General features: G+C 42.2%; 4 protein-coding genes across 8 annotated transcripts; 2 read left to right on the top strand and 2 right to left on the bottom strand.

The window, feature by feature from the left end:
- Positions 1-1225: 1225 nt before the first annotated feature.
- Positions 1226-3759, top strand: LOC310987029 (F-box/LRR-repeat protein 14-like). Its single transcript, XM_083973173.1, has one exon. It carries the CDS (start codon positions 1778-1780, stop codon positions 2987-2989), a length of 1212 nt encoding a protein of 403 aa, XP_083829299.1. The 5' UTR covers positions 1226-1777; the 3' UTR covers positions 2990-3759.
- Positions 3760-6527: 2768 nt separating this feature from the next.
- LOC310987428 (ELKS/Rab6-interacting/CAST family member 1-like) lies at positions 6528-25272 on the bottom strand. Its single transcript, XM_083973682.1, has 20 exons — positions 25118-25272; positions 23012-23784; positions 22709-22897; positions 19877-20168; positions 19135-19262; positions 18918-18995; positions 18668-18823; positions 18374-18541; positions 17908-18075; positions 17668-17805; positions 17403-17543; positions 17029-17169; positions 16740-16933; positions 14422-14557; positions 14187-14318; positions 13067-13227; positions 12676-12823; positions 11419-11514; positions 9888-10073; positions 6528-9438 (listed from the first exon to the last, which is right to left on the bottom strand). Exons 2-20 carry the CDS (start codon positions 23552-23554, stop codon positions 9301-9303), a joined length of 3333 nt encoding a protein of 1110 aa, XP_083829808.1. The 5' UTR covers positions 23555-23784; positions 25118-25272; the 3' UTR covers positions 6528-9300.
- Positions 25273-26173: 901 nt separating this feature from the next.
- LOC310986831 (serine/threonine-protein kinase WNK1-like) lies at positions 26174-54415 on the top strand. 5 transcript variants are annotated; one of them, XM_083972917.1, is made up of 28 exons: positions 26174-26380; positions 28471-29708; positions 37105-37277; positions 37443-37663; positions 39335-39492; positions 40897-40985; positions 41075-41294; positions 41461-41562; positions 41702-42086; positions 42206-42351; positions 42751-42834; positions 43198-43233; positions 43568-43675; positions 44868-44947; positions 45033-45195; positions 45285-45401; positions 45497-45610; positions 45709-45754; positions 45854-45991; positions 46271-47112; positions 47203-47277; positions 47373-47492; positions 47591-47912; positions 48942-49101; positions 49214-49404; positions 50124-50291; positions 50395-50624; positions 51183-54415. In XM_083972917.1, exons 2-28 carry the CDS (start codon positions 28917-28919, stop codon positions 51558-51560), a joined length of 5658 nt encoding a protein of 1885 aa, XP_083829043.1. In that variant the 5' UTR covers positions 26174-26380; positions 28471-28916; the 3' UTR covers positions 51561-54415. The 5 variants fall into 5 exon arrangements, with proteins under 5 accessions (XP_083829043.1, XP_083829045.1, XP_083829042.1 ...); XM_083972919.1 differs by lacking the exon at positions 26174-26380 and adding an exon at positions 27029-27188 and having other exon boundaries at positions 47379-47492; XM_083972916.1 differs by lacking the exon at positions 26174-26380 and adding an exon at positions 27029-27188.
- Positions 54416-54838: 423 nt separating this feature from the next.
- Positions 54839-57699, bottom strand: rad52 (RAD52 homolog, DNA repair protein). The gene is made up of 8 exons (XM_083972927.1): positions 57606-57699; positions 57437-57504; positions 57176-57294; positions 57001-57076; positions 56683-56906; positions 56417-56589; positions 55025-55333; positions 54839-54949 (listed from the first exon to the last, which is right to left on the bottom strand). The coding sequence occupies exons 1-8, from the start codon at positions 57652-57654 to the stop codon at positions 54888-54890; spliced, it is 1080 nt and encodes a 359-aa protein (XP_083829053.1). The 5' UTR covers positions 57655-57699; the 3' UTR covers positions 54839-54887.
- Between the last annotated feature and the right edge of the window lie 212 nt (positions 57700-57911).

Below are 57911 nucleotides of genomic sequence, written 5' to 3'. Positions count from 1 at the left end.
ATCTCTCTCTGAGTTGGCACTCAATGTGTGACTATAGTATTTTTAGAATGAGGACCCACAGAGAGCTGCATGTGGAGGACAAGATAACCTTTCTCTTCACCAGTAGTCCGTAAAAAGCTTCCAATAATAATTATGGTTTCTTTGTCCTTGTCCACAATCACCGCCACAGGGCAAAAATATTGAGAACATAGTCCATGTTATACTGATATAACATTATATCAAAGATTAATCAATGACACTTCAGTTCCAATATATGTATGTCTGGTCAATAGTATTATTCTGCAACATTTTGTGCAGCCTAAACTAAATATTCTCAAAACATTTCTGCGTATTTTGCATCACCAACAAAGTAGGGGTGTGGAAACTCATGAAACACATGTGGATGGAGGTTAAAAAATCTGAAAAAAATATATACTGTATATGGTAAACTAGAATATATAATTCATATTCCTATTTGACTTGTATACAATTTAAAATATTAGTTTGTCAATGAATCAAACAGCAAACATAAGACTTTTTATTGATCTCACGTGTGGGAAATTCACTTGCAACAGTAGGACAGAAGTACAAAAAAATACGCAAAACAAAAATATGTACTGTTATGTACAAAATAGCTACTGTATTAAATAGAGAAAACAACTATAGCCTACATGTTAGTTGGTCGGAGACATATTGCACAGTGTGGGTGGGCATGAATACAAGTGCTTGTATGAACTGGTAAAAATGCACAAGGATAAATTATAGCCTACAGAAGAGAAAAACTTTATAAATACATGTTATTGTTGTAATTTGCATCTAATTTACTCAGTACTCTAATGCAGCAGCTGTCAGGTTAACAGTGTTTATATACAGTGTTTACACACATAATTAGATTAGTGTACGGTGTCTGATGTACAACGAGCACAGGTTTTTTCCCCCCCACTTGTTTCAGATATTGATATCAGGAATAGGGTAAAGTATGAGCCTAGTGTGATGTCTACAGGTGTTAAGATCTGTATATTTAGATGAAAAAAAAATAAACAACCAAAAATACATAGGCTACGGTAAACACAGGTCCAATAAGTCACACTAAAATAATTAAAAAGAAATGATCAGAGTTGTGATATTTTAGTGCCAGTAACAACAGCAACGATACTCGGTTCCTCCAGTAGGCGCCGCTGGTCAGTGTCTGAACCGGCTTTGAGCCACCAAGAGTCGGTTTATTCATTAGTGGAGATCCGGGATGCTCCGACGCTGCCGCTGCTGGAGATGCATCAGGGGGTGAAGGAGCTTTGTAGGAGGGAACAGCTCTGCTGCTGAAGGCTTCTTCAAACAGAAAAGTGTCTGGATACGCTCTACGATGAGGCGGAGTGAAGAACAAATTGTTTCCGGATGAAAAGCCTGGACGAGGAGGGTTTTTTTTGTCTTTGAAGCTCCCAAGTTTAGACAGCTAATGCTAATGCTAATAGCTTTAGCATTAGCGCGCTAGGTAAATAGACGGACTTTCGGAGTTTCCCGCATCTGCGTCCACGTTGTCAGCCGAAGAACTGAGCCGTTCGTAATTATTTTATACCATCCACGCATTCAGTTTAATAGTAAGTGTGTCTCTTGTGCGATGGGAGGATTTTTGATACGTTACGCACGAAGCTAACTGGCTACAGTCGTTAGCCTGTGCGTATGCTGCTAGCTGACGTTAGCCCGCAACTTCGGCAGGAGAGTTTCGGCGAGCTGACTACCACAGTATTGTTGTTGTCGCCCAGAAGCAACCTCTGCCGTCGTGAGCAGTCCGTCTGCAGTCATGTTTGAAATGGAGACGCATATATCGTGCCTTTTTCCCGAGATCCTGGCCATTATTTTCAGTTATCTGGACGTGAAAGACAAAGGGAGAGTAGCCCAAGTGTGCGCGGCCTGGAGAGACGCGTCCTACCACAAGTCGGTGTGGAGGGGGGTGGAAGCCAAGCTCCATCTGCGGAGAGCCAACCCGTCTCTGTTCCCCAGCCTGCAGACCAGAGGGATCAAGAAAGTTCAGATCCTCAGCCTGAGGCGAAGTCTGAGCTACGTGATTCAAGGGATGCCGCACATCGAAAGCCTTAATCTGTGCGGCTGTTTCAACCTCACAGACAACGGACTCGGACATGCCTTTGTGCAGGACATCCCATCACTGCGGGTGCTGAACCTCAGCCTTTGTAAACAGATCACGGACTCCAGCCTGGGCAGGATTGCCCAGTACCTCAAAAACCTGGAGGTGCTTGAACTTGGGGGGTGCAGCAATATCACAAACACGGGCCTGTTGCTCATCGCCTGGGGCTTGCACAGACTCAAGAGCCTTAACCTGCGCAGCTGCAGGCATGTGTCCGACGTGGGCATCGGTCACCTGTCCGGCATGACCCGCAGTGCTGCGGAGGGCTGCCTGTCTCTGGAGAAGTTAACCTTGCAGGACTGCCAGAAGCTGACTGACCTTTCTCTGAAACACGTGTCGAAGGGCCTGAACAAGCTCAAAGTGCTCAATCTCAGTTTCTGTGGAGGGATATCAGATGCAGGGATGATCCACTTGTCACACATGACCCACCTGTGCAGCCTGAACCTGCGGTCCTGTGATAACATCAGTGACACGGGGATAATGCATCTGGCCATGGGCTCCCTCAGGCTGTCCGGACTTGACGTCTCCTTCTGCGATAAGATCGGGGACCAGAGCCTGGCATACATCGCCCAGGGCTTGTACCAGCTCAAGTCCCTCTCTCTCTGTTCATGCCACATCAGTGATGACGGCATCAACAGGATGGTCCGCCAGATGCATGAACTCAAGACTCTCAACATTGGACAGTGTGTGCGAATCACAGACAAGGGGTTGGAGTTGATAGCTGACCACCTGACCCAGCTGACGGGAATTGATCTGTACGGTTGTACGAAGATCACCAAGAGAGGTCTGGAGAGGATAACACAGCTCCCGTGCCTTAAAGTGTTAAACCTGGGACTGTGGCAGATGACTGAGAGTGAGAGGGTGAGGTGAAAGCTCTCCTGTTTAGTATACACGTGTTTCATTGTGTACAGTGCTCAGTTTCTTAATTTTACCTTCAATACTGTGACTAAAAGAGAGGGACTCAGCATTGATCACTGGAATATTGTTCACCTCCGCTGCAATATCCACTCTTACTCTGACTTTATTTTGTGCTCTCTTTCTGAGGCGCACTGTCAAATCTCAGCCAGTGTACAATTCTTAATATCTAGCTACCTCACCCATCAAACACAGGAGTGCCTACTGTCGCTGAATACTAGATTACTTTGCATATTTTTGTGATTTACACACCAATGGAGGTTTTGATATTGAAGAAATCTCATTGCAAAACAATAGGTAGGCGTATTAACTCTCAACAGGAAGTCCAGAGTACCTTGGATTGAAGTTTTGATAGAATGTTTTTTTTGGCTGATGTATTTTTTACTTGTGTAACCCAATATTTTTTTGTATTGAATAACTGTTTTTGACAAAATTGTACTTCAAATTGAAGTGGGTGGATCACTCCTGTCTGTCTTTGTTTACCTATGTATAGTTGGCTATGTTTCATATTCCTGAGGAAATAAGTACGTATCAGATGTTCCAGTATGCTACTCTGTCAAAGGTTCATCAACATGACTACAGCAAGGCGTAGTAATTAACAGCTGCAAAGGCTATATGCAATACCTTAAACTGTTCATCAGTGGTTATTCTCCTGAGGAGCTTCCAATGATAGTGTCAGAGTATTTGTTTAAAAAAGCAGTAATTTAAGATTGTTTTATATTCATACAGTAGTGATATTTATGAATAAAGATGGCAAATATGTTTTGATCTTGTCAAATGTTTGTGTTTTTTTTTTTTTTACTAGTATTACAAACTGTTACTTGCATTATCATGAACATAATTTCTGTAAGGATTTAGTAGTTCAGTGGACCATCATGAATTATCTTGGCCAAGTTTTTAAAAGCTCAAGGCAAAGCTACCACTAAATGTAATCTAGAGTCAAATATGTAATTAAGATAGAGATAATAATCTTAATCATTCCACAGCTGATAAGACTGATTATTAATACCACATTTTTAAGGTCTAAGTTTACACCTCATACACTTTAGACTGATATTAAATATTGGAGACAGTTTGAGTCATTATGATTGAAAAAAAAGTTTATTGTAGAAAAATACATTTACACACCAATATACCAATTGAATCCCACTGGCATGAGTCGAAAACTTGAGATAAGCCACCACTGCATCTCAGCACCGGGTTCAAAGACGAGGCCGGTTTCAACCGTGCTCTGTACACCCTGCTGCCTCTCCAAATTATAATGCATGTGCCCAGTGAGTTTGTGAGGACACGTGAATCTGACTATGGTACCAATTAGTGTTTTAAGGTCTTTGTTATAACCATTTCGTTTACATAAAGTAACCCTACATTATTTGCCTTTGCATGGATGATATATGAACAAACAGGCAACATATAAAGCACAATGTTCATGTTCCATTTTCCAAGTTACTTTTCAATTGAGGAGTAAAAGTTGATAGTCCTGTGAGCTGAAGTCACATTTTCACAATGGGTTCATTTAGTAGCTGCAAAAATCTTGATTTATAAAACTAGATACATTTTTAACAATCAGTTTATATTCTATAAACATATATATTATATACAGGTAAAAGCCAGTGAATTAGAATATTTTGAAAAACTTGATTTATTTCAGTAATTGCATTCAAAAGGTGTAACTTGTACATTATATTTATTCATTGCACACAGACTGATGCATTCAAATGTTTATTTCATTTAATTTTGATGATTTGAAGTGGCAACAAATGAAAATCCAAAATTCCGTGTGTCACAAAATTAGAATATTACTTAAGGCTAATACAAAAAAGGGATTTTTAGAAATGTTGGCCAACTGAAAAGTATGAAAATGAAAAATATGAGCATGTACAATACTCAATACTTGGTTGGAGCTCCTTTTGCCTCAATTACTGCGTTAATGCGGCGTGGCATGGAGTCGATGAGTTTCTGGCACTGCTCAGGTGTTATGAGAGCCCAGGTTGCTCTGATAGTGGCCTTCAACTCTTCTGCGTTTTTGGGTCTGGCATTCTGCATCTTTCTTTTCACAATACCCCACAGATTTTCTATGGGGCTAAGGTCAGGGGAGTTGGCTGGCCAATTTAGAACAGAAATACCATGGTCCGTAAACCAGGCACGGGTAGATTTTGCGCTGTGTGCAGGCGCCAAGTCCTGTTGGAACTTGAAATCTCCATCTCCATAGAGCAGGTCAGCAGCAGGAAGCATGAAGTGCTCTAAAACTTGCTGGTATACGGCTGCGTTGACCCTGGATCTCAGGAAAGTGTAAAGTGTAAAGTAAAGTGTAAAGTTTCCACCATCAGTGATGGTTTGGGGTGCCATGTCATCTGCTGGTGTCGGTCCACTCTGTTTCCTGAGATCCAGGGTCAACGCAGCCGTATACCAGCAAGTTTTAGAGCACTTCATGCTTCCTGCTGCTGACCTGCTCTATGGAGATGGAGATTTCAAGTTCCAACAGGACTTGGCGCCTGCACACAGCGCAAAATCTACCCGTGCCTGGTTTACGGACCATGGTATTTCTGTTCTAAATTGGCCAGCCAACTCCCCTGACCTTAGCCCCATAGAAAATCTGTGGGGTATTGTGAAAAGAAAGATGCAGAATGCCAGACCCAAAAACGCAGAAGAGTTGAAGGCCACTATCAGAGCAACCTGGGCTCTCATAACACCTGAGCAGTGCCAGAAACTCATCGACTCCATGCCACGCCGCATTAACGCAGTAATTGAGGCAAAAGGAGCTCCAACCAAGTATTGAGTATTGTACATGCTCATATTTTTCATTTTCATACTTTTCAGTTGGCCAACATTTCTAAAAATCCCTTTTTTGTATTAGCCTTAAGTAATATTCTAATTTTGTGACACACGGAATTTTGGATTTTCATTTGTTGCCACTTCAAATCATCAAAATTAAATGAAATAAACATTTGAATGCATCAGTCTGTGTGCAATGAATAAATATAATGTACAAGTTACACCTTTTGAATGCAATTACTGAAATAAATCAAGTTTTTCAAAATATTCTAATTCACTGGCTTTTACCTGTATATAATATATTTTATTTGAACTGCTGCACATCACACTTTCATGGGAACACTGATGAAATTCAACGGAGCGTTTGATACATGTGTGAACTCTGACCATCAGCTCCTGGCAAATAGATGACGCTGACAACCGAGGAGGACTTGGATGATAAATTTATATAGCAGTTGTGCAGGTCAGTAGTTAGTCAATCAATGTAGAATTTCAATTTCCCAATAACCAGCTGTTTTCCTGCTCCAGTATTTGTAGGGGATGTTTTTATATCCAAAATTAGTTTGTAAAAAAAAGCTTAGACGAGAAACCAAGGCTTATAATTTATTTATTTACATACATACAAAATCCAAATAACTGACAAACATGTCTGTTTTGCTTTCTTTTTACACAGTTTGATTCTTAACACGAACAGACAGAAGTACATTTCTTGTACAAATGCAAAACAAATACCATGAACTTGACAGAAGCCCCTTAATTCAGCTCTGTGTTCCTCAATAAGGAGTCGAGAAAAAGAGATGACAAGACATTAAGGCAAGGGCAGGGACACACAGGCCAAAGTAAGGGAAAACAAAACACAAAAAATGCCTTCTTCTTTCTCTGAACCCTGTGGCAAACGGTTAATGGGTTTAGGAATGAAAAGAAATGAACTGTCAGACAAGAAGTACAAAAACAAGCATCCAACTAACATCTGTCAAAACCAGAGGCGAGTTATGTTTTCAGTACGACATGCTATTAGTCTACTTTGAAAATCCACCTGCCCAAATTCATCTGTAAATCGACCTCACGTGGGAAGTTTGTTAGAAAACTTCATCTATTTTTTTAGATACTGACACAGTGTTCAAGTGTTTTGTTCTGTAACATCATGTTCCTCTTATAACAGCAGGTGCGCCACGACGGCAGGAGACTTATTCCTTTTATCCATCCGCCTGCCTTTGACATCGACCATGACAGAACAGGTAGAAACAGATAAACTGAAAAAAATAACAACACTGGTATCTCAGGATAATACATTTACATCACCATGTGGTGAAAATATATAAAAAATGACAATTAGAAATTAATGCAAGAAAAGTACTCTCCCATCACACAGTCACGGTTTGAAAACATTTGTAGTTCACACATTATTTTTGACACAAAAGTTTTTTTTTTTTTTTTTTTTCTTACACCTTTCCTCAGTTTCTGCTGGGGACACTAACTCGACGGTCTTTTTGTTCAGAGCAGCTCGCTCGTAAAGATTCTGTGCAAACATTCAATGCATATCCATACAGTAAACATTTTTTTTTATATATATATGTATGATATTTATATATATATCTCTATAGAACATGACTTTCTGCAAGTTATGGCAGTACTGTCACACACACACATTTTGTCCTTAAGACAAAATTAGACACAAAAGACAACTGCACTGCTTGTAACTTTTCTGATTTTTTTTTTTTAAAGAATGCACAACACCTTCCACTTAATTACCTTTATTCAGTCACTGTACGTGTTAAATATCATGTTATTTACAAACTGATCTAAAAAGTCAAAATCTGCTGAAAAGTGACTTTCACTTGTAAGTAAATGTAAATGTAGATGCACTTAGTAATTAAAAACCTCAGCCCTGAAGATTTCAAAAAATACAATAAAGGAGGCATCACTTGTAAGTGATTTGAAAAACACAAGAAAAATAGGTGGAAAGGGGGAGGGGGGGTCACTCGTATTCTTCAGTGATTCAGTCTGAGAACTAATGAGCAGGTGGGCTTTGAGTAACATCTATAGAAACTTTGGATGAGACTGAATGATCAGTGGATCAGATTGAAAATTCCCTACATCATGCCTTAGCACCAATATTATAGAGGAATAAGTTATCCCTGCTTTTTAGGTCCAGTACTGATTTCTGTGCATGCTCCAAGGCCACTAGAACGTTCTCAAAAGAAATATTGCATACCTCAATAAACAAGTGGACGTTGTGTGCAAAACCATCTAAAAATGAACACGTCACCAAGAATAAAAAGCTTTTCTCCTCCTCTCATCTATTGAAAACGTACTGTAACTAAATTCTGATCTTTGATCTGTGTCAAAGGTCAAACTTGCCCCCCCAATCCCACCCCACCCTCCCTTCCTCTCCTGCCTATGACCCAGCCGCAGACGAGTCGACACAGTAAAAATGTACCTACAACCTAATCCTTGCTACATGGACAGATCCGCAGCTTGGAGAGGAAACATTTGGAGAACTTACTGCATTTATTTGGTTAAAAAGTGAAGACTGGCCACCAGCAGCTGGATTCTAACTAGTTTCTGGGGTCCGACCCAGAGCTTAATAGCGAACACTAACTAAAAACACATGACAAGCATCTACACGACTCCCGTGATTTCACACACACACCCACACACTCACACACACACACACACTGAACTCGGCTCCTCTCTGCTCCCCTCTAGATGTAGCAGCTCCCCAGTTCTCCAAGGCAAAAAGTGCTTTCCTGCCCCACGTGAAGAGTAAATGTACCCCTTTAGACTTACAAGTGTTGTGAGAGGAATCTAAGGGGTAAAAGACTGAGATAGAAGAGGGTGAGGTAACTGTGCTTGATTTGGCAATTCCTGCAAGGAAATGATGCCGTCTAGGGAGAGGAAGGTTGGCAGTATAATCCAAGACTTTGTGCGGATGTTTGCTTCGTTCATCTGAAATCTTTTCTCTCCCAACGCACCTGTCCCAGACTTACAGGTGTGCAGTGATGTTTTTTTTTTAAGTGTCCTACAAGCAAAAATCTGAATTTGGCGTCTTCACAATTAATTTCTGACCCATCTCCAGCATGCCTGCCTGACAAATCAGTGTGTGCACACTCCCACTGTGACTCCCACCATCTGCCATGGCTGTCATTAAATGAACAGGCCTCGGTTTGCGGCGAGTAATCTGATACGTGCTCAAAGTGACATATTTAACAGCGCTTTGACAGACTTTGTGAACGTGCCTAATTCGATTTTTGCAGGCCTGACACATGAGACAGGAAAGCACTCAGGGGTCGTGAAAGTTTGTTCCAGGGTGGACGAGGGGAACAAAGAACTAGAGCTCAGTGGGTTGAGATAATGCCCCCGCTTTCTTCCTTCCTTCACAACTGCCCTTCCTCCTGGAGCCTCACTGGGTGGAGGTAGGGGCACCTGGGCTCAGCTACAGGTTATGTGACGACCAGTAGTCGGCCGGGTCGTGTCTGAGGTCAGAGCTGTCAGCATGACTCCTCCAGGGCATTGACAACCTGCTCCAGGATATCAGGGCAGTAGTCTGCGATTTGCTGGAGAACAGAGTTGGCGTACTCCTGCAGCTCCCCGCTCTCCTTCTCACATACCTCCAGCTCCCGCTCCAACTGGAGGGAGGAGAGCATGAGTTAGTTTCTTATTGAATGCATTTGAATCCAACATCAACACAATTCTAAATGGTTTAAAGAGGGACTATGCAAGTCTGGTTGCTTTTTCTCTGTTTTGCTAACATATGCAATCAATATGGCGTTACATAATGTTACATAATATCATAAACGATTTTACAACGTATGAGATCTGGGACACCAAAGTTGTTTTTTCAGCCAAGAGACGCTACATGGAAGGCAGAGAGCCTCCATTCTCCCTGTAACGAGTCATTTATTAAATCATCGCAGTTACTCCAAAGCTGTTCAATTAAGGTAAAGAAAAATCCTGCATAGTTCCTCTTTAAAGTAAAAATCATCATAGCATATTTTGGGGATGTTCACGTGGGTTATTTTGAAAATCCCATACGCAAGAATCACGGCTTGTGAGAGACTGAGAGTTCCTCCACTACCTGTTCAACACTCATCTTCTGGAGCTCCTCCTCCCAGTCTTCAGGGTCGCTGTGGTGGTAGTGAGAGGGTGGCATGAGCTGGCTGAGGATGCTGGGGTCCCGGTCATGGCAGAGGTCTGTCAGGTGGGCGATGTAGAGCTTGAGCTTACTGCGGTTCTGGGACAGGGCTAGAAGAGGGGGTATCATCTGCAGGGAGAGAGGGAGGGAAGGAAAACAAGGAAAAAAAACATTCCTCAGTCAACACACTAACAAAGAAGGATTAAAGTCCCATTTCAATGGTTGAACACAATCACATCCCAAGCACAAGACAACAGTTGCATGACAACAACAAAAAGTTTTTGTTTAATGAGAGAAAAACAGAACATAATTTGCATGCATGCTCATTAATGCATCACTGTTTCACATTAGTACTAAACCTACTAGTAGGTAGTAGTTTTTTTTATGTATGTGCAGATTAAGAAAATGTTTTACAAAGGAACTTACTCTGACTTTAACTGTCATGTCATGTTTAACCGCACAGTTTTATAGTTTTATACATAATGGATATTTAATTTGGTGCATTCTTTCCTCAATGTATTGTATTTTAGTATTTTATTCATAACATATGTATATACATAGTTCCATAAAGATGTATATAATGGATATTTTTCTTACTTTTCTGCGTGTATTCTATGTATTCTATGCCCTTATTTTATATGCATGTCTGCACTACTGGATACTTGAATTTCCTTTGGTATCAATAAAGTATCTCTTAGTCTAAGTCTAATGTGCGACACCTGTTTGCGTGATGCCAAATGTGAGCAGCCATTCATTAGCGTTGGAGCAGTGGCATGCAAAGCTAAGATGCTTTAGTTTGAGGCAATGGGACTGAGCCAGAATCAAAACCCGCCTCATCCTCTTAGCTTGTGCATGCAATCACACACAAACACAAACACGCACCACTGATCCCCCTCCCATAAGCTGATAAAAAAGTAATACATGACCAGTGTTAAACAAGGGATGAGTGGTGAGAACTGCTCCCACAGAACAACAAAGCAATGATGACACAAGACCATCAAACATGAAGAAGAGAGGAATGACTCATGATGGAAAAGAAAAACCACGAATGAATGAAAGACAGGTAAACGTGCCGCAGAGCCACGATGAAGGAAGGTGCGACAGGTTTGGCTTTTCGCACAAGCTCACCCTTCTGAACAAAATGGCTGAGAGAGAGAGAGGGGGAGGGCAAAAGGTTGGTTACGCCCAAATACCCTCCTCATCATCCTGTTAGCCACATGGTAAGCCAATCGCAGCAATAGAGAGGAACATTTGGTTAGTGTGTTTACAGATTTTAAAAAAAGCTTTTAAAAAAGGACACAAGCAATTGTGTTTCATTTCATTTTAAACTCCATCGAGACAGCAGGTATCCAGTCAAAACCTCTTTACAGCTGACATTACCTTTTTAACCAATGAGTTACAATTTCAGAGAAGCCGCTGAGGATGAAATACCGGCGTGGACATAATCCAGCTAATTGGTGGTTAAGTGAGCTACCTGATCTGGAGAGGGTTTGTGATTCGTCTGGTCAGGGGCAGTCTTCAGATGGTCGTCCTCATAGTTGTCTGCCATCAACTTCATCCTGTTCTGAGTCTAAGGAAAAAGACATTAAAGGTGTACACAAAAGAAAACTGAATTTGAGCCCACTCTAATACTAATGTGATAACTCATCTTTCAGACGTTGTAGGCCAAACTTTGTGCAAAATTCTATTTTTGAGTAAATCCAGGATGAAAGTGTGTATTTTTTTTTTCGCTTTGGATAATGCAGGCGCACGGATTATACGTCAGCCTGTACACGATTCATCAGCCACTGATATTGGATCCGTCATCGGTCATTCAAACGTCTGAGACACGCACACACACACGGAGCTCGGTCTCGCCCAATACATCCATGGTCTCGCCCCAAGCTTTGAATATCCCGCCCGCTCGATAACGACCAATCAAATTCGTTTTCCTCACTCGGGTAAACTCGTGTTGCAGCTCGTGACAACTCGGCACGACAAACAGGACAAACGGCCATTTCTGTACACCTTTAAGGATTAAAACCCGTGTAGAACAGAGGAAAGGAAGAGCAGGAAATATAGAAAGACATCTAAAGCTTGGTCAGGGCACTTACGCTTTTATCTATTTATTTAAAATGTGGCTTATTTTTGTAGTTTGGGCCACATTTGCATCTTTTAGAATAACATGTAACATTTTTATAATCTAACCAAGAGCAGTGCCCATACATCAACAGAAGAGGATAATCACAAAGGTCCCCAAATGTCAACAATCCAAGTGTAAAAAGCTCCTACAAGCTACACAATAATGGCTCAACTATAATTACTTATGTCTCAGGCTTTTTTTTCTTGTAACTTTGTTAACCGTCTGCTACGAGCTGTCACACTGATGAAAAAAATGTCATGTATCGTTACAGAAAAAACGGGTTGACTGTGATTCAAAAGTTTAAATTTATATGGTACTTCATCTCTTACATAATAAACCTCATATGTGGAGAAATAATGATAACTTTCAAAAATCACAGTATTTTGGAGAAAAATACTTAAGTTTAAAACCTTTGGTATGATGGCCAGCAAAAAGAGAATAAATATCTACATCTTTCATCATTAGACGGAATAAATTCCCACTGGGGAAACTCTCTAGTGCCCCCTACTGGTAAACATATCACGTGAGAAGAAAAAACTGAGATAAAATGCGTGTGTTGGATCATGTGATGTCTTAGTCACGTATGAATAGCAGAGGACACCCTCCTACCTGCTGCTTGAGCTGTTGAACCAGTCTGTCCTTCTCCCGCTTCAGCAGAGCCACCTCATCCTGGGTTTTCTTTTTCTTAGAGGAGGACAACTCCAGAAGGGCAATGTTGGCATCTTTTTCGCTGATAGCAGCCAACAGCGCCTCCTGTCTGTTAGGTGGGGATGAAACAATATGGCATTTTACCACACAAATAAAAAGCTCAATTATCATTTATAATTCATGGCACAAAATCATCCTGACAGCTGGTGACGGCCAGAATTGGATGACATTTTACATAATGAAGGAAGCAATCAATATACCAGGGTATACTACATCCAACTGTGTGTGTGTGTGTGTGTGTGTGTGTGTGCGTGCGCATGTGTGTGTATATGCGTGTGTATGTGTGTCTTACTTCATCTCCAACACCTCCTCCAGGTGTTTCCTGCGCTCAGCTCGCAGGGTTGTAAGGTGTGCCTCTTTCTCACACAGAGACTGCTGGGTGGAGGCCAGCTTGGCTCTCATAGACTCCAGCTCCTGCTTCACCTTCTCCATGGCCCCCAGGAGCTCCTCCATCTGAGAAAACACACACACATATACACAAACAACTGAATCATCACTAGAGTAAGAACAGATCATCTTAATCCATCAGTGAAAACACACAGAGCTTTTTTTTCCTTTTGAGAAAAGACCTTATGGATTTGCCGATATGAACTGCTCTAATAAGAGCCAGGGGCAGAATTCATGTGGGCTTTTGGGAAGTCAACTATGACACAAGTAACTTAAATTACAGTACTGAATTTCATTTACCTGTTATTTACTTTAAAAAGATTCTCTATTTCATATCAATACTGAACTTAAATCACAGTGAATGAGAATAATCTATGCTCAAATGCTCAATGATGTTGGCAATTCGACATACAAACTATCCAATTAATATGCAAGTTATGGCAGCAAACAACAGGTAAACAAAATAACATTAGCTTTACATGGGCTGGAAACAACAGTAACACTTTGCAAAGACATGTAGTCCAACATTAATCAAGCTTAAAGGCCCCCAAAATGATCAGACTTTACAAACATGTTTATAGAGGGGCTACTGCATGGGACTGCATGAATTGTAGAGGTGATACCGTTACTGTGTCCACCCCATGTAAGCGTTTGTTGCTCACTGATGGAGGTCACACATACTGGGATCATACCTTAGACCACTTTAAGTGGGCGAGGTTGGACTCATGCATTGGTTTGAGTGAGTGCTTCTGAGAGGCAGTGTGTAGCAGAGAAAAAAACAAAGAGAAAACCACAAGCAAAGATAAAAGAACTGAGAGAGAGGAGGTCAGAAGAGAGGAGGGAGTTGAAGAAAGGGATGAGAAACACCACAAAGGCAGCAAAAAGGTGAGGGAGAAAGAATCTCAGAATATGAAGGTATGTGATATCTGTATATAGGTGTGTTGGTACTGTCGATGTGAAGCTGTGAAGCTTGGTTAACATTGCTCTGTCATGGTGGTGTATGTTTCAGGGGGGGGTTTGTGTACCTGTCTCTCCTGCAGTGACCTGGCAGCCTCCTCCTGGGCGAGCACCATCTCTCGCTCGGCAGTGATCTGTACGCTCTCTCTCAGGGCCTCCTCCAGCTCCTCGATACGCTCCGACTTCTGACGCAGAGTGTCCTGCAGGGAAGGAGCAGCAACAGGTCAGTGCCAGGAACTGCAAATGTTTCTGCAGGATACATACATACGGTCCTATACCGTATACTACACACACTAGCGTTACCTTCACCTGGTGGGAGGTCTCTGACATATTGTCCTCCCTCTTTCTAGCTTCCTCCATGAGTCGAGCGTTTCTGCTTTTCTCAACCTGTTCCTTGTGCTTCAGAGATGCCACCTTCTTCGTCTGGTCCTTCGTCTGCCTAAATGGACACCACAGGAGACAGATGTTATGTACGCATTCAAGTCAGTCTATGGTTGTAACCAACAGATAACTGGAACATTTAAAATGGATCAAATGTAAAATTATTGTGGGGGTTGGGGCTCTAATTAATTGGTTTAAATAGATAAAAGGAGATATTACGGTGGGAATAAAAAATAAAAAATCAATACAGCAGAGTATCACAATATTTTGTGTGACCATATTGTATTGTAATAATAGACATCCACCACGTATCAATCGTGTAAATTGAATGAATTCAAGTTTTTAGCACTAGAATACTCAAGTGCTTTTATGACTGTGGTGGTCAGTCTGGTTGAAAAATCCCATTTTGCAAAAAATAAAAACAAACAACCAAACAAACCAAGATCTTTATGCTATTACCGGTAGATAAAAATAGATGTTGACGAAATTTTCCTTTCAGGAGATAATTTGTAATTGCAGAGAGGTAAGAAATCACAATTGTATCACAATCAATACTCAGGATATCACAGAATGTTTAAAATATCATATTGTGACATAAGTACTGTGATAATATCGAATGGTGGGGCCACCACCCTTACAATATATGTGACTCCATCAAAAAGTAAAATATTCAAACACAACCTTGTAGACTTGCTTTGATAAGATTCGACAGCCCTGCAAAGAGTCGATCTCAGTTTTGACTCGGGTTGACAGAAAACAAGCGGAACAGCGAAGAGGGGCAAAATGAGCATGAGCGGGGGTATGGCAAAATAGTTCAACATGTCAGTGTAAGGCAGTTGCTTGTGGCACCACATACTAAGGAGAGGCAAGACATGAGGAGAAACAAAGGAGGAGAAATGTGAGAGGAAGACATTATGTCAGTGGGGGAAAGAGAAAAAGAGCAAAGACTAACCTGGAGGTCAAACTGGTAGGATGAGAGATTTCCAGTGTAAAGACAAGAAAGCAGTAAAGAGAAAAACAGACTCAGACCAGGAAGATAAGCACAAATAGAGAAAAAATGAGAGGAGGAGCAGAGACCTCATACACAGCAGCTCTAGATAAATTGAGTGTCTTTGATTCTGATGTTAAGCGATCACACAATTAACCACAAACAAGGACTTGTAAACACGACATGGAAAAACAACTTGCCAACAACAGCAATTACTTTTCTGAAACATTCACCACATCAGCGTTTTAAAGAAGCAATAACGCTAAAATGCCAAATGGCAGGTGGCCAAACTACAGTAAAATCTACCACTTCATATGCCAGGAGCAACGGTCTCCATGGTGACATGAAGTCACTGAGGGAAAATCTGCATCACAAGTCGATGGTCACAAGTCCAAGCTCACAGAAACTATGACAAAATCACAGCAGCCAAACAATACAAACAAGATCGGGTCAACACTGTTTATATCTCTGGACCGCCTGTGGTCAAATCACCTGACAAAAATCACCATACAGATTAATTAAGGACAAAGACTGGGGTGTGATTTCATTTGCATTACTTATAAAGGTTCAGAGGGATAGAAGAGACAGTTATGCATTCATTTGTCCAGGCATTTTCCTTTTACCTGAGTCATAGTGAAAGAGATGGAAGAACAGGCCAGACTGCTGGGGCGAAGATAAAACCACCAAGCCCAGGCTTTATCAGGTAAGCTACAGCCACTGTCTAGGATCCACAACAGCCTGGTTTTCATTTACTTGCAACTCCAGAACGTAACTCACTTTTATGCGAGGGAGGTTTTAATGTGTAACTCCATTTGATATATTCAATTGGTCAAAACAGTCAGTACAAAGCCTCTTTATCAACGACTTCTCCATCTCTATACTTCTTCTGTGCGTTTTCTGTTCAGTTATTCCTCTGCCTCCTTCGGTATTAATGACATACATGAGTAAAGTAGTTCACACAAAGTCTCTCCTCCCCTGTAGTTCCCAAGCAGCTGGGAAGCTGCTCTGTAAACTGCATCACTCAGTCAGTCAGTCAGTGTTGGCCCTGTGGCTCAGCCGAAAACAGTAAATAAAAGACGTGTCATTCAAAACTAGCCACGACAACGTATCCTACGTGATGAACATTAAAGATGATACTCATTTCAAGATTAACACTCAGAAACCCGCAACACTACCAAACGTTTATTAACTTGCTCAGTTGCTCAGTCTAGTGCAGGTTTGAGGTTTACTTCACATGCACACTTCTACCTACCTCTCCAGCTCGCTGATCTTTTTATCTTTGTCGTTCTTCTCATTCTCCATTTCCCGAAGGATCTCCAGCAGGCGGTCCACCTCAGCCTGGGCTTTCCCAGAATCCTCTTTGTGGCGGGCCACTTCCTGCTCCAGGTTCCTAATGCGCTCAGCCAGCTCGGTGTTCGCCTGAGCCTCCAGGGCTGCGTTTTGAGCCTGACGGAAGGACAAGACGCTGGTTAGAAATCAGTCCCTCTCAGGATGCGGCGCTAATCACATGCTGCATGACTGTTCTCTGTGAAGCATCTTACTCGCTTAAGCTGGTTCTCCAGTTTGAGGCACTCCTCCCTCTTCTGCTCCAGAGCGATCTCCAGACTCTTGAGTTTCGAGTCCTTCTTCAGCCCCGAGGAGGCCAGTGATGATGCATGCTCCTTCAGATCCAACAGATTGGTCTGCATGTACATGCACCCATATACACAGCATGAGTATAATGACATGGACTTGTTTCAGTTTACCAAACTTCCAGAGCATGGAGCTGAGGAGACTGAAATGCATTAGATCTAATACTGGCATCCATGACTCATCATAAAAGTGAGACTAAAATTGGGGGAAAAAAATCACAGTATTCAGAGATTTGCCTGTGTTTGTGTGAACATCTTTGAAACTGATTCAAACTGCTTCTCACCTCTCTGTCTGACAGGTCTCCCTGCAGTAAACTCAGTCGCTCCTTCAGCTCTTTCAGTTCCTTCTTGTTGCAGTCGAGCTCCTCCGTCTTCTCTCGGTCGTCTCTGTCTCGCTGCTCCTTTAGACGCTCAATGATGCGCTCCTAGGTGGAGGTAGAGGATTAAACCGTCTTCACGAGCACAAACGACATATGTACAACACAATTGTTCAATGGTAGCAAATTTGCTACGGCACTAGTCACAGACTTTATGCAGACATCAATTCACCTTTTCTGCAAGAGATTCCTCTAGTGTGGTGAGAGCAGTGTCAGTGTTGGAAGTGTCTGCCTGCAGAGACTTTACTCTCTCCTTCAGGCTGCTCATCTGCTTCTCCTTGTCCCTCAGCTGCTCCTGCAGGTTTTCAATCTGTGGCACAAACATGAGCAACAGTCGGTCAAAAACCAACAACTACCACAGGACCGGTCAAACTCAACATAAGATCTTTTAACGGTTGAAAGCTCAAATCACCTTCTTCTGAAGAACATTAACTTTGCGCTCCTTAACCTCCAGCATGTCCTTGAGGTCGTGGATTTCCCCGTTGAGTGTTCCCTTCTCTTCTGACACTTCTTGGATCTGCTTGCTCTTCTTATTCAGAGTTGCCTCCTTTTCTTCCAAGCGTAGGCGCAAAGCATCAACCTACAAGAAAAAGCAGACAAATTACAACAGCCATAAACCAAAACTGTATCTTTGTCGCAAGGTAAAAAATAAAATAAAATAAAATAAAATAAAATAAAATAAATCAAAGTGGGTCAAAAGCAAAGACAACTGGACATCTTTGTTAACATTGGGTAACATCTATGCTTTTGTTTGTGGCACTATCAGTCCAAAGGAGGAACAGGTCTCTCCACTCACTCCATTGAAGTGCACTTGCTGTGTAGCTATTCCTATAAAGTCCACTGGCCATATAAAGTGTAAAGACATCGATCTGCTGTACCTCTGTCTGTAAGATCGCAGCTCGCTGCTCTTTGGCAGTGAGAGACTCCTTGAGGACTTCAATGTGCTGCTTGCTGTCTGAGAACTGGTTGGTGAGCGTCTCCAGCTTTGTCTGCAAGCCGAGCATCTCGGTTTCCTTCCTGGAGAGGTCCTGCTTCACCTGCTCCATCTAAAAAACAAAGGTTGGAGGAGAATTTAAGAAAGAGAGAGAGGTTGAGCTATATATAGATCTGTATGTGAGGTTATGCAAAATGTACAGTAGTCTCTTCCAACTAAATGTCTTGTCGTCACCGACCTTGTTCTTCATGAACTTGGTGTGGCTGCGGTAAACCTCCATCTGCTTCATCTCCTCCTGACGCTCCTCACAGCTCAGAAGTCCATTGGATTTCATCATTAGCAGTTCCTCCTCCATGTCCCTCAGGTTCCGCTCCATTGAGTTGATTTTTACATCCTGGGGGATGATGAAGTGGAGTCAATACACGTAGCATGTACACACTACACAGCATCACACACATAGCGCTCTATTTAATTCTTTAAATCCTCACTTTCATGTCGATAACAGTCTGCAGAGCCTTAGTTTTGGTGGACTCGGGGGTTCCCTCGTATCGGCGGTGCAGCTCATGCTGAGTCAAGAAAAACAAACAAAATGTGAGTTGCTATTGATAAACTACAGTAACTATGTGCATTTTCAGGGCAGACAGAAAACAACATAACCACAGAAAGAGACTGTTTCATATCTCCCATGGGTGTATTGGTCATTACCTCTCTTAGTGCACTAATCTCTCTGTCTCTCTGGTCCAGTAAACTCTCAAGGTGATGCCGGTGCATCTCTGCATCAGCCAGTCTCCTGGTCCGCTCCTGGTCCTCCTCTGATGCCTTTGCAGATGGCCCTGACAAAACAAATATAACAGTATTGAAGTAGATGAAAACATGTTGATGTAGCTGAAAGTTTAATTCTTTATGACAATCAGCTTGAGCATCATGAGCCATGTGGATAACTTGGTACTAAGACAGAAGCTGAGACTAAATGTCTAAAGCACACAACATTTAATTCATGAGAGTGTTTATATTTTAGTTTTTATTGTATTTAAGATATGGGGGTTTAAATTTGTTTTCTTTATAGTCTTTAACATTCCACTGACATTCTGAGTATTTTGTGCCCCTAAGAAAATAACACGCAATAACTGAGTGACACCTTGAATGTTTGCAGCCTCAGAAGCATGCTTGGGTTTTTTAAAGCATACATTGTGGCCAGTTAATGGAGAAAAGAAACCCATATTGGGCTAACAGGGGAAATGCCTTGGGTTGGGATGAGGGGGAACCAGTTAGCAGCAACCACAGCCACTTACTGTGACAGACTGAGACCAAAGCCTTTTGACACCCCAAATGTTTGTGGGAGAAACTTATTACAGTGAGTCAACAGGAAGAGGCCACAGATCTACTGGCTGGTAGAAGAAACCCTGTAACCCTGGTGCTTTGCTCTTCTCCTGCTGCTCAAAACTACCTTTGCTCTGCAGCATCTCCAGAAGTTTCTTGATAGATTCATCTCTTGCTCCCAGAGTTTGCTTCTGCGTATCGATCCTCAGCTCCATCTCCTCCAGCGTCTTTCTCAGGAGGAAGAGCTCTTTGGCCTGCCTCTCATGCTCGGCCTGTAGCCGCCGATAGTTCTCCTCCGTCGGTTCGGATGTCAGGGCCAGGTCCCGGCCCTGGCTCGCCGGGTCCTGCTGCAGAAGCTGGTTCAGGTCCCGTTGGATCCTCAGCTCATCCTGGAGAGCCTGGACAGTCATCTGGAGATGCTAGAGACAAATAAGAGAGACTTAGATTTGTGAACATCTGTTTAATAGCCTTTATTCTAAAATTATTTACACAGGGGTAGATGAGGTGAGGAAATATGTTGATTATTTGAACGCTACAGGCATTGCCGTCATTGGTTTTTTTTTTTTTTTTTTTAAAGCAGCAATCAGCCTCTAATCGTGATTAAAAACGTAGCAGTCTCTGACAGATGCGGCCCTAACAGCCAGGCATTGTGGACAGTGTTACATTTCATGCCCAGTCAAATACAAGTAGTGAAACACAATCAGTCCAGTATAGTATTGCATTGTTTGTGGCATCTGACGCCACGGACACTTGGCAGTGTTGCTGTGAGACAGTAACACAAGGCTGCGTTACACTCTGGTCTGAACCAGCTGTGAGCGTTTTCAGACGACAGAACAAAGAGAGAAGTCAGTGTCTGCCTTTCCCTGTGTCCTCCTCCTCCTCCTCCTCCTCCTCCATCCCCCTCCCTTTCCTTCCCTTTGTCATTCTCTCCTTCTCCCTCCACCAGCACACACACTATTCTCCTCCTCACACACTATTCATCCACCTTCCCTGCTCTCTCCCTATCTCTTCCCTCCAATACTCTCACCTAACCCTCCCTCTCCATCACCTTCTCCACCCCGTGACTAAGGCTGACTCACTGCTGTGACTGCACCGATCCACCCTCAAACACACACACACACACACACACACACAGATGCATGCACGGACAAGCACGGAAACACATGCACATGGACACACACACACACCTTCACCCTACCCCTCCTACATTCTCACTCTCTGCCTGAGGAGAGATAACAGTCAGGCGTTTGAGAGAGCACAAAGCATAGGGGATGTGATGCACCAGCTAAACTGATCTTAACAGTCAGTCACAGCTCATAAAAAAACTACATCAAACCTCAGCTGCAGAGCATCCACACCACTGGACAAACTTTATTAAAGTTAAAATGATAAAGATGCTTAGTGTGTGATGCATAACTTTCTTTTACTTGATTTCTTCCCCATCTTATCATTTTAAATGCGCTAACATCACTACTATCACTGATAAAGCATCATTTGCATTTCTCAACATCCTATGACTGATGTGATGTTCAATCTACGTGGTAATGAGTATTTAGGAAGAAATATCTGATGATTATTGGGCGAGTATCTGGACTTTTTGAGAAAAGGAGGATGACAGCCATTTCACACCATTACACACTAGGTAATAATAGCAGTCACTTATCACAGCTGATGATGACAAAGGTGGGATTTGCAAACAGCGGCCAGCATACATATTAGCGTATCAAGCACTGACACACGTCGGCGTGAACACTGCACATACACATGAGCGTGAACAGACAGTCAGCTGGATGACTGTCTAATGACGTTCAGTGAGTCTTTGCAGTTCAGCTGGAGCCACATTCAACCGAATGCCTTTCCCGTCTCTGTGTGTGTCCATGCTTCCCGCTGCATGTGTGTGCCAGGGTGGGAGGTGGAGGCGGACATCTTTAAATTAAAGCACCCACTAATTTGCCCTGCGCTAGTCAGGCATTAGTGGGAATTAGTCCACAATGTGATTCTGTGACTCAGCAGGAGTGAAAACAGCAAATTATGCAGGTCAGCCCATCCATTAAGAATCACAGTGAAACACAGACGATTCCTCTTCATTACTGGAACTTAATTTGCAACAGTTTCCACAACAAACAACAGGCTTTGAAAATAGATTGCACGAGTATGAATCCACTTGTTAAATGTGTGCACACAGTGTCTGTGAAAGTGTGTAGGCTGACACAGGCTGATGAGCTGGGAAGTGGACTCAAAGTCTACTCTCTCAGATCAGGGGCCGCACTTATTCAACTCTACAATGACGAGTCACCAAACTAGTAGAATTTTCACACACATTAAGAAAAAGATAAAATGAGAGAGGAGATTGATCTCATGGTCTAATAAAAGCGATCATATTTGTAGTACATGTAGACACTCATTTCATATGTGTTCTTCCTCCATCTAACACTGAGTAATTATTTTCAGTCTGTGATAGGAGTCAATTCTGTTTTTTCAGTAAGGATTTCTGTTCAAGGACAAATGTATTTCATGTATTTGGTTTATGGTCTTTTTACTTCATTTAATTCCTTTATTATTGTTACCCATGATTGAGGATCATTCATGAGTTGACTTTTTCTTATGCTCTGCAGTTCTTAAATTAATGCAAATATATATCGTTTAAAAATTACACTTTCTCCACATTTTTATCCTGTGCACCACATTCAGCAATTGCTGATACGTGCAGAGATGCTAATGCAGCCATTAGACTTATGGCCTCTTTCATCTATCAAGCATGAGCATATAGCTGCATATAAGAGGATTAACTAGATGTTCGAAAACTGCCTCAAACCTATGCAGAGAGAGAAGAAAGAGGGAGAGAAACATGCTCGCATTAAAGCTGACACACTGTGAAATGCATTTCTCCAGTCGAACATGTTTGACCCAGGCAGACTGATGACTGTTCAAATTAAGAAAAATATAAGGGAACACTCACCTGTGCTTCATCTTGAATCACGCGGTATTGTTCCTTCCAAACAGCGATTTTAGAAACCTCATCTTTCCTGAGAGCTCGCTCTTTCTTCAGCTCTGGGCTCCAGAAGGTTTTGATTGAATTCATGGAGGAACTGAGCTTACTCTCTTTAACATCCACTTCTCGCCGCAGCAACTCATTCTCACGCAAAACCTGAGCAAACAGAATAAAAAGGAGCTCCACATGAATGCTGGACACCAGTTTATAGTCTGACAAACCTAACAAAGTAAAATACTTCACACCCTGGGAGAAGGATAATCAAAATACCTCTTTGAGTTGGGCTTGCAGGTCAAGTATTGTGTTGTCTCGGGCCTGCCTCAGAGAGTGAGGCACGGTGGAGGCCATGTGGTGGTCCCCAAACGCTAGAGCATCGCCTGCCATCATGCCTGCTGGTAACATGGCATTGGCAGGCACTGAGGTGGAGATGTTAGGAGTGCTCGCAGCCACCACTCCGCTGCTGCTGCTCCTCGACCCATATGTCACTCTCTGTCTCCCCATGGTCGTCACAGTCCCGCCACTTTTGGGAAGGTGGTCCCCTCCCATGGCGACCTCATTGTCACTAAGGTACATTGGGCCTGAGGTGGCGTAAGCAGCATTAAGGGACTGGATGTTCTCCATGGAGAGGGTCTTGCCTCCTGCTCCTCCGGGACCCCCTCCACTGCCTCCGGTGCTGTTGGTACGACGGTGTCCCATCCGTGGAGAGCGGGGAAGGCGCGGAGAACGGCCAGATCCCTGACCGCCGGTGCCACCATCTCTTCCTCCACTATGGTTGGCATCCCCTCTGCCAACAGAGCGGGCACTACCATACATCTTCTGCTAAATAGAAGAATTGAGCCGACTGCAAAATTGAAATATGACCTAAAGACTCTGTATATTGTATTCTTGCTTGGTTTTGTGAGTGTAACTTTCAGCAACTGTGTGAAAATGTGGCGATGACCCTGATTCAACTGAAGATGGCCAGCAAAATGTTCATGATAAAAAAAAAGGAGACTTCCCTCTTCCAACAGGGGCTGGCCACCGCTGAAAATTATGAGACCGACCTGCAAATAAAACAGAGTTGTTCCTTATATATTGCACAAAAACAGCATTCATAAAGCAGTTGCTATAAATAAATAAGACAGCTGTAAGAATGAAAAATTGACAAAGCATTACAAAAGCCCAACTTAATCAACATCAAATTCAGGGACCCCCATTTCAAAAACCTCAGTGATTTTATTATCCACTGGGGGTCATTGAAGGGGTCTCAATATTTTATTTTAGTTCACTTTTAAACATCTAGCACCTTGACAATTAGTGGGAATGCCTTCTCTGTGCTTAGATTTCACTGTCTTAACTGGATCCCTTCCTGCAAAACAGATAGTTATGGATATAAAGTCATACTTAAAAATAAATGTTTTTGTCCTGATGGGGTCCTTTATTATATTTCCTTGAGGACAGACGTGGAAAAGTTAAGGAGTTAGTGATTTATCCTAATCGTGGGTTTATTGGTGTAAAGTTATACCAGTGGGGAAGTAGCATTAGAGTCTAAATTTTGATATTCAACGCTTCAAGAGTAACTTTGTGTATATTTAATGTGTGCAAAATATGTCATACTATCTGGCTTGTGCCTCTAAAATTCAACTAAATTTCCACTACAGCCATTTAACTAGGCAGCAGTCTGCGTGGCCCTGTTAGCAGCTAACGTTACGGTAACATACCGGCTAGCGGTGAAAGCTGACATGATCACCTTTGACTACGTGTTATCCCCCAAATTATCGCCGTTTTGTTGGAGTAGTGTACACATAATGTTGCCTAGGGACTAAATATTGAATAAATGACACGTTTTTACAATGTGCTGACGCTGTGGATAAAACTAGCAAAGGGAGGCAAAGGGGATTGGTCCATGGTGGACTCAGTAAGGGGGAAAACGCTTCCCAGCTTGTAAAAAAAAGAAAAAAGAATATAAATCGAAATAATAGCTTCACAGATACATAGCTACATGTCTGATGCGATACGTCCATTACATGCAGGGTCCAAATGTGACACGTTAGAGCAAAACTCGGGCACTTTTCCCCTCAATCCTGACGACAAACGTACAGGGTCTGCTGCTGCTCTGGAGACACCCATATCAACCATATCCATTTTCCTCGTCCTCTCCTGAACGGATTTTCATTTTAAGCTACGGTTTTCTTCATCCGCAGCTTCACATAGCTCACTACATGCCCACTACATGTCAAGGAAAGAACAAAAAAATATCAAATACACGTAACATTTAGCGTTAGCTCGACGTGACATATGGAGGCTTGTCCATCCAATTTATGTGGTCAAGCAGAACCTCTTATTTTTTCTCGCTAGCACAATAGCCAGTGGAGAAAACCTCTCCAAAAAAACTACCTTTCTCGTGGTCTGGTGGAGCTCAAACCGCTGCCATCAATCAGTCCGCTATAGAGTGGATGGAAATCAGCTGCAAAAACGGTCATTTTATGTTAATTACTCGATAGATGTCTATCTGATTTTCCCATCTTTTCACCAGCAGTACCAGCGGCTCAGGAGAGCCAGGGCGCCTCAGTGACGTCAAGCCTCCTGTGCGCGCTCCCGACAGTCTTCCTCGCCACGCTTGAATTTTAAACGCGCGCTCACAAATTTATGGTGCGAGGACCTAGCAGGGAGCAGCAGACATAAATAAATTCATTACTTTGGATTTAATATGATGGAAGAGGTTTAAATTGCTAGTCAAACTCTGGAGGGTTTCAGAGCCCAGTAGAATAAGTAAGCAAACACAACAGGAAATGTAATTTACTATTGAATATTGCTGTTAATTCTGCATGTTCCTTTTAAAATTGACCAATATATGTTAACTAGTGAACAAAATACACTGTTTTATGTGCCGAAACTTTCATTTTAAGGGGAAATACTATATAGGTGACACGCATTAAATAATTAGTCAGTAAGTACCAGCAGGGGGCAGTGCTCACCTGTGTAACCGACCACAGTAACCAACACACAGCTGTAAAAAAGAAAAAGAAAAAAGATATATATGGCCTCACAAATTATTTTCTTTTTTCAGTACGCTACATTATATAAAAAAGGGTGAACATCTAGGCAGTTTTAATCATGGGATCACCTTTAACAACTTATTTGCAGCTATTTTACATGTGATGGCCTGGCCTTTTTAAAAAAATTGAATTTCAAAATGTAGCCTATTAAAATAATAATAATAAAAAAATAAATTTTAATTTATCACATGTGTTGAACTGGATAAATGGAAGGTTCCATCACAATTATAATTACATATCAAAGAATAAACCACTATAGATTAAATTATTAAACATTTTATATTTATTCGAGAAGGTGCTTCAAATTGATGTATGTTATGGTTATGAGGTAATTCCTTTACTGGCGCAGGCGCTTTCGGGGAGAAAACCCGTTTGTTCGTCAAATATGTAGCAACCGAAAGCGAGACACACACACACACACTCACACCAATCTCAACTTTGATATTCATTAACGGAGGAGTAACGTGTCCTGCTTTTCACCTTTTTAAGGACAATGTTCATGTGTCTGTCCATCTAAATACACCTGAAGACGGATTCGAGGCGCCGTCTCGACCATTTCTACGCCGACGACCGTTAGCTGTGTTGCGGATACGACAGCGAGGTAGGTCGCTGCTGCTGCTGCTGCTGCTGCCTGTCCGCCACCCGGCACCGCTAGCGAGGCTGTGGAGGCTACAATGCTAAAACTATTAGCAACACCAGACGTTGCAACGAACAGCAGCTAACGAGTGTATTGTTATTAACTAAGAACACATATAATGTAGTGTAGTGTACCAGACGGCTACGAATAAATAGTCGTCATAGTCAAAGTACATTTACAGTGCGTAGCAACAACAAATGAAGCGTCAGTGTTGTTGTTAACCCCCCCACCCCCGATAACGTCAAATTGAATGGAGGCAGAGGCAGTTCAGTTCTATGGTTAAGAGGTGGGTCTTATGCTGCTTTTGAGACAACTCGGAACTCGGATTTTTCTGATCTCGTACTTGAAAAGGCGAAACAGTAAAACATCAATTAAAATGCAGTCAGATGCCAAAACACATTACAACGCTCTGTTTTAAAATTGTGTTTGTCCTCTTTGTAATGTTTTTATACCTTACGTAAAGCACTTTGAACGCAAAGTTTTTTCTCGGTCCGCCATGTTTTTGGGTTATTCTGGCGTGGTGCGTCTTTGAAGTCGGAACTGGGAAATTCAGGGTTCCGAGTTGCCACAAACGCAGCATTAGCTTTGTAGGCCATCAGTAAGACCCGCCTAGCCAACGTTAGCTAGCTGCGTAGCACTGGCGCTATTTGTTGTCACTAGTACCTGATAGCTTTTCAGCCGGCGTCACATCGGGGCTAACGTATCCGGTGTGTGTGTGTTAGCACGGCTTGAAATGTTAGTCACTCAGGGATGGAAGGTGGACTTGGATACGGTAAAGTTGTCAATATATTTCAGTAAACGTTCATCATTGCTAACGGTTATAGACAGGGTACGTCAAAATGTCAACAGTAAGATAGCTACGTGAAACAATTAGGCGGTTTCTGACAAGATAAGGCGGAATACTTTTATATCAATGACGTGACAGGGAAATAGCAGTGTGTCGGTTTTGGTTAGCGTTTAGCTGGTTTAGGATTAGCTAACGCCGGCTAACTAGCCCTGAGCTAACAAAGAGCCGTTGCTCCTCCTTTGCTTTGTAAGCTCGAGGCTGCCGTTTCTAATGGCTGTGGTTTCACTCATAAACCAGCGAAGACATTGGTTCGTAAGGCGAAGTTAACCTAAATTAAAAATAATAATTATTTTATTTTATTTTATTTCCATTGCCCGTCTGTTTTATTTATCCGGTTGTTATTGTCGCTAACATTGCCAGGTTTCGCCTTGACATTGTAGTTGTCTGCCTGCGCTGTTAATGGCTGCAAACATGGCAGGGTATAGATGACTAATAAGTAATAAGATTGTCATTGCAAGCCTGTTAACCATTACGAAAATAAGCACACTGCACCGATCGTTTGTAGAGAGGTAAAGATATTTTTCTGTGTACACCGATGTGCAGGTTTATCGTTTAGTGTTCAGCGCAATTAAATATTGGACTGATATTAGCCTTAGATCTGTCCATGTTAATTAGCTTTTGGATATCGATATACACGATTTCTTCTAGAGCTAGGGGCTGGAAAAATATCAGCTGTCAACTGTCCTCAATTAGTTGCTTTTCTTCTGTAATAACAATATGTGAGACATTGAGATGTTAGTGTGTAGCTCCTGTGTGCTAAGGGATGCATGTTGTATTTGCATATCTAAATACTTATTCATCTTAAACATTTAATATGGCTAAACATTTAATGTGTATTAAATAAAGAAGTTAAATGGTTTAATATCGATTGGGCACAGTTGAAAAATACATAACATTGAGTAGGACCTATCCTGAATGAAGCAACTGAGAGGTTACATGTCCCTCCTGTACATGACATATCATTTGGCAAGACAGCAAATTGTATCAAAGTAGGAGAACCTACAGACAGACTTATTTTTTGTTCATTGATAGTGTATCACAAAATGATGGTGGTTTGTTGCAGAGCAGCAAAATGCATGTGGTTATAAAGTAGTAAAGCGGTGTTCACCTTTACGTGTACTGTAGATTCTACTTGTTAAAGTGTTGACATAACATGGGTTACTTTTATAAAGCATATCAAGCAGCTTTTTTTCTCCTTCTCTTACAGTGAAACTGGACTTAAGCATATCTGGAGTCTCTGGCGATCCTAATTTTTCCTACAGTCGGACGTTTGGTGCCTGTTGCAGGCCGTGTGCATTTGTTCCCCACCTGTGATTCCTTATGCTTGAAAGAAGCTGCACCGTGCGTCTTACAGGATGGATGGTGTGGACCTAAAGAGACTTGTGTATCGACATCAGCACTGTCTGTTCTGCTGTGGTGTTCAATCTTTTTCCATTTACAAGAGAACACCTCCCATCTTACACCTCCAGTCTCTGCACTATACATATAAAGACCGTCTTTGAGCAATAGAAAAGATAGCCAGAGATAGAAGAACTTTTTCCTTCTTAAGCACAGAGAGACACTGCTCATAGAGGCCTGTATGATGGACATGGAAATATCCTTATTTTAATTTTTCAGTTATTGTATACCCTTACTCTTAGTGTGGGTATTGGGATGTCGGAAAAGCCAGACGACAAAATGGTGAAGTTCCTGGCTCCCCCTCAGAAGAATGTCACCAGTTCTGGATCAGATTCAATGGTGAATGAGTGCCGGCCCACGGAAGTGAGACGCCGGCATCACACCATGGAGCGTGATCGATGTAACCCTGAACACCGTTTCTTGCGTCGCAGTGTCATCAGTGATTCTAATGCTACAGCACTGGCCCTCCCTTTACCCAGCAAGATCCCCATCCCAGCACCTCAACGGGTGCAGCCACGGGAAGCCACCCCCCAGCGTCAACAAGCTGCTGCTGTTGTTCATTTGCCGCGCACCGAAACAAGTTTAGCTCAAAATCAGGAGTCTGTTGATAATGGAAGAGGAGGAGAAGAAGGAAAAGATATAGAAATAGCCAAGGTGGATGTAGTGCCTTCAGACCAGGAACCAGCCAATGTACAAGATATCTGTGATGGGGAGGTGGTGGTAGTAGCCAGCTCTGTACCAAGCCTAGGAAGACCATTGCCAAGTCAAACGGAACCGGAAAGCACTGCTGAGGTAAAGGCAAATCAAGAAGAAGATGACGGGGAAGAGGACAAGGACTCTGCCAAGGCACGAGCAGAAGCAGAGCAGAGAGAAGCTGAGAAGAAAGTACAGGATGACATTGAAGAAGCAGAGACCAAAGCAGTGGGAACATCACCGGATGGGCGTTTCCTAAAGTTTGATATAGAAATTGGACGTGGCTCCTTCAAGACAGTCTACAAGGGCTTGGACACTGAGACCACAGTGGAGGTGGCTTGGTGCGAGCTGCAGGTATGAATTGGTTTAACCATTGTCCGTATTACTTAGCTTCTCCTATCACTGTTATTTCAATACATTTTTCACTTAGATCATTAGCACACACTCAACATATCAGCAGTTTTAGAGATCATCAGTTACTCGTGTTTTTTGACTGAGTCACCTTAGTTTTGTCATCTCGTTTTGTTTGGGCCTGTTTTTACCAGGTGGAGTAGAGCCAAGGCAATTTCCTTCCACACTGTTACCTGAGCTACTGTCTCTCTCATTTCCCGTTTGAGACGCATACCTAGCAGAAGACTTAGAGGACTTAAATAGTGCAAAAAAAACAAAACAACTTACAACTTTGTTTTGTTTTGTACAGCTTAATCCATGCTGATTGGCACAACTCCATCTCAGACTGAATGTTTGAATGGATAGTGTGTAGTGTACTTCACAATAAGACATTGTGAAATTACCAGAAGCTGTCAGGGCTTGTGTATTCATTGTTTATTACTGACTAATGAATATCTAAGGCTCTAGTGAGCTTGCGCTTCCGAGGTCGACGTTTTTTTCCATTGCACTGGTAGTGTGTAGAATTCATGTTGGAGTCGTGATTTCCTGTATTCAGTTTTAACAATGGCAGAAAACCTTATTTACCATTTAAAAATAGTTTATTATGCAGAATTACCATGGCAATAATTCCACCATAAGTGGGAAAATTGTTGTCAGTAAAAGGAGATAAAAAGGAGGTAAAACTCAATAACATCGGTTTTCATTGTTTGCAATTTTCGAGGATAAAAGCAGCAGATTTTCTTCAAAATTGGATTTTTGACCTAGTTATTCTGGTCTTGGTTTTTATATCCTAACAGTTTTTAATGATGCCACCATTTGGTTTTGAATCAACCTCATACTAATAATTAAATTTTTTCTTAAAAGTGCTAGTCAAATTGTAGCTCTGCTGTCTGTCCAGTTAGTCAGTTCTTTAAAGCAGCTACATGGCCCATAGCAGAGTTTGACCTCATTCACCACATGACTGTTTGCTTTTACTGTCACGCTTTCACCCTGTCATGGGAGACGCAGGCCTCACACAGCAGCACATTCAACTACAGCTACACATGCTCACTGGTTTCAGAACAATGTGAAGATTGGAGGCACGTGCCCCTCCCCCCTCACACCGAGCGAATCAGGCGCATGCGCAATGTGTTTCTGCTTTGAATGCTGTGTGAATGTAAAATGGGTCACATTCCTGACAGAGGAATCTCCTGTGTGAAGTGCAGCAGGCCGGCTTTGCCTGCCAAGGCCTGTTTTTTCACTATCAGCCTTCTTCCCACCTCTCTGTTTTTCTGAACTCATTTAATTTCAAGCAACTACAACCTCCCTTAGTTAATATTCCACTTTGAGGTTGTATACTTACTCATACTTGTCTAATTTTTTTCGTTCTTCCTTTTGATCTTAAACAACTTCAGCTCATTACTGTAGCACACATTGAAATCTCTGTGAAATAATTGATAGTTTTTACCTTGCCTGATCACTCGTATTAAGTTACTTTGTTGATATATAATTACTAGATTTATAATAAAAAGCTTATGTTGGGATATGTAAGGCACATGCGAGCAAGAATCAATTGATAACTGAACATCACAAGTTACCCGGGCCAGTTCGCTAAAGTGATTTATGATTTTCATTTTTTTTTAAATAATTTACTGGTTCACTGGCTGAAGATTGGGAAATCAATCAGCATGTTATCACTTGTATTGAGAGATTGATCGAGTGGAAAGAGGGACTTAATTAGAGTTCCTACAGTTAAATGTGAGTAACTTTGTTCACTGCAGAAATGAAATGTGCTCATGTAACCTGACACTCATTCTCCTCCTTCCTCTGTCGTCCAGTGAGTTTCAGTTGTAGTAACGGCACAACAACTACACAGTAGCTGAAATCCCCTCGTTTGCTCGTTATGGCTGTCCTGTGATCAAGCGCCACATTTACATTCCTCATACATCCTGAGGGCAGCTTTACATACCATGTTAAAAAATATAGTGTAAGAATACATTAATTTAAGTAATTGTTAGTTTAGTTTCAACTGTTCAATCTCTATTCAAACAAATGTGTAATTACTGCCATTTCCTTCTAGGTGTATTTTTACAATGATAAAAGTATATTGACCATTTTCTACTTTTTTACAGTAGATAAAAAAACAAAAGACCTGTTCATGCTGGAATTAGTGATGTAGAAAGCAATCAGTACGTTTTTCACTGAGAATTTGGTGACAGCTGGAAGCAAAAGCAAAACCCATGCCTGTATGGTCATAAAACCAGTCAGACAGGTTTCGCCGCCTAAAATCCTTTAATCTTCCTTCAACATGGCTAAAATTGCAGACCTAAATTAGTATCCCTGTTAGGCTGTAACGCTCCTGACATACTAGAAAACCAACAGCGTTATGCTCAGATCCCAAAGTTTTACCTATGGTTTTTAGGAGTTTTTCTTTGATTTATATATTTTCTTTATTAATTACACTATTTTTCGGGAGCTATACAATGAGAAGGTCCTCGGTAGTCACAGAGGTGTTTCACTCTGACCAGACTGTTGCCAGACCAACCAATCCACTTTGTCTTTCATCGAGCAATGCTGTAATCATGGCGAGAACCTTTTAATGTGTAAACTTTAAATGAAATGGCCCTGGCTTAGTCAGTCTGAAAGGCCATCTGTCCACAATCGTCTAAGAATTTCTGAGCGTCCACCCTTTTTCACCCACACATGAACCCCCTGCATTTGTTCCGGATCTCACATTGCAGGCATGTCTGAACAATAAGTAGGTCACCACAGAGAGGAAGTTGAGGAAAAAAGAGGAATAAATTTAGGAGCCTCCCCCCTCTTGCTCACTCATCCATCTTCAGCCATGTCATCCTCTGCTTGTTTCCTCCCCACCTCTTTCCTCTCCACTAGTGGCTGTAGTCTTAAATGTTGAAAGATGAGGAAGAGAACCAAAGGTATCCTGTCGATTTTATGGGGGCTACATGTCCAGCTGGCTTATGGTATCAGCTAGGAGTGATGCATTTTCTTATTTTGGTTTACTATATTTGCCTGAAATGTACAGACTGTGGTGGAAATACACAACATATCTTTTACATTGTATTGTATAATCTGTATTTATATGTAAGTGTAGTTTTGATTTCAGAAAAAGTTCCCTTTATTAGTAGATAAATATACAGTATTTATTGAATTGTCATTGTGATTCATACAAATCAACCAGTCACTTTAATGAAAAGATGAATATTTTGTGGCTCAAATCAACAATGAAATGTGCTTTCACAGTTCATTATGTTGAATTGACTGGTGCCCTTTCAATCCTGTTTTTTATAAATAAGTTTTCTTCTGCAACATTAAAATCACATGAATGGACATAGTGGCAGATGGGAAAATGGCCCGGATCCATCATCTTGTCTTTTGCTGACAGCTTGACTAACAGTCGCAGTGATATTTGACCTCATTGCCATGTAGTGTCTTGGTAACGCCAAACATTTCTTCCCTCAGAGACATGGCAAGCTTAATGCTTTAACTTTGTATCATCACTGAACTTTTAAACATGACATTGTAATTTTCAGATCTTAATCGATGTTAACCAGAGGGCACCATCTAGCCCTCAGTGTCAACCTCAGAGCAGGGACCTGACAGCCCCAGCCCATGGCAAGATCATAGGCTTTTTTCCACTCATTCTATTTTTAGCGTTGTTGGGTTATTTATGATAGCATTTGCCTAGAAGCAGTATTTTCTGCTCTGCTTTTGTGAAACTGTAGCCTACCTGGCATTAGACCTGATTTCACATTGAACGGATATGTCATAGCTTTATTCGTCTTGGCTCAGTGATTATGGTTGCAATTAATACAATCATATTTATAGCAATATTTTTCTGATTGCATGACAAATCTATGAAAAGTCACAGTGTTGGTTGTTGTTCTGTCATAGTTTGTTATAGCTTTATTCTCACTGGTTGGTTTGTAACCATATTCTATTTTCATTCAATAGTTTGTAGCCCTTCTATGATTGGTTGGTTGGTTGATTTGTTCTGTATCTGGATTTCTTCAGGTTGATTTTTGCAGAGTAGTCTCCTGCTTGCTGCACTGCATGAGAGGAAGGACTTCTTTTGGAAACACGATTACTGACATGTCCTGACTCTTATTGTATAAAGTGAACTGGCGGTATCAAAGGCTGGAGGCATTTTGTCCATCCATCCACCCATCCATTCATCTATCCATCCTAGTGACCATCCATGAATGCAATATCTCAGTAATGCCTTAAAGAAATTGGAGTCAAGGTTGAACCAGGGTTGAACTGATTAGATTTTGCTAGCCAATGGTCAAGGTCCCTTTGTGAATGGATTTATCTCAGTAATGCCTTGAGGGACTGTGGTCAAATTCACCTGAACTCAAGGACTAACTGATTAAATTTTGGTTGGCATAGGTTGCACATAACACATTAGCCAACAGCCATAGCTCAAGAATGAGCACAACGATTACAATACTTCACACAAACTGTTAATATTTGATATGATTTTGATAAACTGTGATGGAACCCGAAACTAGTCTGAATGGCGGAGAAATACAGTAGTGAAGGAGTAAGTCTGCTATTCATGTGCTTCTTCAGTTTATCACATTTCTGGGCAGTATTTTACAGCTGAGTTATGATATTGCAGAGGCGCTGGTAGCAACACGGCTCCGGCAAAATGAGTCATGCCCACTTTGTGAGATAGAGCTGCCATGGCTCAACTGCAGCTGCTCTCGCATATGATCTAAATGTTGGACTCTTGGAGCTGTGGTGGGTTTGGAAAGCCTCAGCTGATATCTAAAATTTCAATATCTTGCATTTACTAAAATGTCACATTTCTTCCCTAAATACATGCTGTATTAAGGTTAAATATTGTGACATAATCTGGATATATGCTTTTTTTAAAAACACTTTTGTGATTGCCATTTGGTCAGCGCATGATCTAAATCTTTTATGTGTTAAAGAGAAGTAAGAGAGAGGGAAATTACAAGATTCTGACATTGAGAAGTAATCTGAATAGTAATGAGGGAAAGTATTTCTTCTTGTTTCACATCTGTTATTCAGTAAGTGATGATTATTTGGCCTCTCTGTTCAGACTTCATGGATGTAGCAGAAACTGCACTGTGACCAGCGACAGTAAAAGCAGAACTTTGCACAGGCCAAAGATCTCTTTAAAGTGACAGTTAAAGGTAGTGTGACGTGTGTCTTATGATTGTGTTGTGGAGCCAAACAACAAGACCAATTCCTTGAGGGTTATTTTACAAGCCCTGGGGTCTAGATCCTTTAATGTGGTTTCGGTAAAACGTTCTCCATCTTCTTTCCTCTTTTTTATGTAGGTCACATAGGTGTGAACTCAACGTACGTACTACTTTCTGATCACTTTGTCAGCTCAAGTTTAATCTTGTATTATGTTTAATGCAGGATGAGGTCAGAGCAGTGTGTTTGCATGGGTCATCACATATTATTAACGCTTCCACCTGCTTCAGTGTTTTCTTTGTAGAGGTGGAAGTTGATGTCAGATAAACAGGTGAAAATATCTACTTTATCTTATATCTTAAAAGAATGCAGCCAGTCTAACTGGTTTAGACTTGTAAAGGCGTATGTTTTAAATGAGTTATCAGAGGGGCAGTGTGCTTACAGTGTACTTACAGTAGAAATGCTGTCATTGATACAGTAGTTTGGTATGTGCGGGGGTTGGGGTGCTGCACACCCTTGGCTAAGAATTCAGAGGCTGACTACAGCAGTGGATTTTTTGCATGACTGTTTTCACATGATGTGCAGAAACCAAGACAAAGGGGTGCCACTGCCCCACTAGATCAAATACTGTGGAGAAGTAGGTCAGTTGTTCCAAGTTACATGGTGGAGCCCCCATTACTTGCCTATCTTCCCTCACCCACTGTTTCTTGACATAGCTCCATGACTCAGGGTCCTCTCTGCCCCTTCTAATTGTTTCCACGTTTCCACTCAACGTCTCATTTTGTCTGCCCTACATCATGCCAGACATTTCAAACATTCAACCTCAAACCTCCAAAATACCTCCAGCAGAGGTTTCAGTGGTCTAAAGTATGTTTTTCTTCATGTCAGTCATTGGAAAGTTTTTTATCTCGTGCTGACACATACACAAAGTCTCACACTTGCTCTCCATGAGGCTCCAGCATGCTGAATTTCCTGGACAGCCTGGCCTCTAGCCAGGTCTCTGGGGTTTTCAAGGGAGGTCTTTGGCTGCGGGTTTTCACTGTGCTTCTAGCTGGTATTGGTTAGCTACCCTATAGAAATGCATATCGTAAATGTAGGTCACACCAGGAATTACGCAAGGAAACCTGAGAAGGATGTTGTACACATTCCAGATTTTTTGTTAATACGCAGACCATACAATCGGTATTTCTGCCCGTCCTTATTTATGCACCAGGCAGTGTATGGTATGTCCAATCCCACTGTGCACAGTCCAGCCAGTCTATATAAATTATTCTATGATTCATTGACAGATCTGTCAGCTGCCAGACATGTGTCGACTTGTATCGTCCATATCTTTGTTCAGATTACAGGCCATGGTGAGCAGCACAATCTTAGCCTCACACTAGATACAGTTGGTATCTGAGGGGCTGGGCGCTGTGTCAGTATCTAAGGTCATTAGTCAATCGTCGTTGTTATGAACAATAACACTACTCAGTCTAAATTAATGGAATGAATCAAGCCAAAATCACAGTAATAAATAATCCATTCGCATGCATCAATAATGCTGTGATGAATATTTTATGTATTTACATTCAAATGAATGGGGATGTGGTTTCAGACTTTTGGATCACACTGTTCTGATGTGGTATAATGTATATTGATATTAGTTATGTTAATATAAATATATTATTTATTTCCCATTGTTCTTAAATCTACTAGAGAGTGGCATGTGTCTGTTTGTTGGTTTGTTTTTGATTTTCTGCTTGACAGTCTATACCGTCATTCATTTTCCGTCTCGCTGTGGCTCTTGCTTGTTTTGGTTTATTTGAAATCTAGGACATGGCTAGATTTGCTTCTTGCCAGAGAAAACAGGGCGACATCCCTGTGCTCCCAACTGAATGCGCACTTGTATATCAGCAACATTTCTTTAGAAAGGGAACTGTTTATTGTAATTCTGTATTATTTAACCTTTTATAGGTATTTTTGAAAATGTCAGGTTGCCAAGCTGAAATGTCACCTTGGCTGTAGATTCAGAAACATTTTTCTTTATAAATTGATGCATTCAAATGGCCATGAATAGTTTTCATTATTCCCCTTACACTTACACACTACCTTTTCATAACTAAATAACAACTACATAGACAGTATGTGAATAAATAGTGCTACTCTCCGTGTTGTGTGAAATCTTACAGTATTCTCCCTTTATCCCCTACAGGATCGTAAGTTGACAAAGACGGAGCGGCAGCGCTTTAAGGAGGAAGCAGGGATGTTAAAGGGACTACAGCATCCCAACATTGTCCGCTTTTATGACTCCTGGGAGGGACCCTCCAAAGGCAGGAAGTGCATTGTACTGGTCACTGAACTCATGACTTCTGGCACACTCAAAACGTGAGTGTATACACTACAGCTGGGCCATATATATATATATCACTTAAGATGATGTGCTTTAACTTGAATATGTAAATGACTATAAAAAACAAAAAAAAGTTTATTTGCACTTTTGTGATGCAGCAGAGAGGATGTTAAAAAAAATTCTGATCTGTTTTCTTGAAGGTATCTGAAGCGGTTTAAAGTGATGAAAATTAAAGTGCTGCGGAGCTGGTGTAGACAAATCCTCAAGGGGCTTCACTTCCTTCATACCCGGGCTCCCCCCATCATCCACAGGGACCTCAAGTGCGACAACATTTTCATCACAGGCCCAACAGGATCCGTCAAGATTGGAGATCTGGGACTGGCCACACTCAAGCGTGCGTCCTTTGCCAAGAGTGTTATAGGTACGACTCCAAAGTCACTTCTACTTTCTGGTCCCTGTCCTGTTGTGGGGCAGAACCTTTTCTGAGGTCATGATAAACTGTTGTGTATTGAAATGGTGATGTTTTAAGAAGGTATATCTGTTTTACTCGTTTTTCTGACGATGTGGTTCAAAAACAGACCACAGCGTTTCAGTTGTCTCTCAAACCACAGCTCAAATGGAGGCCAAACACTGTGGTAATCTTAGGAAGATAACCACAAGACTTTCGCTCTCTGAACTTGCACAGTATTTTTTATTTAATCAATTTTGGTCATTGTACAGAATAGTTCTGCTCTATGCTTTTCCAAAAAGAGGGTTTTTTTCCAGGCATCTACTGAATGTAAGTAGCGCCTATTGTTTCTCCTACTGTTAAATATCAGTAACGTTATAATGGTTGTCATGCCTTCTTGCAGGCTAACCTGGCCATGGCTAAAGGTATGGCCATTGCTTCTGTCTTAGACTGGTCTTTGTTCTGTGGTTTGGAAATATGTGGTCTGTTTGCCATTTACACCTATGATGTTTAACATCTCTTTTCTATGGGTTTGCCTCAACAGGTTTTTTTTCCCCTAGTGTTTGTCTCTTACTGTCCTTTAAAATATTGCAGGACCGCTGAATCTTTTTGCTCCATCTTTGTGTCCAGAGAGCCCTACCCACTTTCTCTCTGACAGCCCTTTGTCTTTGATTTTTTTTGTTTTATTTTGTTTTTTATTTATTTATATATTTTTTTTACTTTCACATTCTTGGGTATGTTTTTAAAATGTAGGCTCTAGCCTCAGCTGTGCCCCATTCTGCTGTTTGGAATGAATAGGGTACTGCTGGTCATTGAGTAAGTATGAACTTTTATGGGCCTGGTAAGTCTGACAGTGTGCTGTAACACACATCAATATCAAAAACAATTACATTCAAATAACCAAATCCGTTTTTCTGTGTAAGACCTGATATTGAATGTAAAATTATCCTTAAACTGAACAAGGCTGATGTGCAGGGACACACTGCTCAGTACAGTTACTAGCTATGGGATTTGCTTCTCTCAGCCTTGACCATAACAGTTTTCTCCTGCAGGTCAAGAAGAGATGGTAAGTGAGACTTCGAAAGGTGAGTTTATTATAGAGTGCAATGTTAATGACTGTGGTTGTAAGGTAAGGTCTTGACAAAAGTTATTTCCATAGCTGGTTGTATTTCGCATACAGAGTTCATTGGCGTCCCTTTGAACAAATTGACCTGCATTCTGGCCTGGGCATTTATTTTAACGTGCTTCATTTTAAAGCCAATTTCATATAATAAAATTAATTTTGGTAACAAGTGTGGTCTGCACATCGGTAACCTCAGTGACATTCTTACATTAAAACATGTTAAGGTCTTACACAGACAAACAAGTGCCTTCTTCTCTGCAGTCTAACTGAGCCCCGCTTCTCCCTCCTTTTTTGTTTTCTGTCTCTTTTTTGCTTTCCTTCCCCTTTTTCTTTTTTTCTTTCTCTTCCAACTTTCACCTCACAGGTTCTACTCCAGGAGCTGTCAACAGGCTGGTCACTCTTCTCATCCTCCTCTTCCTCAACCCCTCACGGGTTGGAGGAGCAGAGGGGCAATGGGTTGTGAGAACCCCACTCAATCAGTAAGGGAGTTCGCGAGTTCTGAATAGTTGTTTTGATTTAAGGTACCCCTGAGTTCATGGCGCCTGAGATGTATGAGGAGAAGTACGACGAGTCAGTGGATGTGTATGCCTTTGGAATGTGCATGCTGGAGATGGCCACCTCAGAGTACCCGTACTCAGAGTGCCAGAACGCTGCACAGATCTACCGCAGAGTTACCAGCGTAAGTCTTACCTTCAACCCACCCTGTCACCCCTCTGACCCTGCCTTCACCTCTTCCTATGTGCCAAGAAGGCTAGTGTCCCAATCTGGAAAAAAAATATAAATATATATTTATATATTCCTGCCATTACTCCTGTATCAGGCTTATATTACATTTCTATCTTCTAGTATTGTATTTCACCTCTTAACTCAAGTGTGGTCCTGTATGTCCCAGATAATTTTCATTTGCCCTATTTTGAAGAACCGACAAACACCAAAAAGTTATTTACACCAATGAGCCCCTTAGATTCACCCCTGTACCATTTTCCCTTTTTCTTTCTTTCTTTCCCTCTGGATTATGTTGCAATATGTCAGCTAAGCATGTAGACTTTGGGTGTGGATGAGTGAAAAGACCCTGAACAAGCACAGTCTTGTTGTTTTCTTAAGGGCTAATGGTTTAGTCTTGTGATTATGCCATAAGGGCAGTAACTGTCGCAAAAAAGAAAAAAGCACATATTTTAAGTCTTATTCATACAGTTCATACTGGCCTACAGCTGAAATACATAGTCACTGATATGACTCATTCATATGATTCATGCAATTACACGTCTCAGTTAAGGAGGTTGAACTTGCTCCTAGATGTTATCTAAAAAGTACTGTGAAAGCTCTAGCAATATCCTTAGTTTATTATTAACTACAAAGAAGTTCAAATACTTAAATTACTGAAGTCTGTGCTACATGGCTCAACAGAGCTTTTTTTATTTAACCTGGTGCAGTCATGCCAGTTGTTAGCTCTCTTAGTTAGTCACAAGATGGGTCATACTGCAGAGGCACTAAACACACCTGCCTCGATTTAAGAAACAAAGTGCTATTGTGTTGTTAAGTCTGTATTCAGACAGTGTGACATCCTCTGTTTTTACAGTAGAGCTCCTTGGAGAGATGGGCTGTTGTTCTTCCTACTTTGCCATTTCAGCTCAGCTGTTCAGCTCTCATCCACTCATCGTCATCCGTTTTCCTGTAGCACCAGGCAGTTTCCTGTTGCTATTGGCTCAATTCGTCTCATCCCATCAGCTGCCCTTTACTGACTTATACCCTCCTTTTCTCATCATTTGACATTTTACACTTTTTAAATGCCACCAGACAGAATGCAGCGCATCCTTTTAAGATTGTTTGAATGGATTTGTGTGGAGATTATGTTTCCCACATTTCATATTGTGAGTTTTGAGATATATACCACCATCACAAAAGTTAAAGGGGGAGAAGTTAATTTAAGGTTGCAATCATTTCAGTAATCTGAAGACGACAGATGTTTTGTGGGATTAATTTAGGATCTATGAGTTAATGTAGACAAGATATGGGGTAGTATCCAAAATAAGAAAAGGTTAAATGAAAACCATTCTCATTCAGGTTTTTCTGTTTCCCATAGGGTGTGAAGCCTGGCAGCTTCGACAAGGTGGCCATTCCTGAAGTGAAGGAGATCATCGAAGGATGCATTCGCCAGAACAAGGATGAGAGGTCTCTAACTTAAAGAACATGTTAACCAAGTTGAGGGTTGTCGAAGTTTCCAAGAAAACATTTGCTCACTGCTTGTCTCCTCTATTTAGGTACTCAATCAAGGACCTTCTGAACCATGCCTTCTTCCAGGAGGACACGGGGGTGCGTGTTGAGTTGGCAGAAGAGGATGATGGAGAGATGGAGCTTATTAAGCTGTGGCTCAGAATTGAGGATATAAAGAAACTCAAGGGAAAGTACAAAGACAACGAAGCTATTGAGTTTTCTTTTGACCTCAACAAAGACGTCCCAGAGGATGTGGCGCAGGAAATGGTGAATTAAACTTTTAATGTGTTAAAAAAAAAAAATCAACATCTCATTAATACTGTCTCATAAAGACTGCATGACACCTGAAAAAAGACACATTATTTTTAGGTGTTTTCATCACTATCCTTTAAATGTTTATTAATGGATTCTGCCTCATATCTTTGTGCTGCAGGTTGAATCTGGTTACGTGTACGAAGGTGACCACAAGACCATTGCAAAGGCTATAAAGGACAGGGTGTCTCTAATCAGTCGCAAGAGAGCACAGCGGCAGCAGGTGTGTACTTTTGTTTACTATTCAGGTTTCTACTAAATTCACTTGAATTATATTCTCAGTCCAGAGATTAATTGTGCTGAGATGTTTACACGTTGCCTGTTTATAGATTTTGAAACATTCCCTGTTCTCTGTCTTGAAGGTCAGAGAAGATCAGGAGAAGAAAAGGCTGGATGAAGAGCTGCAGAGTCAGTTACCGCCAGCACAGCAACCAGGCCAACAGTCGAGCACTGAGTTGCCTCAGACTCAGCCAGTGCCCCAGCCTGCGTCTTATGTCCCTTCACCACCAAACCAACACAGCACACACATGTCTGCCCAACCGGTATCTCAGCAGAGCCTCCAGAGCTCCAACTACAACACTCCTCAACCAGTCCAACTGACTGGGATGGGACAGGTCATACCTTATGTCCCCCCGCCGACTGGACAAATCCCAGTGCCAGTTCAGGTTCAAAGTGTGGCCACCATCCACCCAGAGTCGGAGGATCCTGAGGCTGACCAACACCAACAGCTACAGCACCCTGCAGGAGGTGTGTGTCAAATACACTAATACGTACACTAATTTTTTTTTTTCTTAGAATGAAATTGGTTTTTGAAGGAGAGTGCATATAGAGTTCATAAATTAAACCCTCATGGCCCCCTCTTGCAGCCACTCACATGGGTGAGAAACTACCTGGCTCCTCCATCCTCCCCGAGGCCCAGCCTGCTCAGCCTGGACTGTCCTACAGCTCCACTGCTGGTCAGCACCTCCAGCTGCAGGTGTCACAGATGCAAAGTGATCAGCACCTGCCAGTGGTGAGTCATGCGTTGAATAGGACATATGCCTGTGTGTCATAAGAAATCTGACGTGTTTACCAAGGTATGTGCTCCTCAAAAGTCAGTGTATATTAAAAATAAAAAATGTCAATGTACAGACTAGATGTTTATATCCCTTTTTCTGATTTGGGCCCTGTTTCTCCTTTGCAGCAAGTCCTTGTCATTGCTAAATTCAGTGTAGACTAGGGGACAGTGTAGACAGTCTCTACAGTTGCCTGTGTAGTAAGAACAACTCACAAATCTCCATCAACTTCCCACCCACAGACTTGGCCCTTCATGTTCAGAAAATTCAGCAAGGGGTTTTGGTTTCTATCACTTTTTCTTATTTTTCTCATTCTCTTGACATGTGCGGCTGTTTTCTTTTTGTGGTGTGTAAAGGTTCAGCCCCAGATTCAAAGTGTCCAGCCTGAAGTTGTCCCTGCAGCATCCGCAAGCCAGTCTGTTCCAGGGGCGCCTCCGCAGGTAAACATTGTACTGTATTGATGAACTAAAGAGCAACTAAACACCACCTGAAAAACATTGTTCCACTGACCTCAGTGATGTTTTCAGATCTGTTGCACCTGACAACATAGCTTATAGCAATGTCACACCCTAAGTACTTAACAGCAGCAAATGTGAACTCTACACTCTCAACAACTCATTGTCAGCAAAAACATGATTTTCAGGGGTTGTTAGGTTAACCTTTAAAACCTATCTGCACTGCTTGAGGTTGATGCGTTGAAAGTAGCTGAGTGTTCAAATCCCTGAGTCTCTCCCTCGTTTACTTTTCTTTTTTTATTCTCAAGTTTCGTACTCTTACCCTGTGTTATGTTTTGTTTCTTATAGTACGGAGTTTACTACCAACCATCGCTCCCCCCTCAGGTAGATAAAATGTCCCATTTTCCTGTTACCACTTTTAGATACACCGTCACCATTCGCATAACATGTTCTGGGAAACAAAAGTAAATTTATGTGCTCTGTTGGTCACCCCAAAAAACACCCAACGCTGTCAAGTAAACAAATGATCTGATAGGTGTAGCTATGTTATCTAAAAGGTAAGTGCATGTGGCTGCAGAATGAAGTCTAAGGTAAAATATTTAGATAAAAAGAAACCGGATTTTCAGGAAGAAGCTTAAGCCACAGTAAAATGAAAACACCTTCTTACATTTTCTTTCCTATTTCTGCCACTGCATTGTAAACCTGTCTTTTCTTATAGATTCCCACCCAGCAAGTGATGATACCCCCGCCCTCTCAGTCGACAGGCCCCCCGCAGCAGCCAGAGAGCAGCTCCACTCTTCCACAGGCCGGAGCTCAGCAAATACAGGTGAGACACAATTTCCTCAATCTTGTTTACGACATTAACTCACGTACATTTTAACTCACTTATTCCACTGTCACTTCACCAGGCTACAGTATGAATTTCATGCTGTCCATTTTTATGTTTTCGTTCTTTCTAAAACTTTTTTTTCTCTTTTCTCTGAACACACACCTCTCATCACTGCATCGGTCCCCTTTCTTTCTTCCACTCTTGCTCCTCTGCATGCTGCTTCTTCCTGCATGACTCTTACTTAGTCTTGGGCTAATGATCCAAGTCCTCTCCTGTCTCCACCAATCAACGCAGAGCATCTATACTTCCTCTATCAGGCCTCATGCCTCTCTGTTCTTCAGGTACTCTACAGAGCACAGATCTAATTTGTGTGTGGGTAGTGTATGTGAATTTGGTGTGAAGCATGTGGTTCACACTTCCTTACAAAGTTTCTCTTCCTGAAGTATGTGTACGTTCATTCTTTGAAAAAACAAAGTCCACATTTTCCATGATTTTGATTCATTTTTGGTAAATGAATTAAATACATGTAAATCCTACTACAAAGTATCACCACAAATAAGATATGGAGGGCAGTAAGAGCTCTTGGTAATTTTTGTGTTATTGTTTGATACTTCTTTTTTTATTTCTCTGTCTTCCTCAACATGAGAGCAGAAAATAGTATTTGTTTTTATATGTTACATTGTGACCATAATTCAATGTGACAGCTCACAGGTTTTATTTGGGGCCTAAATTCCTGCTTGTAACAGATACAAGGTATTTTATCATGGGCAAAACAAATCACAATATTGTGATCATAACATGGCTTGAACTGGAAATGAACTTAACAGCAGTAACCTTTGCCAACATAAATAATATTGTAATAAGCACAGCTGAGGAAAATGGCCTCACTGAAGGAAATGGGATGAAAACTCCCTTGCACAGCAATGTTTACTCTCTGCCTGAGAGCTGAATAATGGCGTCTCTTGCGGTACCCAGATGCAACAAAGCCCTCCATGTTTAATAGCTCCATCTAGTGGATGGTCTCGTTTCAGTCAGTACATTTGCTGTAAAAAAAAAAAAGTTAATCTGTAAAAATGGCCAAATTAAACTGAATGAATAAATGAATTAGATATATTCTAAATGGTAATGTAGAAACAAAGGGATTTGCTTTTGACATTATTGATTTCTAATTATTTTTTTCTGTTAATAGGCTCCCGTGAGTGTTCCTCAGTCAACATCAGGAGAGCAGCCAGCAGGATCTTCTGCTCTGGTTCCTCCATCTGTAGAAAGGTGAGAAGGAAGTGATTTCTTTTTTGTAAAGGTTTCGTCAGCACCACCAGCCACTCACCCTCTCACGGACTCGTGTCTCCTACAGCTGTCTGTCAGATGCAGCTTCAGGTCTCAGTGACGGCAACGAGGGAAGTTCTACATCGGGGGGTCGCCACGAGGGACGCTCACTGAAGCGTCACCAGAGGCGATCCGTGCGTAGCCGCTCCCGCCATGAGAAGACTGCAAAGGCCAAACTCAATGTTCTCAGTGTAAGGATCTGAACCGAGAACTTTATTTTATTCTTCCTTATTCTTCTCTTTCCAACTGAACATTTTTAACCTAAAACAATGTTTTGCAGATCTCTAATGTGGGTGACAGAGTAGCAGAATGCCAACTGGAAACGCATAACAGGAAGATGGTGACCTTCAAATTTGACCTCGATGGGGATAATCCAGAGGAGATTGCACAGATCATGGTAGTAGTGGTTCAAGTTAGAGCCATTCTGCTGGATGTCCTCCCGGTATATGTAGCCATATTTACATTAGCTGAACGTTTTTTGCTCTGTTTCAGGTTGTGAGTGAGTTTATCTTGGAAAACGAGCGGGAATCCTTCATCGAGCAGGTCCGTGAAGTCATAGAGATGGCTGATGAGAAAGGAGAAGGAATTAATGAAGGAATTCCTCAGGTATTTCTTTCTCTTCTTCCCTCTAGTACACATCATCTTACTATCCATACGACTGTCCACAATCTGACTTCAACCACCTACATTTTATCTCTTTGCAGATGAGTGACCAACAACAGCCTCAGCTGTCTGTTCCCATGGTGCCAGGTGAACAAACTTTACCCTAAAACAGTGTTAACTGTTCCTCTTCTTGACTGTAAGTCTGACTTCCATCTCATATCTGACTTTTTTTTATCTTTCTGTCAGGTATTTCCCCGAGTACAACAGCCCAGGTGGTGCATTCAGCGGGGCGAAGGTTCATCGTCAGCCCAGTGCCAGAGTCACGTCTTAGAGAGCAGTTCTTTGGAGCTTCTTCTGCTAACACCTCCTTTGGAGATGACTCAGGTGAGAGAAAAGTTTCTTTTATTCTCAAAGTCGATGTTTAGTTTTTTGTATCTTAAAACTGCTTAGAATATAGATGTCACATTTTATTATCATATACACTAAATAGCAGTGAGTGTCTGAAGATTCATTATGTTACACACACACAACTCACAATGTAGTATGTTTCATTTTATCATTATGTTTTAGAAGCTATTTTCACATATTTCTCTTTGTTAGTTTCAATTGATATAATATAATACACTTTGTAATTTTTCTTTTTTTTTTTTTTTCCACCTCCAGCAATGACGTTGGGGCTTTCTCTGTCTGCTCCATCTGGGACCCTCCAGCAGGCGTTCAGTAAGATACGGCCCCCTCGTGTTGAAAGAGGCAACACCATCGATCCCCCTGCTACTGACCCAGAACCAAGCACCGTCCTGTCCACTGAACCAGGACTTGGCCCAAACTCTACCAACACTGTGGCTCCCTCGGAGGCTGCCGCTTCCACCATTAGCACATCTTTTCCTGCAGTTTCTCTCCCAACTACAGCAGCATCCTCTTCACCTCCCTCAACCGGGAGGGCTTCCCCTCCTGTATCCCGTCAGTCCCAATCTCCTGTCCCTGTCCTCACTGATCCCAGTCCACCTCCTCAGTCCTCCCATGAAACAGCCCCCTCACAACCTCCACCGGCTGCGAGCGTCCCTCCCTCGTCTTCTACCGTCGTTTCTCCTCCGTCAGTGCAGACCTCTGTCCCTGCGGTAACTGGGCCTCAGCTGAGCAGTAGTTCTGTCTCTGATCAGACTCAACCTGTCGCCGGTTCTGCGCAGCCAGTGGAGTCAGAAGGGGCTGAGCTGCAGGCGAAGGCCGCCGGTAGAGACGACATCCAAGCTCTGGATAAGAAGCTGAGGTCCCTCTTTAAAGACCAGAGCACCGCCTCAGCGTCACTGGATCCCAGTCAGAGCACAGGGACCTCGTCTCCTCCCACCGGGACGACCTCCCCTCCACCTGGAACCGTCCTCATGCCCCCATCTAACCTTCCCCTCACTTCTGGGGTCCAAGGTGTCCAGGGCCCCACAACCACGCCAGGACAGGGTATTACCCCAGCAGGACACGCCCATACCCCTCCAACTAAGCCCAGGGCACAGGTTGGTGGAAACTGCAGCATCCGATAATAGATCCAAAATACAGTTTAAGGCTTTAATTTGTGTGTTAACTTCCTACTTTATTATTTTTAGACCTTGCCCACTGGGTTTGATCCAGCTGCTACACCTCCCACTGACCTTGCGCCTCCATTACCTGGACCAAATCAGGTGAGTTTCACATTGTCACTGCAGTACAACGTGCACCATTGTGTCTGTTTTCTTGGACGGTTTTACTTTATATCCTGTCTGTGTCAATCCGCACGTCACAGAAACCCCTGGGTAATCTGGATGCACAACTGAGGAGGGCTCTGAGCCCGGAGACGGTTCAGGGAGGCAACAGGGCCCAGCCTCCAGCTGCAGGTTTCACTCTGGGACGTTTCCAGGTACGTTTTAGACGCAGCTTAAATTTTTTGTGGTTAATTTAGTGTAAAACGGGCAATCTAAAGGTTTAATAAAAACTGATCTCCATCTTCCTTCTCAGGTATCCGTTGCCACAGACGGTGTGTCCGGCAGTGTCCCAGATCCCTCCAGCGTTGTTTCCTCTTCCTCTCTCACGTCATCCTCCTCCTCTTCTTCTTCCTCTTCCTCTTCCTCTTCCTCCCCCTCGAGTCCAGAAAACACCCTCCATCGGTCATCGGCTCTGTCCAAGGGGATATGTGATACTGACACTGATGGACCGGCAGCTCTCTCTGCTGGTCCTGCCAGTCAACCTACCACTATTGGGCGCTTCCAAGTGTCCACAAGCAGCAACGCCGCTGCTGAACCCAGCACTGGCTCTAAAGTGGGACGGTTTTCAGTCACAGGTGCGCTCTCGGTTCACAGAAAATTAATAAAAGTCCTCCTCAGATTGGACTAATATATTGCAGAGGGTCCTGCACTGTACTGAGAACCAATACAAAACACACATTTTACAGTGCTACTGATAAATTCACTACTATCACTTTTAAAGAGCTGGCTAAATGAAGAATAACAACGGGTCTCAAAATCAATGGTTGACCTTTTTTTTTAAATCTCAGCTGTTCTTTTATTCCTTTGATTATGTGACCATGGTATAAGCAGGTTAATGCACTTCATGGTGCCATTTATAGAAAGTTATGGACTCTGTGGAGACATCTTCACCTCCCCCTCATCTGCTGTATTGAAATACAGTACAGGCCAAAAGTTTGGACACACTCAATGCATTTCCTTTATTTTCATCACTATTTACATTGTAGATTCTCACTGAAATTCCACTAATGAACCCTGACAAGGCACACATGTGAAGTGAAAACCATGTTCAGGTCAGGTTCACCTCTTGAAGCTCATCAAGAGAATGCCAAGAGCAAAAAGCAGTAATCAGAGCGAAGGGTGGCTACTTTGAAGAAACTAGAATTGGAGGGGTCAGAGATAGAGGAGGGGGAGCAAGAAGGAGAGGAAGAAGAAAAGAAGAAAGATAAGACAAAGAAGACAAGACATGTTTTTAGTTATTTCACACTTTTTTTGTTAATTCCACATGTGTTCATTCATAGTTTTGGTGCCTTCAGTGAGAATAAAGGAAACACATTGAATGAGAAGGTGTGTCCAAACTTTTGGCCTGTACTGTATATTGTACTGTAATAAGAGCTTTAATACCACTGGCAGACTCAGGGGCTTTCTTCTGAGCCTAAATATCGTTTTACTTTATATTTCTATCATATCAATAGATAATTCTTGGATTTGGTCAGAACATTTGCATGAATGAAAGAAAAATAAATTTTCTTCCTAACAGAGATAGATGCTGACTTTAATTCATATGAGGTCTGCAGGTAAACCTATTCTATTGCACTAATGCTCCTGTGTTAAATGTCCCTCAGTGACCCCGGCTCCAGCTGCCAGCTCCAGTTTGCAGAACGGGCCGTCGTCTTCAAACTCTGACCCGCATAACGCAAACGTGAACTACAGTAGTGACAACGACGATGACTCTGAGACCGAGGACGAGGCTTTGCAGAAAGAAATTAGCCGTCTGAGAGAAAAGTACGTCACATATCTGCAATTTTACATTTTACTCTTTCCTCTCATACAGATGTTAGTTCACAGTGCAGTAGCAATATTTAACATCACTGGGTTTTTTTTTATTTGCCCACAGACATATGAAGGAGATCCAGGCCTTGCACAGCCGTCACAATGAGGAGATAGAGTCTCTCTTCACAAAGATGGGGAAGCAGCCTCCTCCGTCTGTCATCTCCTCTGCTGGGACCATGCCGGGAGGTCGACGCAGGCTTAAAAGCAAAAGCCACAAATCTCGCAGTAGTGGACAGCCCAGCCCAATACACTCGGGTAAGAGCACTGAACCGGCTCTTCAGGTTTTTGACTCTTGAGACATTTTTTTGAGAACAATACTGCCGTTTGTGCTTTATGTACATGCTTTACCCCAAAAAGCTTAGCCTTGGAAACAGTATGTTAATGGTTAAATATAGATAGAAGCTTTATTGTCATTGTAAAAAAAAAAAAAAAAAGAATGCAACGAAGTTGCCAGTGGCCTCAAGTGTCCTAGACAAATATACACAAAAAACATACACAGGGTTCCTACAAAAGTATGGAATTTGATTTTATACATTTCCAGGTTTGGCAAAGTATGAAATATGGAAACTATAGTATGGAAATATATTTATCTTAGTACTTATCTGGGTTTGGTCTTATGTGAAGTTATTTGGGTTAATTATTTTGTATGCGCTATTAGCTACAATCTCCTGGAAATTATTTGGTGACATAATGGCATACAAATTCAGAATAATGAACAAACGATTAATTGCATAATTTATTTACATGATACACATCTAATTACTCAAATGTCACAAATTACTTGAATTTTGAAATTAGGGTCTGGAAAAAGTATGCAGTTTTGAAATTTCAAATGTGTAGCAGCCCTGCATACACAACAAGACTGGCCGACAGGAGAAATAAATAAATAAAATAGGCTAAGAATAAAGTGATGACAGTGCAACAACCACAAAAAGTGCAACAGTCTCACTCTATGCTGTGTTTACAACCTGCAGCCTCGCCTCAGAGCCTCCATGGTTCAGAGTCGCCCCCAAAGCAGGGTTCACCCTCGGCATCAGAGGCCTCGGAAACTGCAGCAGATGCGTCGCAAGCAGCTGGCAGGTCGTCCCTGCAGCAGCTCCGATCCTCCCCATCCATGCCCAGCCTCAGCAGCTGCTCCACAGGTAGGCGTAAATACTCAATCCTGTCACAGTGAGTGTTGCATGAATTGATTTCCCTGAATTAATTTTCTCTTTTCTCCATCTCGCCTCTCTTCTTGTTTCGCAGGATCACTTGGGACCAGCACCACAAACGGTTCAGGTCACTGCCAGAACCATTCGACGTCCCTGACCCAGGCGACTGGACCCACCCCCACTGCCTCTCACCCCCAGAAGGGCAAGGGCACCTTCACTGACGACCTGCACCAACTGGTGGATAACTGGGCCAGAGATGCCATCAACCTCTCCCACTGCAAGAGAGGTCCTAAAACTGGAGCACAGGCAGCGCTGGGACATGACGTAAGTGTTTCATGTTTTCTAAAAACTAGAGCATTTTCAGTGACGGGAAAAACAGTGCTGTAAAATAACGGCGCTACTGTTTTCAGTAATGAGCAGTCAAAAAAGTTACTGTTTCCCCCGTTGTTACACCGTTACCCATACTGACAATAAAATGCGCCGTTACTTGACTCTAGAAGTCCTGTCACAAAATAATACACCTGTTTAAGTGTAGTAGCTACGTTATATACACTTTTTTTTTTTCAGTCCATCAAGGTGGAGGAATATTGAGTTGGTTAGTTGGTAAGGGGGGCGAGTCCAAGTAATTTGACATATTTGAGCATTTTATAAAAAACCTAAAACAGAAGTTACTTTTCCTGGTAATTAGTTACTTTTAAAATGTAGTAATTCAGTTACTAACTTTTAGTTACATTACTATAACTAATTTATTTTTCAAAGTAATGTGGTTCAGTCTGTATGCTCACATTTCACATTACTTTTTCCTGACCTCTTACTGTTTATAATAACGTTGCATATTCAGATGTAAGATTTTATTTTTTTATTTTATTTTTTCTGTAACAGATAATCCCTCCAGCCAACATGGGCCGTAAATTCTCCGCTCCAGGCTACCTCTGCCCAACAATCCCCACGCCTTCCAACCCCACGTCCTCCACCACCAACCCAGCCAACCCCCCCGTCCCTCTCGGGCCCCGAAAAGGCTCCCTGGGCCCGGTGGCCCCGGGGTTCGGCGGCTACGCCTCGGCGCCGTACAGCGCTCCTCAGTGGGCGGGACCCACAGGCACGTGCCAGGTCAGCATGATCAACCCTGCACAGCCACTAACGCAGTACCAGCCGCCTACGACAGCTTCAGTCCCCTTGCACCAAGGCTACCACATGGGAACCGCTTCAGCCCCCCAGAAGTCCGTCAGCCCCGGAGGCTCCAACCTGAGGCCCACATAGCGCGGCCCGAGCCCCCGGTCCAGGCCGAGACGGCGCGGCCACACAGGGCAGAGAGAGCAGACAGTCGTTGATCGAGAAACACGAGCTCTCTCCGCACGTTTTGCAGGTTAGCCGTCTGGGTATTGTGCTTTTTGTTTTAATTTCATCTTTTATCATTGTGTTATGAGTTCATCCGTGTCCTTTTGGGCAGAACGAAGTCTGCCGGGCAATTGGAGGGAGAGTGCAATACATTCGCAGCACGAGTCTCACACTTAGACTGCCATTAGCTGTGGAACTGAAGCTGTGCTGAGCAGGTTGGTTGTGTCCGGTGATGTAACTAACGACCCAAAACGCACAACCAACAGCAGCCAAAGAAGTCTTTTGAGAGCAGACGTTGAAATGTTGTGATTCCTTTGAAGAGGAGAGCGTAGGAGACTTTGTGGTTGACATCCTTTCTGATCCTGACTTAAAGCCAAACTGGCACTGAAAAGAACTGAACTGAATATCACAACATACACACACCATGACTTAACACTGACCTGGTTGAGCGGATTGGGATGGTAGGATCTGTTGTCTTGAAGGGCGAGGGAGAATGTGAGTGTACAGAAAGTGGAAGATAAAAGAGTGGGACAGTAGTTTGTCCCAGGCGGAGCAGTAAAGTGTGATTGTTGAGGTAGGAGAAGGAAGACATAGTAAGTTCAGCTGGAGAGTAACGGACAGGGTTGGAACTTGAATACATCCCAGTTGCTACCTATCGATTAAAAATGCAATAATGGCAAAGAGTAGATAAACTGTCCCTTGTATCTGTGGCCTTAATCCCCAAACACATGAAACATTGACTTTGTATATAGATATTTCTTCACTGAGTTATGATTCCATGTTTAACATATTTATGTCGCTGTGAGAGTCTGGTGTCAGTGTGATTTCAGTTGTCTCTGTCATATAGCTTTATTGTCATACTGATTTATTCTTCACGTCTGACATGAAAGCCAGTGGATCTGCCACATAAAGAGGCGCTGTCCAGGTGTTGACCACCATCCAGAGTTTAAGTGGAAGAACTGATGAGGTGATGCTGCTGTAGATCACAATCTGTGTAGAGGGCGTTTGCAGGGTGATAAATTATTTGTTTTTTTGTTTTTTCTGATTTTTCACAAGAATGAAATCTCATCAAGAAACCCATGTTGACAAATGAAACCACTTCACTTAGCTGTGGGTGTGAGCAATTCGAAGTCTTCTCATCATATCATACAAAAGTAACCAGTTTTGGTTTATTAGTATCGTAGTTGTGGAAGGTTTCGGACGCAGCTCTCTCCCACTTTTCTCCCAGTTGTTTACAGACGGTGCTCAGCACTCTGACTAACAGGTTGATAGCAAAGTCACGTCACATTAAATATCTTCGCCCATAACATTTAGCCGTCTTGTCTCAAATCACAAGTGTCTGGGGTTCTCTTTCTGTGGTCTGTTTTTGTATGCGTTATTTAATAAAAAACAAACAAATGTTCTTTATGGACCTGTATTCAACCATCAGATTTTGATGTTGTTTCACTGTAATTATTATTAAAGGTTGTTAAACAACATGTAGTTAAAGGAATATAAGAAGTGCAATTGCAGGGTCGTTGTTATTGGTATCCTTCTCAGTACGCAGGAGTAGTCCTGCGGTTTATTAAGCTCTTCTATCTATGGCTGCCCTGCCCCCTTTTCTATTTTATTGTACATATGTTAATGTGAGGTAAACGCTTTCACGTAACGCTCTGTCACTAGAGTATGCTTGTGGTGACCCACTCTACATGCACATGCACTCTAACCTGTAAACATGAGGAACACTTTAGTGCCTTGCATCCTCACTAATGACAAGTTCCAGACTCATCTATAGTCCTGTAGCTGTGACTGTACTGCAGAAAAACCAGTTAGCTTAACCTGTACACAACACAAACACAACCTGACCCGGCCAAGTCAGAGGATATCTCACTCTGAAACACTGCACCAGACACCAAACACACACACACACACACACACACACAGGACTGCAGAACAAAGAGCACACTGAGTAACGTGGAAACAGTTTCTTTTCTCTCTACAGTTACATTTGTGTTGGATGTGTAATCAGCTGTGTATTTATATTTGGCTCATGCGTACTTGGGTTTTTGCTGACATTTGTTTTGTTAATTTTATTATTGAACCATTTCATAGAAGCACTTGTTCAGGCAGCGAGTGGAGCTGTATAAAGGTTTAAAAGTTGTCACTCTCAATGCTGGCTAAATTTTTTTTTGTCTCATCACCTCACACGAGTGCCATGCTGCCGCTGTGACTCTTTCACCTGCTCGTAGATTGGATGAATAGTTAAACTTCTCTAGAGAAAAACTAAGTTACTGCAATGCAGAATATGCAATGTTTAAAGTTTTATAAGGACTGAGGGGTAATGGAAACATTTGCATGCTGATGAGGGTTGTTACTGACTTCAATGTTTTTGATATTGGAATATTAGTAATTTTTTTTTTATTATTATTATTTGCCTTCCTGAGTCATCACAAAGTGTTTAATTGTCTGTTTTAATTTACCAGTATCACAGGCACAACTTCAATATCAGACTATCAATGTATGATTTCTGCATGCTGGCTTCATTGGTGTTTAATCTTACAAAATGACAACTGGCCACTGTACAGCACAAGCTCACAACAAAGCTAAAGGTCCATGTGCTACTATGATATCAGTAATTATCACAGACCTTCATACAGTACTGTTTGAGGCTACTGACACGCAGTAATATCTGTTTTATTCTTATTTCGGATCCCTCCTTACAGACTTCCCGTGATTCAGTGTCTGTTTTGTGTATGTTTTTCACATTGTACAAAATGTAAAAACAAATAAAAATATCAATTAAAGCACTTGTCATGCTTATTGGTGTAATTAAAAACATGTTAAGACCAAACTATGTCTTTTATTCACCAGTTTGAAAGGAGTAATAACTCCACTCCATGTTGAAACACTTTGAAATTAAAAGTTTATTCATCACAATTTATTGAAGGTTCTGAAAACTTGGTGTCACATCCTTAATACTTACTTCTAACATGAAATATCAAACATCTGTAACAATCAATGATGAGGTTGCATTCAATCGTCTGTCAATTTTATCATCTGTCAGATCACAGCTTTTAGACACAGCTGGCTGATTCTGAGGTAAGTTTTTTCTTTTACAAAACAAGGTAACATTTGTCAAAATAATAGACATAGCAGCAATTCATGGCAAAATAACCTTAATAAATGTGTACACACACACACAATATAATGTATATAAACAAAATAAAATCATAGCACTGGATTCTAGCATCTCGTGTTGAGAACATAAACTCAGGTGTCGAGTCTGCGTTTCTTCATGTGCTGTCCGTGTCTGTACGGACTGAAGGCTTCACCTGTAAACGTGACAGACAGAAGTCAATAAAACAGCCCAGTAACAAACGAGTAACTCTGCTCACATGAAGCTTCACCTGTTCTCCCCTGATGCTGGTTCTGGTGCTGAGTCCGGTCCTGTGCTCTGCTGCTGTACGCCTGGGCCTCGTCCGGAGGGGGTCTGCTGCTGCCCGCCGCCGGTCTCTGTGGCGTCTTACTGCGCGTCAGCATCTGATGATTCCCAGGCGTGCTGGGCCTCGGCCCTCTGGACGACGACGACCCGGCCGAGGGGACGTCCAGCTCCTCGATCCCGTCCAGAGTGAAATCCCACAGCTCAGGATCATCTGTGGAGGAAGAAGATGAAGCAGAGCTGAGCATTGTGGGTAAACCTCTGTGTGTTGCGCCCCCTGGTGGCGGTTTACAGCACCTGCTAAACGCTGGTCCCGGCTCCTGGGCGTCGCACGTCCCTCACTCAACCGACCAACGTCCTCATGACCTGGGGGGCAACACACCACATTTAAAATTATGTGCTGCTTTTAGCTCTAAATTAATTTGAGGGGTTCATGGTGGTTGAGTTAGAGCAGGGATTTCCAAAGTGTGGCGTGCAAGCTTCTGCCTGAGGGTGCCTGACATGAACAGGGTAATGGCGACGTTATGGTGCTATATTTTACTAATAAATAAATAAATAATAATACATTATTTCAAATGGGGTTTTCACAGTGTGAATAGTCAAATTCAAGAAAATCATTTGTAAATGTTTTAATAAAAAATAGAAATAAAAAAATGTGCACAAAATCCACTTCATAAATAGACTATGTCTTTTTTTCTTTTTCTTTTTTAATGTGTCAGGAATTGGGGGTGCATCGGCGAGGTTGGAAAACAGAAGGGGTGCACAGCCTGAATGGTTTGGGAACTGCCGAGTTAGAGGAGATGCCCTGTTTGTATAGTCTGAAGCAGTGATCACCGGTTTGACTCCCAACTGAGATGATTTTGGCTGTAATTCATTCCACTAATCTCTCTACCTGCTTTCCTGTCTCTCCTTTCAAATAAAGGTGGAAAATGCCCACAAAATAAGTTTTAAATAAATAATTTAATTATTTTTTGCTATTTCTATTTGTCAGTCTTCTATTTTAAAGAAATTCATTTATCTTTCTTGCAAATTCTACATGTTGTTACTGTACTGCAGCTGTAGAGGTCTATTATTATTATTTTCCATTTGTACTTTGTTTAATTTCTCTTTTTATCAATTTTATTCTGCTCCAATTAATTCAGTGTGTAGAGTGAAGGAGACTGTTTCAGCAGCTGATCGTGTCTTCATGTAGAAAGGTAGTGAGTCAGGTGTACAAGGTATTTTAATGCAGGTATGAGTGGAAAATGTATTGCTGGACAAAAAATATCTGCAGTGTTGTAATTGTGAAACCTGTCCAGTACAACCTGATTTGATTTGACGGCTTTAAACAGAATGAAGTTGCTGGATGTTTGTATTTTACCTCCAACAGCGACCTCTGTGTCCTCAGACTTGGTCCGATCCTGTTTCTGCTGCAGCTTCTTGGCCTCCATCTCTCTCCTGAACTTCTGCTGCAGCTGCTGCTGCCGGAGCTTTCTCAGCTGCTTGGGATCCGTGTGCTGCTCAGACCCGGCGTCCAGCGAGTCATTGGCAGGCCTGAGGAGGAGAAGAAGACAGGGAGGAGTGAGACTGAAGGTGATGCAGAGTTGCAGAAGAGGTGAGAAAGCGTAAAGTCAGTGGCACATTCACCTGGAGCTGCTGTTCTCGCTCCTCCTGCGCGGCTCAGGACCGGTGTTAGGAGTATGAACTTCCGGACAGTTCTGGTTCTGGTCATGGACTCGAGGCTCCAGCGGCATCCGGACGGGAGCTGCTGCAAGCTTTTCCTCCTGGACCAGACTGGAGAGCCGGGCCTTCTCCACCAAGGGTTCCCCCTCGGTGCGCTTGGTCCGGGCCGGGTCAAGAGGAGGACGAGGCTTTGTGCAGAGCAGAGGAGACAAGATTCAGCCTCTAAAGACTGAAATCAAAATAAAAGCACTACACACTTTAAGGTTATGAGCTGTTTCTGACCTGTTTGGGGATCTTGTTTATGGCTTGGAGGTATTCTTTATCCAGGATGCAGTTACCAAGGGCATTACCAAAGCATCTCAACGAGAAAACACAGATTTGTTTTTAGTTACATTTTTTGATCAAGATGATTTTTGTTCTTACTAAAATAAGACGTATAAAATGCAAATTCCAGTACTTAAGTGCCCTCTTCATGCCATCAGTGACAGCTTCCTTCCTCGCCTTTTCCAGTGACAGCGCTTTAGACTTCAGTCCTTCACTGACGCCATAGCCGACATCCTCATGATACGCCCCGTCCTGGACCAAAAATAAATGTTACACACAAACTGATGCGGAAAACATGACGGTGATGAGGGGAAAGGACACTGAACGTTTCAGGTGAGATTGTCGTGAAAGTCTTTGCTGGAATTACAATCAAGAGAAATTACAGTAATCTAACCTTCAGCTGCACTCTGATGAACGCACTAACTCCGACGTAAAACTTCCCATTGATGAGATCTACAAAGTCTGTAAGACACAAACACAGCACCTGTCAGTCTGTCTCTGGCCACGTGGCAGTGGTTTGGTGTTAAAACACGATCCTCCTTAAGGAATTCAAGGAGTCGTACCGACGTTCTGCTGGGAGATGGAGTGAGACCACCCGTTATACCCGAACATCTCGTTAGCCAGAGTGATGACACGATGACCCTCAACATAGCACACCTGTTGAAACAAGAGACAGTGTCGTTGTGCTAGCTGAGTCACAATCGAGTGATCTTATGCAGCAACAAGGATTTTGCTTGTGACCTGGATTCATATAATCCATATAATCACAAGAGTCCATCTGTTGTACAGACGCCGTCGGTGTTTGCAACGTTTCTACAGTTCAATTAAAATGTGTAAACTTGCTCCACAGCTGGAAAGACACAGTCACA

This window comes from Trachurus trachurus, assembly GCF_905171665.1.
Source record: "Trachurus trachurus genome assembly, chromosome: 6".
Classification (NCBI taxonomy): domain Eukaryota; kingdom Metazoa; phylum Chordata; class Actinopteri; order Carangiformes; family Carangidae; genus Trachurus; species Trachurus trachurus.
This window is presented reverse-complemented; position numbering and strand designations above follow the sequence as displayed.

Coding starts and splice junctions, on each gene's coding strand:
- LOC310987029 (XM_083973173.1), top strand. CDS start 1,778: ATGTTTGAAATGGAGACGCATATATCGTGCCTTTTTCCCGAGATCCTG.
- LOC310987428 (XM_083973682.1), bottom strand. CDS start 23,554: ATGTATGGTAGTGCCCGCTCTGTTGGCAGAGGGGATGCCAACCATAGT. Junction 19,263..19,876: donor GGAGATGCTGCAGAGCAAAG/GTAGTTTTGAGC, acceptor TTGTTTTGTCAG/GGCCATCTGCAAAGGCATCA. Junction 9,439..9,887: donor AGAAGATGAGTGTTGAACAG/GTAGTGGAGGAA, acceptor TCCTCCCTCCAG/TTGGAGCGGGAGCTGGAGGT.
- LOC310986831 (XM_083972917.1), top strand. CDS start 28,917: ATGTCGGAAAAGCCAGACGACAAAATGGTGAAGTTCCTGGCTCCCCCT. Junction 43,676..44,867: donor CCGGAGCTCAGCAAATACAG/GTGAGACACAAT, acceptor TTCTGTTAATAG/GCTCCCGTGAGTGTTCCTCA. Junction 45,611..45,708: donor TTAATGAAGGAATTCCTCAG/GTATTTCTTTCT, acceptor ATCTCTTTGCAG/ATGAGTGACCAACAACAGCC.
- rad52 (XM_083972927.1), bottom strand. CDS start 57,654: ATGTTCGGGTATAACGGGTGGTCTCACTCCATCTCCCAGCAGAACGTC. Junction 57,295..57,436: donor TCATCAGAGTGCAGCTGAAG/GTTAGATTACTG, acceptor TTTTTGGTCCAG/GACGGGGCGTATCATGAGGA. Junction 54,950..55,024: donor CCAGCATCAGGGGAGAACAG/GTGAAGCTTCAT, acceptor TCACGTTTACAG/GTGAAGCCTTCAGTCCGTAC.